Genomic DNA, 71,882 nt, shown 5'->3' with positions numbered 1-71,882 from the left:
GATTTTCATTAATTTATATTTTGGATTGTAGATTGCAGATGTGTGGTCTTGTGGTGTCACCTTATATGTCATGCTAGTTGGAGCTTATCCCTTTGAAGATCCAACTGACCCAAAAAACTTCAAGAAAGCCCTCGTAGTAAGTTTGGCATCAATTATAGTGTGCAGCCAAATCCAACTTATTTTTAACATTGTCATTCTTTTCATTCTTTGCTGATAATATTACTATATAATGTGACAGCGGATACTTAATGCACAATACTTGGTCCCAGATAATGTTCCAATATCACCAGAGTGCAGGCACCTTCTATCCCGGATATTTGTGGCCAACCCTGAGAAGGTAATTTATGCTTTGATCTTTTACTTTGTATGACTGTATAGTCTGAAGTGGTGAGTTGTTGTTGAATATCCTGCTTGAAACTTGTAGAAATCCACACCTTAAACCCCCAAACCAAGCCATATGGAGAGGATAATGTTGTAATTTCACCATTTCCTGTATAAAAAATACGTAGTATATCAGATGACATACCTTCACTTCGAAATAAGAAGATTCTGAGTAATAAGCTATGTTTGAAGTGGGACATAGGTTCCACATCCTTTTCAGTGATAAGTTGTTGGATGATTAGCTCATGCTTCATTCCCTGATCATCTTCATTTTTATTTATCCTTGTATTTATTTTGTTTATTTGCTCTCTATCTTTCAATTCGTAGTGAAATTTGACTATATAGAAGGGTTACATTAAAAACGTACCTAACTGAGTTTATGTGTTGGGTCTTTGAACAGAGAATAACAATTTCAGAAATAAAAAACCATCCTTGGTTTTTGAAAAACTTACCAGTGGAACTCGGAGAAGGTGGAAGTTGGCAAAGCAATGATATTAATCAACCACCCCAGAGCGTCCAAGAGATATTGTCTGTAATTCAGGAGGCACGACAACCTCTTCAGCCACCTAATATTACAAGCGGACTACTTGATTGTGGTAGCATGGATTTTGATGATTTGGATGCAGATGTAGATCTTGATTACATGGAAAGTAGTGGTGAATTTGTATGATTGTGATAAATTATTTACAGTGTTACAAAAATGTATCATATGTAAATCATAAACTCTTTCGCCCTCAAGAGTAGGCAAGCATGAGTGTCGTGCAAAGAAAATGGCCAAATGAGGCAATATATATATTTGTCGCGTTCACTATGTGTAATTTCTATGCCAATGGAACCAAGTTCAGCTATAATTTTAATCGTCAATATACTCAGTTGTCACACAATCAGTTTGTTTTAACTCGGTTTTATTTTTGTTTTCTTATTGGTGATGCAGATTAGAGGTGGACCAAGAGGCCAACCCATTGATCTAACCACACTCATGAACCAGCTCACGAGGTGATCTGAATGTTTAATGGAACAAGAGGCTAACCTATTGATCTAACCACACCCACCAGATTTAGCCGCTCTTGTTTATTCAAAAAAATAATAAAATAATAAAAGAAAAATGCAATAAATAGCCCTTAGGGCCAAGGGCGGATTCATAATTTATTTATAGACCCCGGGCCGAAGTTATAAAATATTTCAATTAATAAAGCCATACAGAAATGTGATATAAGAAATCCACATGAATAAAAAAAATGTGCAAACAAGGGGAATTGAAACATCGACCTTCCCACATCTATACATCAAGTAACTAACCAACTAAACAAACTACCAAAATTATATATTTTACACAAGATTTTTCATTTATATGTATCAAAATCTGGGCATAGGGGGGCCAAGGCCCGGGTAGGCCACCCCTAGATCCGCCTATGCTTAGGGCTACTGGCTACATATATGCTAAAAATTATAATAAGTGAATATATAGCATTAATTATACTTTTGTCAACGAAAAAACTTATACTAATTAGCGTAATTTTGTCATGCAAAACTAAATTAATACCATTTTTTTTTAAATGTATTAAGGGTTTGTTTAGTTCTTTTAAATAAGTAAAAATGAAACGAACTATACATGTAAATAATTACTTTTTAAGTTTTAACCCTAAGAGCTACTCCGTACAAAGTAATAGTATCCATAAATACAGTAACAATAATACCACAATACTCCGTAGTATTTTTATTTTTATTTTTATTATTTTTTTTTTAATAAGATGCAATAGTAATATTGTAAATATATATACCACAAGAAATGACACGTGTCATTCTTGGTGTCAGTTTTACTATGGAGTATTATGTTATTGATGATGCTTTCGAGTTGTACATACCTTACTCTTACTCTTACTTTAATGATTGTTAAACTCCCCGAGGACGTTTGTAGACCCGTCAAATGGGTCATTCGGGTCAGGTTAATTTCGGGTCAGGTTGAGTCAAATCGGGTTTCAGGTAGGGCTCGAGTCAAGTTCAGTTCGGGTCAATTTCGGATTGGGTATGTTCGGGTCAGACCATTTTCAGGTCAAGTCATATTCGAGTCAGGTTAAAATCAAGTCGGGTCATGTTCAAGTTGTTCCATTTGTGGATCAAGCTCAAATCAATAATTTAATACGAAGTATTTTGTTATTATTGTAACAAGAACTATTAAAGGTCTGTTCTGATTTACTGAACTGAGATGTATAAAATTGAACTGAATATTTTATGAGAGAAGGAATTGAACTGAAATGAAATGAACTAAATTAAGCTGAATAGAACATACTCTAATTCGATTTATGAGTTTGGCTATGCTTGAAGGTGAACAATTTGAGTTACTTTGGCACTAGACATTTTTATTTCAATTACAGGGTAATTTTAGTTTGGGTCATTCGAATACCGGGATTGTTCGGGTCAAATATTTCGGGTCAATATCAGGACGGGTCATTCTAGTTTGGGTAAATTTCGGGTAAGATCGAGTTAGTTTAGGTGTCGGGTTAAGATCGAGTTAACTATATTTTCGAGTCAAGTATGGGTCAATTTCGAATTTTGAGTCATTTCCAGGTCGATGTTTTTGGGTCAATAAATGGGTAGGGTCATTTGTTTCGATATTTTTGGATCAATCGATAGGTCTGGTCATCCGGGTCTGGTCTTGATCAGTATTGCCAGGTCTAAACTAGAGGTAATACACCTCGGCCCCGCGCGAAAATAGGGCGGTTTCGGAAAAGCCTAAAAACGCATTTGTAGTTAAAAGCCCGAACCAGGTCCGAAAAAGCCCGAAAAGCTCGAATTCGGTTCGAAAAAAGCCCGCTTTAGCCCAACAAGCCCGCTACTTTTTTTTGTGGGTTTGGTTACGAGGTTTTATGTTACGTTAAGGCCCGACCTGACCAGATTTGTAAGTCACCTCTAGTCTAGAGCTGATCACACTGGGCCCACCCCGTTTTTAAAAAAGTTCGGACGGGTTTGGGAAATGAAAATTTTGCATTTTTAGTTGATTTTTTGGTCTGGCCCGGTCCGAAATTGGCCGGAAAGCCCGAATAACCCGACTAGTTTGGCACACATTTTCCGGCCTAAAGCTTGGCCCGACCCGAGAAATGGGCAATTTTTTTTACCTCGACCCTGCCCGTCCATTGATCACCTCTACTCTAGTCTAAACATTGTCTAGCAAGATCCGTATAAAAATAATACGGAGTAAAAGGAAAAAAAAAACGGCAAACGAAGTGGTATTGTTCATGGAGTAAAATAAACAACAGTACGAAAGCCCATTTGGAAAAAGAAACCCATTTAAAAGAAACGATTATATCTGACGGCCAGAAATGCCCTAACCTATTCGGATCTAAAAATGATCTCACATTAAAACGGGTCATACCATTCAAATATATAGTCATCCTAACTTAAAACCCTAGAACTCTCTATTCTATATATCAGTCCCTCTCTCTCTCTTCCATTTCCCTTCAGCCGCTCTTGCTCTCCAACCATGAAGGTTTGTTCATCATCCTCCTTCACAATATTTTCTGGGTTTTTATCTGATTCTTTGAATTCCTCAATTTTCTGGGTTTTTATTTGTTCAATGTGTTTGTTTCTGGGTTTTGATTTTGGTTGATTTTGTTTTGTGTTTGCAGTTCAATATTGCTGACCCTACTACAGGGTGCCAGAAGAAGGTCGAGATCGATGATGACCAGAAACTGTGAGTTTTTTCTATCAATCACTATTAAATTTTGATTTTTTTTATTAGGGTTTATGAGATTTATGAATAATCTGTCGTTTTTTTCCTTATTTTTCACTTGCTTTTGAATTTTTATTTACATGGATTTAAATCTGCCTATTTGCTTGTGGGCTCAAATATGAAAAATGATTAGTCTGTAATGGTTTGTATATACTGCAAATCATCTGTTTGTAGACTGATTATTAATAAAATGTTGGTAGTATTGTGTTAATTAGCTGACGAATTTGTGTAAGATGTGAATTACTCTCTTAGTATAGGATTAATATCTTATTGTATGATTTCCTGTCTTTATAATTGGATAGTATCGATTGTATGAATGACTTAGCTAAATTATTGATTAAACTGAAATGAGGGCATTCCTTTTTGTTTGAGGTTATGATGACTGAGTGGTTGAGTAAGAAGGGTGTGTTTCGGAATTTAGATTGGGTTATAGTTTAGAAAAATGTAGATGTTTTATTGATCAGTACCCATGATCTGGGTGATTGTGGTTAATTGTTTTTGCCGTTATTCGCTTGTTAGTAGTTTAAGGCAATCGTTAGCGTTGCTGGGGCGCTGTGCTCATTGAGCAGATGGTGCTTTCAGCCCTTTGCGTTGCCGATACCTGTTTGAGCTAACCAATGCTTGCACTACTGCCCTTACTTTTGATGGCTGCGTGCACTCAGGTTCTCGTATATGTTACATGATTTGCATTTCACTGTACTATATGTTGGATTGATTTTCAAGTTTTGTTCGTTAAATCATTGGGAAATTTTCTTTGAATTCTTGTGTTGATGGATTTTGTTGATGATATTCAAGTGAGGTAGTTAGCCTTGGTGCACTTGGTTGACTTAAGCTTATGTACCTTTTGTTTTAAACAGCCGTATTTTCTATGACAAGAGGATTTCTCAAGAAGTCAGTGGAGATGCCCTTGGAGAGGTATGTATGCTTTTTCTTAATGCAATTTTAAGTTTTGAATGTTGCTGGAAGACTAATGTTTTGTTGCCATCCTTATCTGCAGGAGTTCAAAGGGTACGTGTTCAAGATCAAGGGAGGTTGTGACAAGCAAGGTTTCCCCATGAAGCAGGGTGTGTTGACTTCTGGAAGAGTTCGTCTACTGCTCCAGAGAGGTATGTTATGGATTCATGCTTTTGTTCTCTTGCTAATTTGTTGAGTTGTGCACAAATTAAACTTGGTGTTTGTTAATTCTCTTTGCAGGAACACCTTGCTTCCGTGGTTACGGAAGGCGTAATGGAGAGCGTCGTAGAAAGTCTGTCCGTGGGTGCATTGTTAGCCAGGACTTGTCTGTGTTGAACTTGGTTATTGTTAAGAAGGGTGACAATGATCTCCCTGGTCTTACCGACACTGAAAAGCCAAGGATGAGGGGTCCCAAGAGGGCATCCAAGATCCGAAAGCTCTTCAACCTTTCCAAGGAGGATGATGTCCGTAAGTATGTGAACACATACCGCAGGGAATTCACTACCGCAAAAGGTATGAGCTTTAGGATACTTTTATAAGGATTTATGATATAATCTGGTTACCTCGTTATCTAATATCTTCCTAATTTGATGGACAGGCAAGAAGGTTAGCAAGGCTCCTAAGATTCAGCGTCTTGTTACTCCATTGACCCTGCAAAGGAAGCGCCGAAGAATTGCTTTGAAGAAGAAGAGGATTGCCAAGTCCAAGTCTGATGCTGCTGAGTACCAAAAGCTCCTTGCTTCCAGGTTGAAGGAGCAGAGGGAGAGGAGAAGTGAAAGTTTGGCAAAGAGGAGGTCTAAGCTCTCTGCCGTTACCAAGCGACCATCTGAGGCTGCATAGTTTGAAGCTTTCTTGTTTTGATTGAATCAATTGATGTTGTCTTGAAGTAGTATTGTCATGAGATAATTTAATATGTTTCTCAAAATTTTGAGTTAGAGACCTGAGTTATATCTAGTTTCATCTTTTTGAATCAGGAGAGTAACATTCTTGTGGATGCTTGTTTTTTTCAGAGTTGCTCAAATACTTTGGTTTATTATTACATGTTTTCTTAGAAATATATTACCTGCATTTCTGTATTTATTATGTTAAGTATGCCTGATTCTTTTATTCTAGACTATAATTTGTGGTCGGGTACTCAAGGACTCGGGCTTCACAAATTGTTTAGGTAGTTTTTTGTACTGAATTTAAGTTAAATTGAACTGTAATTGCTGTTTCAAAAATCGATCTTAGAAAGCTGAAGCCAAGTCTGTTTTGGGTAGTTTGACGAGTTTTTCATAGATTCATTGAAATAACTTATACAATTTATCTAATGGATTTTTTTAATTTATTGCAATTCATTGCTGTTGAAATGATATGAGTTCAAAAACTAGTGTACTTAGCAATCCCATTTATAAGATTAGAACTCAAATTTGATACGGGGTAGAAGTTTATAACGTTGTAAAATGTTTGAAGTATACTCTTATAAACAGTGTAAAATTTAGCATTTTATAAAGCAAAGTTTTACACAATTTTACAGGCAAGTGAAAAAATATCTATTGCTGAAGAAAGTAAGTTACAAAGAATGGTATATAGGAATCCACAATTGGAAATACATTCATGAATGATGAAAGTCACAGCACTGACTAAGATAAATCCATACTCTCGTTTAGAATTCCCCAAACTTGTTCCTCAATATCTTCCCACGAGTTGGCGTCCTTCAAGTCCTCCCATATGCTAAAAATAGCTCCCAGAATGTTATCCTCATGGAGAATACAATAGCACCTGTCAGCAAGCATTCAAATTACACGGTTAGCGTTCAGGCATAAAATTCTAAAAATGCTCTGTACATCTCAAATCAGAAAGAGAGGGTGGAATTCCTGCTTTAAATTACAGAACTTGAGCTACCATAAGATATCACCCTGTTTAATATACATTCCTGGAAATCCTACTGTATTATTATCTGTAATAAAACCTTCGTACTTCTTTAATAGGGCCGCCTTAATGGTGATATTAAGCCTATTAATTCAAATCGTGGCCTATATTTTGGGATGCCTGACAGAATCATGACCTATTTTCAACAACAGAGAGTATTTATTACATTCAATACAAACACTTAAACAGCAACCATATTACATCCCTGGAAATCCTACAGTAATGCCAACCTGAAATGTTAAATTTTGGTGGCTCATGTATGTATTGACATGCAAGCAAAAATACACATTCAGATGCATGCATATTATCAAAAATAAAAGAGTTCAATTGAGTATTAAGCAATTCAGTCTGCATGACAGCACGAGTCGCATAAGATACTTTGTATAAAATATAACTCACATTGCACGGTAAGAGGCCCGCTGAAACTTCATGACTTCTTCGGTCAAATTATTTTGAGATCCCTCTTTGAAAAATGGAAGCTTATATCTGGATAGTAGCTGCTTAAGCAAGTGCGGATTTCCTTTAAATATATCTAGGTGAATAGGGATCAAGTCGAGAATAGGATCACCTGAAAATGGAAGCATGGGACTAATTATTACTGTTCAAGTGCTAGAATAAACTAGGAACATCAGATTATTAGTCAAGAGCCCTCACCAACTGATAGATTGCTGAAGTCAAGAATGTGAGAAGGTTTCCATGACTGCACTTCTCCATTTTTCATGCTTCCATTTCCAGATGGATTGTCAGAATGGTCAGATAAATGGATGCTACTTTGAGGCTCTAAATATAAGTTGTCATCCATGATGTCCGAATGTATCCAAGAACATGTTGCTCCCTGGAATATATCATTATTTTCTTGATTTTGTGTTTGTCAATGAATACAATATGAAATACAAAAGTACAGGATTACAGCATGAAAATACTTTGTACTTTCACCATAAGTCATCTATCAATGTAAGGGTTAAGAATTGTACCTCAAATACAGAATGCAACTTCTTGATATCATTGGGAAGGTATCCAACAACTTTCTCAATGAGGCTATCTGGTATAGGGTTTCCCCTGCAAATAGCACGCCAGTATAGTAAGAAACAATGTGGATCCAAGAATATAGATGTTGCATAAATTTAATATTGTAAATGATACAGAAAGGTCTTTTGGTGCTTGTTTTGATTTATATTGAGTCTTTGAGCATAAGAAATCGTAAAAATCATCCAATATTTTAATTCAACAGCAAAGGTTTATCTCCTTTTTGTTCTTTTTCAAGTGCACAATGTAGCTGTGACAGTAAGCAGTAAAAACCACAGCAATAAAGCTCTGAATTCAGAGAAAGAAGTATATATCAGGCTCCATATAACTATATCTTCCCAAAGCGGAAAGGGTGGAATGATTGCATTGCTCAAGTCATATATGTCAAGGTAAAAGTACCAATCATTGTATGTTGGCTTAAAATTTTCAGGAGTTAGATTAAAACCTTAAATTATCTCAAAAGTCAAGGGTCATGATGTGTTCTCTGCTTTGATGGAAAATTTGTTATAAGATATAAAACCAAACGTCATAGTATGAACATGAAGGTTCCCAAGTCTCTTTCTTACTGTATGGTTTTCCCAATAGAGGAGGGAGGAGTTTCCAGGAAAAATGAAGACAGAAGCTGTTATAAAGAATGATACAGGCAGCATAGTAAGTAGAACATGGCATAAAGGAATTTTTTCAGCAACATAGAAGCCTTTCAAACATTTTTTATAAACCAAGGAATTCAAAACACAACAAAAAGGGCATGTAATCTCAGATTACCATTTTTTCAAGTGGCTCACGACATCCTTTTTAATAAGGCTGTGGAGAAATATTTCCCAGACTGCAGCATCATTAGAATCAAGAGAGTCAATTTTCATTGAAGTAATACTGGGAGCCAAGCCAAGTTCCCTTCTGATATTTGCTAAATTTAAGTTATCATGCTGAGGTAGGGGCAATATATGAAGGTTATGTAGTTGCTCCCCTAAGAAAGAAGCCAAATCCAGCGCATTCTCCCAAGACAGTGAATCCTGTCTGCAGTAAGCAAAGATAAATTCAGTAAGATAACTAACATTTTTTTTATATAGATGCTAAAAAGGAAAAGGGAAAATAAAACTAATTTATGCTTCCAGGGTCAACTTACAACTCAGCGAAAATTTTTCCTTTGCATCTTTTTGTCACAATGTAAGGCCAGATCTTCGTGTTTCCAGGTAGATTACTGATTTCAGAAGCATTGAGTCCTGCATTTTTGTAATCAAACAACTTTTTGCTCCATAAACCAAAAGAATTGCCATAACCTTTGCAGCCCTCGATTGTTGAAATGTTGTCAGCTATCACATGAGGCATTCCTTTACCATCCCAAGGTACGATAGTGTAATATCCATTGGCAAGAGAAATAAAACCACTGGCCAAGACATCAGGAACATGCTCCTTCAAAGGAGATTTCTCTTGTAATAGTAGATTGTAAAACTCAAGCTGCATGTTAATTAAAGGTCAAACTGATGGCCACACTATCTTTGTTCTAAAGGTAAAGGAAAATATCTCTGGATATTAAAGTCAAATAATATACCTCAGTGCCCAAACTATAAACTGAAGATTCCAGCCCTCCTTCAACATAGATTTTAATTACATTCTCCGCAATCAAATAAACCTGTACAGAAACAAAAGAGAGCCAAAACAATTCAGTTGACACCTTAGCACCTAATGTATCATAGTAAGGAGTCCAAATCTCTGAGACCACGAGACCAGTTTGTCAAAAAGCTAGAAAGAAATCAGGCAAAGAGGAAATCCAAAAATAGAAACCCCAACACTAGGTGGAACTCATCTTATTGAGAGAATTTGGTCTCAGCCAAACTTAACCTCTTAGAACTCAGTGAATCTAACACCAATATAGTTCAGCATCATAACACCTGAACATGGACCTCTCATTGTCTAATAATCTTTTCTTTGCATGATTCGAGAGGGGAGTTATGGGGAGAAAAATTTTGGTTAGCTGCAACATGCAGAAACAAGGGTCTACATAATATCATAGTTATACCTTACAAAAAGAAAATACAGAAAGCTTTACTACCATTCTCTAACCAGGTACATTGAAGGGTCTAATACTCATGATATAATACAGGACACCAACATAGCATAGCTCATTCAGACAAAGGACTTACAGGATTACTGCCTGTGCCGACAGGCAACTTTTCATCATTGCTAGGAGAAGCCAAATTGTGATACTTGCAAACCTGCTCAATGCATTCTAACCATTCCCCTGCATTAATGGCAAGACATGCTCCCTGAACATATATACGATTTTACAAATAAGCAGATTGTAGGAAATTGCATCATTGCAACAAGTAAGTAAATTGAATAGCATGCAATGAAGCAGTGGGGCAACATCACCACTAAAGCCCATGCAAAAGTAAAATCTGTACCTAAGAGGATATAGACTATAGATAGCCTCATAGCCTATTTCTGAAAATGCAATAATACGACAAGAGCATAAATGGGGAAGAATATATCATTTATTAACAGAAGACAAAGGAAAATTTAACTTATAAACATGTTCTCATTAATTCATCATAATCTGAGCGATTTAAAGAAAAAAAAGAAAATCAGCTACCAGTGTACATCCAAGATGATTACAAAAGAAGCAAGGGAAACCCATCAAGATTATTCACTAGTCTTGTCAACATAAAGAGGGTTAATAGGACGGATATGGTTTATAAATAAACACACCTACCGCATCCCCTAATTGTGAAAAAAGTGATAATATTACAGCAGAATCAGAGATTTGGAACACTATAACCACGTTTTTTTTTCCTTTCCATTTTAATTTTATATTAAAAAAGCTCTCTGGTGACTAATACATCACTTGCCTAAAAATAGCCAACAAGATGTGGCTACTTTTCATAGAATTTTGATTTAACTGACCTTTCCTTTTTCGCACAAAAAGGATAATTGAAAAATGATACTATGCTAGTTACAATTCAAATCCATTTCCTTGGCAAGAGGGTCACCAGGGAGACTTTACTAGCCACATGCTTCTGACGGATTCAACCTCTGAAGCCATATGATGAAATTCATCCATCCATAAAAGAACATCTCATTGCATTATTAGAAGTCCCAAAACTCCCAATGCAGATGTTCTTCAAAAAAAAAAAGTCCCAATGTATATGTCTACTTAATAAAGCTTGTGTGGCATTTCTCACTTTCAAAACACTCTTAGTCAATTACCCCCAACCCCTAAAAATGTCTTATTTCATTACCAAACCTAATGTACCTAAAATATATGGAAGATAAGTTATTATAGGTCCCAACTCCCAAATAAAGTGGACAAATCAAACAACATACATTACAAAAGCAAAGTGCCTTAAACTTTGTTAAATATAGAGGAGTCCCTTTTTGAGACAGAAATATTAGGGATCCAGGAATAGCAGTTGAATAACATAAACTCATGTCACAGCCAAGAAAAGCACTTGCATTACAATATACACAGACAGCATTGCAGACATCCATAGATATACATGCATAAATAGTGTTCATAGAAGTAAATCATCAGAATGAAATGCTATAGTGAATTACTGAATTATATTAAATAATTAATATTGTATCTTAGTCATATTTTCTCCTCAGAATCATGATCTGTGCTGCTGGAAATTATTGCCATTCTCAAGCCATTGGAGCATTGATATTAAAATCTACAGGAGGGAGAGGTTATAGCAATGAGAGGAAAACATACCTTCCATATCAAGTCTCTCATTTCTGGTTTTCCTATCCAAAGCCTCCATAACCATTCTCTCATCTCTCTCTGTCCGATGCAGTTGGAAGAGCTCCACATAGAGTTGTAATGATCCCGATGCTCGTCCAAAAACTTTGATAAGAAATTAATATTATATGGAAGGTCATTATTCCAGACATTACAACAATTAGCAGCAGCAGCATTGCTAGCACTATCATGGCACACATGGTCTGATCTGATTCGTTTTTCTTTCCTAAGCACATCTCTTGGACTCGAACAATTTCTAGCACAGGATGTGACCTCATCCACATCCTCAATATTTCCATCATCAAGAGCAAGAAATCCAGCACGGCAAACCCCTTTATGACGGAATCCTGGAGCCAAATCCAGACATACATACTCAAAATTTGTGGAGTTAACAAAATTTTGTGTAACTGCAACAGTGGGCTCCAGGTTCAGCACACAATGCCACCAACCACTTGGGACAAATATTGTTTCACCAGGCAATTGAGTACACTCCAAAGGCTTGTCTTCATCAGGAAGGAGTGGATAAAATTCCAGCCACCACTACTAAGACAAAATCAAAACTAAATAAATACATAAAGGTGACTGGTAGAACCAGCAAGTACATGAATTGACACTAGTACAAGTTTACATCAGTTTACCTGTAAAGATGATGGGGTCTCGATATTCACATCACCGTCCTCTTCATTTACATGCACAGTAACACCTAAAGGCACTTTACCTGGAGGATACAATGCCCACCTATTGTGACAGAAATTTTAGGGTCAGCAACCAAGCCTTTAAAAGGGAACATTTACTTATCTTCAATTTCCATTAAATTAAAAAAAAGTCATTTCTTTAATTGAAATCATTACTATTTTACCGATAGGCTAAGAATGTCAACCATAAGCAAGTAAAAATATGTCAAAAGAATTCATCTCCCCCTCACATACAATTGTTGAGCTGAAGAATATGACAATCAATAAGCAATAGCCAAGAGGGAAAAGTGCAGAGAGAAAAGTATAAAACAGCTTCTAATTTAGGTAATATCCGCTGAATGGCCATAATACCATATCACCATGTACTTCTTAGAGAGTTTTAATAAGAGCTACTTCACAAGTAATCACCTCATAGAATATAAACAGCTTGATTGCTTTCCAGAACCCAAACTTTCATTAACCCTTGTACTTTTTGCTTGGCTATTCCTTTAAGGGGTTGTATTGTGATGCCACCAAGCTACCCCAAGCCTCAGATTAACCTTACCTATGCTAGGAGACTTAATAAGAACAACTTGGAGAATATACCTTTAAGGCCTTGGGGAAGAGGTTGTGTATTGTGTATGGCAGAGGGTTGTAGAGTGAGAAAGTGATGTAAGAGGTCAAAAGGTGGAGAAATTAGTTTCTATAGTTCCATTAATAAAATCCTTCCCCAGGTTTCCTTCCCCCGCTCATAATTTCAAGTTTAAATCCATTCATAATTTGCATTCTATACCAGGTTGTAATGTTCAGCAGAACTAATAGTAGATTTTATTACCAACTAACGACAATTTCAGAAATTTCTTGAAAGAATTCAAAATAACTCGAAGTAGAAATAATTTGCTAGAAAAATATTAACGGCGGCTGAACTTAACATACTTCTGAGGCCCACAACTGCATACTTTTACTGCACAATACATTGGCAGCTGAGAGCCTCAGAGTGATTTTAACGCCATGGATTTTTTAGAACAGTTTTTTTGGAAATATGGTAAGAAGAAAATTTCATTACTCATCCAGCCATTCTGCAAGTAGTGCTAATCAACAAAAAATAGCAAAAAATTAATACGAATGTCAATACACTATAAAACACACCAGAAAGGCAAAATATCAATTATTCTTTTATCCACCAAGCTTTTCAGTGATAAAAAGAACACTAGATTTCTGATTTTATAGAACTAAATCCCAATCTTTCTATCCTTCATTTCAGAATCATAATGAAAAACCTAGAATAAATGATATTTGTTATGTGATGCTATTTAATACACCGTACCAGATTCAAAGTCTTTCAAGTGATAAAGCATTCTAATCTCTTCTTGATTGTCTTTCCAAGTTAATAAGGGTAGAAGTAAGATATTGCCATCCTCCACCCTCAAAAAAGTAACCAGGGACAGTCATACCTGCTAGAAATTTAACATCCTCAACATGGATAGAGAAGAGATGAAAAGGAGATGCTATCAGAAGCACACTTGCAGCTCTAGTTAGAAGAGTTTTGGAAGATTTAGCACTACTGAAAGTTTGAAAGCCGCAGACACTATCAGTATTAGGAGATAGAATTGCAATTTACCTAGCTACTTATGACAACTATAATTTTTTAATTTCATGTCAGATCCCTCAACAATATGGTCCCCATCCAAAGTATGCATGTTAGCTGAGGGTCCCTATCCAAAGAACGAATGTTAACTGAAAGCATTTCTAACATGCAGAGGGCTACACAGACTTCTATTCGCCAACATCCACCTAATACAAATCCTCCTGTAGGAACGGGATGGTTATAATAAGTGGTACTTGATAGAGGGACAAATGGACAATGGCTTGTTATGGATGCTATAATAAGAAATCATATAGTGGGATTAAGAAGAGATTATTGACCTGTATGTATACAGAAACTATAGGCTATTGTTAGCTATTTGCCTATTACTGAAAAAGGCACAACATTTGTGTTTCATTTTATTATAAGTTGGCTGTTTGGGATAGACCCAAGATATGTAAAGAGATGGCCAAATAAATTTCATGTAAGCAACAGAAATTTCCAAACGTCATAAATTCAGTAAAAAAAATTGATTGAGTAACCACTAGAGAACAAAATTAAACACAAGCTTTACCTTTTACGGCCACATAGAAGAGTGTTCCAAGCACTAGTAAGAGCTGGATCCACATGCCAGGAAGCTCCAGACCTCTCTGGTCCTATGATGAACCACCTATATGGTGGACGTTGATCTGGGTTCAGAACATTAAATAAGTCCTCTTGAAAAAGATGAGGCACAGCATACTCCTTCAGAAGACCTGGTGCCACTTCTCCAAACTGCAAGCAATATATGTTTAAGTTTTCAACTAGATAAATATAACTTCAGCCATGTAACATAGTTGTGATTGCACCTTTTCATCAAATATATATAGAGGATCTTCATCATGCTGAAGTTTCATGTAGGAGACATAATCCTTAAATTTCATCTTAATTTTCCGAGGACTCCGTTGAGAAATTTTGAAAGTTGTATCCCCATAATTGAGCAATAGTTGGTCCAAAGTCCATTTCTCTCTTGCTGGCCAGGAATCAGCTAAACCAGCAATCAAAACCTGTGTAGTAGTCAATAGTCAGATCAGAATCATCAGATAGTATGGAAATTCTCGTATTTCCAGGCAGAGCATCATTAAAAGCCAACGTACAAACCATTCAGTAAATTGTAGCTATTTAGGACCCACAATCAAAGAGTTTGCATCTTGCTCAGAGTGGTGAATTGATGAAGAAAAGGTGGATAAAGGAGTTGGGGAAGGGAGGGTGGTGTTATTATTTTACTTTTTTTTTTTCCCAAGTCAAGTGTTTTTCCCACTAAACTTGCTTTAATGTTAAAATTCCTGTAACAGCCACATATAAGTCAAACATACCGGCTTCTTTCCATCATACTTGTTTTGGAAGTCCTCCATAGAAAGATTGTTTTTCCTCTCCACATTTCCATTATCCACGGAAAACCCGCCCAGTGAGGTATAGCACCGGTACCACCTCTTGTACAGGAACAATGAGTAAAATCCTGCATTGATATAGATGAAAGCTTAGAGAACAAGAGCATAGCAGAAGTGATTTATCAACCTCAATCATTCATATCATCCTATAAAGAAACTCTTTATTGACACCAGGAATCCAATATGAGAAAACATTACCTTCAAAATGCAAGAGCTTCCTGAGAGGTGCTTCATTTCCATGTGCAGTATTTCTATAATTAACATTCAAAAGATGCAAAATTCATTGGAAAATAGTTCAATATACACAAGAATTTTAATCAAGAGACTTGTCTTGTAAAACATACAGTTGAAGTGTCGTGTTCTTCCATGAACCTTTATATTCAAGAAGACCACTTGCAGTTTTTAAGCATAGGCTCATCCAGAGAGGCTCTTCATTGCAAAATATGTACATTACACTGCATATGATATTAAGAAGAAAATGGCTTCATAAGAATAATTATTAAGAAACCATGCACAAAAACATGGGCAACACTTCAAACTAAGACCTACTCCACAGATAAAATACTTACTACTCGTACATTGTGGAGTAGGTCTCATAAGAATAATTATTAAGAAAAAATGCACAAAAACTATAACTAGACCCACAAACACAAGTTCTTCAAACACGATTTGCCTCACGCATGTGCATACTAGAATACCTTCTCAAGAGATGCCCCATCCAAAGAATACTACAAGTCTAAAACTACTGTTAGCTAATCATCTCCCCCTAGCCCCTACCTTCACAAAGAACTATCTAGAATGCCCAAATTAGTGTGGTGTACAAAATGTAAATTCATTTGTGGGCTAATTCCTCCGTTCTATAATACGCAATTTAAATTTTTTTTTTTACCACTAATATACTTTGGTTATAGCTTTTTTAATATTGTATGAATTAAATAGGCTGTAATGTAAAGTTTCATAACACTAACATTTTTTATATAATCTTTTTAATTAATAATTAATAATACATATATATTAATGGTTAAACTCTTGCATTAGCATATGTACCAAGTTTGACTGCGTTAGTACTTAATTCAAAGCCAACAGCAAATTACATCATCCAACTACCATTAAAGTACCAGATTTCAGGCAGCATTGATTCCAACTTTCCAATTTCCAACCCAAGCACATTTTAAAAATAAACTATCTCAGCCAGTAACTCCTTGGTATAGATAGTATCATAGTACCATCAAATCTATTTAAACACTCTTAACTACATTCTAGATGATAACCTATCTCAAATACTCGACAAAGATAATTTAAACCTATTATTCTATTAGAACCCCAACATTGAGTAAGCATATGTCCCAAAATTTTACGAACTTGATTCACTTATAGTGTATTTGAAAAATTAATTGCAATGTATATACGAGTCATATCCTTTCTCCCTACACAACTATATATAAGATCTCTTCCACCATTTATCCATATACCTTTGCTTATATTCAATACAACATCATCACCACCACAATGCCTCTTAAGAAACTCTCATCTTATATAGGGTGACGAATGTATGCAACTGTACCATGAAATAATAAAAAGTTATTGAGTAACACATAACCAGAACCATCTCTTATTTCACTAATAACTACTCCATATAAGCCTTAAGTTGTTACACAATGACCATCTCCTACTTCTTAATAAATAAGAATGCAAGTATTTTAATGAGCCAATAATGTATTACAAATTTACAAGTAGATCATAATCCAATTCAAAAACGTGTAAATCTTTGTCTCTAACTCTCAATAGTCTATATACTCCCTCCGTTCTAATTTTGCAACTTTCTACTCTCCATTTAGGAGTATTCCTTATTAATCTTCCTAGTATAAGAATTCTCGGTAAGGAAAAAAATACTCTTAGTTCGTAATCCCTCTATTTTTGAGATGCAGCGCATAAAAATTAATGCATGCATCATACAAAGTAGAAACCCCTATGACATCCACACCAGCTCACTTATTCTTATAGTCGATTCCCTCCATTTGGAATTAGTTATCACATTGTTCCAATAATTAAAGATATGTTATGAATTGCAAAAATGACTTCTCAATTCTTTCCTTCCTGCATCACTAAATTCGAATAGTCGCTAGGAAATCAAATCAAAAGCTACCACTTCATAGTATATAACAAACTTTGGAGTCATCAATTGAATATAATTTCCGATTTCAATTCAATCATAATAGACAAACTATTAGCATCAATTAAAAATATTTACTACTGGTACATTGTTGCTAAATAAACACAATAACAGACAATTTATCAAAAATGCAAATAAAAACAAACAACAACTTAAAGTAACAAGAACAAATTAACTATACAATCTGTAATCTTTCAAGTTCAAAATTCATCCATTATTAAAAAACAGATTCAAAATTTCACAATCTTAAAAATCCCAAAATAACAAATAAGATCATCAAAATGATGAAAATTATTAAAAATACCTGCTAACACAAGAAAGACGAGCAACATCTTGAAGAGAGAGAAAACTGATAATTTCACAAACAACTTCATCTGGTAAAACTCTGAGATTTCCTAATGCTTCAGCTCTTCGATCATTCTTCATCACCATTTCTCCTCCACCTCCATCAATTTCCATTTTTTTTTTTTTTTTTTTTTTTTTGAATTTAAGAATGATCAAATTACAGAACAACGAATTTCAATCTAATGAATAATTTAATATAAATAGAAATTGAATTTACAGGATGATTCGAAGAAGAGCGGTTGAAAATGGGAATATGAAAAGCATTGACGAAAAGACGAGCTGACGATGTAAAGAGTTTTGGGTTGCGTGGATGTTATGCGGGGCCGTGTTTTCTTCTCCGTGTTGCTTCTTCTATTTACGCGTCTCTTTGTATGAAATTCTCCTTTGATGTTGGGCTTTTCGATTTGGGCCTTATGGGTAGTGCTCTTTTCATTGGGTTGGGCCTCGAATATGATTCAAATAAATCGAGGATGTCAGCTTACTGATTGAATAACTCATGTAGTAGAGATTTTTAAATAACTGATTTCCTTATAATCAAATGTAAACCATTATATCTTTCAAAAAAAAAAAAAAAATGTAAACCATTATATAAAGATGAATATGTAAATAGTTAATCATCACAAGATTCATAACTTCACAAGTGTAAAATCTCAATTTCTTTGACATCTTCGATTAATATAGTATGTTTGCACATTATAATTTATAAGTTGTCTTTGTAGTAAACACAAAGTATTGGGTGAGTCTGTTTCATTGAGAGTTAACCCACCTAAAAATTGAAATATGTGTCTAATGATTTGTAAGAAGTTTTCCAAAAGCTAAATGAAATGTCTAATAATTCTTACTTATCTCACCATGAATCCAAACTCACACAATATCTTTCCATTCAAATCAATGATTGACATAAGATGATAAGAGGCAAAAAAAATTATTAAAATATGGTTATTGGCAAAATCTAACGCAATAGTGTGGCCATTGGTAAATCTGGAATTTTTCGATGGCTTTATATGCATATAAATGCTCCCTGGTTACTAAACTAGTTGTCCAAACCCATTTCATAAGCGTATAAATGTTCCAATTATGCCCCTAAATCGGATAATCTGCGATTTACCCAAAACACCGCCGTTGTTGCAAAGACTAATAATCGCATACCCCAAAAAAATTGCAGCTGCATAAGGTATTGTTTCCGCTAGTGCTTACTAAGAAAATAATTCAAACAAAACTTTATGTAAGTCCAAGACTTATAATCGAATGTACTACGTATATTGTGTGCAGCTTCACTCGGTTGCAAAAGTATAGCCGAGCCAAGCCAACAAGAATTCATGGGTTAAAACTTAAAAAGTCCTCTAAAGTCAAGTTTAAACATTTAAACTACCAACTTATCAAGTATTTGTATATTCTTATTTTAAAGCAGGTCCTACAAAGCAGGCCAACAAATTCATACATTATTCATATTATCATTCACCAACCAAAATGTCATCATAATCAATCGCCATTTTTGACCAAGCTCCTTCTTACTCACTCTGCACTCAAAATAACATGTCATGGTCAATTGTTTAGGTATGATCTCGCCAACAAACATGATTATAGTATAGTTTACTTATCTATCTGTATCTATATCTATATCTATATCTATACTTAGTATTTAAAAATTCAAACCACCATCATTCATATGTCACATGTCCTCACAACTTATTCATATGCCACATGTCCTCACAACTCACTCATATGCCACATGTTACTTCCCTTACCTTTTTAATATTAAAAAAATTAAATTAAAAATATTACATAATGTTAAAGTCTTTATGCATAACTTGCACATTTAAGTAAGAAAATGAAGTGTTTTATTTCTATCATGATAGAATAAAGTTAAATTAATTATTACATAAACATATGAAGTATAATAAAAATAGTCTTTTTTATCTCTTAAACTTAAAATATAGCTTAAATTAATACGAAGTATGTCATTTCATATTCTACAATATTCATATATATACTTAACTAAATTCCTTCATAACTTCCACAAGTCCACCCTCATTTTTTTTTTTTACAAGTTTTCACAGCATTCACCTCAAAAGTCATGTCACAATAATTTCGTAGTTTCAACTATTGAAAAGCATAGATTTATATAAAAATAACATAAGTTATAACCCGTGCATTGAACGGGCCAAAATGCTAGTTTTAATTAAATCATACTATCATAAGACGAAGTATTATTTTAACAATACAAATTTTGTAAATAAGTAGTCACATTTTATTGTCAATTGTCACGGTCTCAAACACCAGAATACTCGATTTTTGGTATTCAACGGTATACACATACAGTACACAAAATACACTTCTAAAAGAATCCGGTACTTAGACATGTATTGTTATAAATATTCGTACAATAACTAAACACTTTTGACACACCAAAAAGAAGTAAAAAAAGAAGGGGACTCTGTTTAGGAAGTAAGAGATGCTTGGGACTTCATCCTCCTATTCCTTAGACGGTCTGCAATGATGAAAGCAAGCTCCAGAGATTGGGAGGCGTTCAGCCTGGGGTCACAGTGTGTGTGGTAGCGTGAGCTCAGATCATCAAAGGTCACAGTTTCGGCCCCACCAATGCACTCGGTCACATTTTGTCCTGTCATCTCTAGGTGAACTCCACCTGGGTGGCTTCCTTCTTGCTCGTGGACGTCAAAGAAGGCTTTGACTTCGGACTGTCAAATACGAGAAAAGGAACAACAATGTAAGCACGTTAGCTTGTTGCAAGGGAAACAAAATTAAAGAATATAAAGATGCCACAAGTTGACAAGTATAATCCAATCCCCACAATAAATCAAACATCCACCCACCAAAGCTAATAGTATCTAATTTAAAAATATCAAGCCAACATGTTAAATCATACTCGTATTACTAATCAAGTAATCATGAAAGTATAAGAGACCGTCAAGCTACACCTTCTAGCATCTTCCCACCTACCACACCCTACCTACCAAAACTTACAAATAAACATCCACAAGAGTGGAAGAAATATGTGTGGGAAGTAATTAGTTTGTTCTAGCAACCACAAAGTTCCAGCCAAATACCGGAGCCCCAATAACTGGGAGATACGGCTTTTGCCTTGTGATCAAATGATGTGTGCATCACAATAATTGTGGCGACTCTTGATTCTTACGATTCAAGAAAACATTGATTAGATTCCAAATTGCCAACTACAGCTTTAGGGGGACCATAAATGGTAATTTGAAAGTATTGGTTATAATTGATATTTTTACCATTTACATTGTAATAAGATGACTTTACTACAAGATCTAAAAGCAATAAGCAATATACATAAGCATGTAAAAAGTGGCCCCTCATAAAAATGTCTTGGCCTACCATAACAAGTGACTCAAATTTATTTTTTCCCCAAGTACATTTAGTTAATATGAATGTGGTCAATTGTCTTTTTGGCATCATATCCAACCCCATATTCCTTTGAAACCCCCACCCGATTGGTAAATTGCATCAATAATTTGACCAAACACCCAAATCTAACATCTAATTGAATGTGGTGAACTATAATTTGTAAGCATTGTAACACACATTTAACAAAAACAGGACAATATTAAATGTCATTGCATAATATTAGCAACATACCCGAATAGCATCAAAAGGCCTAGTTTTCAGACCACAAGGAGCTTTAATGGTATTTCCGTGCATAGGATCACTGACCCAGGTCACGATTTGACCTGCCCTACGGACAGCTCTAATCAGATGAGGAAGCTTCACTCTCATGTTCTCAGCTCCCATTCTAGTGATTATAGTGATTCTCCCTGGCTTGTTGTCAGGGTTCATAATGTCAATGAGCTTGATGAGCTCATTGGGATCCATCTTGTCACTCACCTGTAACACCGACAAATATTCATGTTGAGCCACATTAGTTCAATCAATTGATTAGCAGCTAAAATCTGACTTAAACTATGTGTAATCAAATAACAATATGGAAAAGAATAAAAAAAAAGGGCTTGAAATGGATAATGCATTCTTCAGTTACCTTAATTCCAAGGGGATTGGCAATTCCTCTAAGGAACTCAACATGAGCACCATCAAGCTGCCTAGTACGTTCTCCAACCCAAAGCATGTGAGCTGAGCAATCATAGTAGCGCCCAGAAGTTGAATCTAACCTTGTGAGAGATTGTTCATATGGCAACAACAAACATTCATGGGAAGTCCAGAATTCAGTAGCTTGCATTACAGAATTGTCAAGTGTAAGCCCGGCAGCAGCCATGAATCCAAGGGCCTCATCAACTCTGTGAGCTAATTCCTGGTACCTGGAACCATTTAACATGGTACTATGTCAAATTCTGATTAAAAATTTAAAAATTGCACATGGCTGAAGATGACACAATCAATTAACGGTAAATGCCCTGATCAACGATTTCATTACTCAGGTGTACAATTTCATAAATTGTCAACATCATAAACAAGCAAAAAGGCAACATTTAGCAAATTCGCACAAAAGTTTTGGGCACAATGGAGTAAATTGAGGTCACCAGCTAAATAAATTCGTCCCAAAGTTAAGAGGCCCAACCATAGGCAAAAATGCCAATAAGACATTGGGTCGAAAACTACATATACTGGTAAATGGCTAAGGTAGCAAAGAACTACACTTTGAAATAAATACCATCACACAATCCAAGCAGAAAAGATCTGCATCATAAGAAGAGAATCTAACAAATTATAGTTATATGACCTTATTTGACAAAAGACCAAATCTTTATATACCAAAAGCATGAGCAATTCTAATACCCATATTTAAGAGCATCCAACTTGGTGCCCACTCAAAAGCTGAAGGGTCAAGAAATATGATGGTGCATCTAAGGCAGCAAATTGAATTCACGCGCATTTAGAATTGAATGGAAATCAATGCCACTATACTGTCCCCAGTTATCAAGCCCCATAATAGAATGGAGACATGAATTAATCCCCAAATTGGAAAAATCAATTGCCTCAGGCCCTCAGCCTACTATATTCCACCAAGAACTTCCTTTTGATCAAGGACAAATAATGGACTATAATTCATTGACCTTAAGGTTGACAATAATAGGAAATAAAACTCAGCCCAAAACAAGATCCCGAAACACCCCAAGACGTGTCGATAACAGCCAAAAACACCCACATAAATAAAATCTAAACCCTATAGATTGATTCGGTATCCCTTCAATGGTCCAATTCCAACTATGACCAATTCAACCAAGAAATTTTCTGAATTCTATTGTATAATCACGTGTACCATACGAACAAATCTAATTGTAGGAGGTACAATCACAAACTGATTCTACCACAAACCTATTGAATAATCCCTCCATCCTAATTTGCAATATGCAAAATCCAATGAATTCTACTTCTATTGTTCCAATTAAGGGTCCCCCTACTATTCTCAACAAAGTAAGAGTTTAACATATAACAAGCATCCCAAAAGAACAAACTTACAAGTATCTAACAATTAAAAGTTACTATAAAGGGTTAGAAAAAAAGTCAAAATCATAGTAAAACATACTTATCAGCCTGTTCACTGTGCTCAGCAAATCCCAAATTCCACTGAGTAACCCTTTGCATAGCAGCATAACCACCAGTTGCAAAGGCCCTCAACAAGTTAAGGGTAGCAGCTGACTGGCAGTAAGCCCTGATCATCCTTTGTGGATCAGGAATCCTCGATTTCTCGTCGAATGTATCTCCATTAATATTATCCCCTCTGTAACTCGGCAGTTTGACTCCATCCCTAACCTCGAACCCGTCTGATCTCGGCTTGGCGAATTGCCCCGCCATTCTCCCCACCTAATATTCCAATCAATGAGTTTTGTCAATACTAATCGAATTCACCAAAACAAAATTAAATTAGGTAACTCAGTAAATCACCTTAACGACTGGCATCTGACCACCGTACATAAGAACAGCACCCATCTGAAGAAGAACACGGAAGGTGTCACGAATATTGTTGGCGTTGAACTCTTTGAAACTCTCAGCGCAATCGCCGCCCATAAGAAGGAAGGCATTGCCGAGAGCAGCATCAGTGAGACGCTCTTCAAGGATACGAGCTTCACCAGCGAAGACAATTGGGGGGAAATCTTCGATGGTTTTAAGAACATTCTCGAGTTCTTTCTGATCTGGGTATTCAGGCAACTGCAATGCCTTCTTAGACCTCCAACTATCAACGGCCCATTTCTGGGTCTTGGCCGGAGTAGTGGAGGGGATAGCGGTGGTTGATGCGGCGGCGGAAGGGATGGTGGGTTTGGCGGAGGTAATGGGGGTGTTTTTGTCGGAGGATTGGACGGCGGATATGTGGCGGGGTTTGCGGGGGAGGAGAGAGAAAGAGGCGGAGTTTGCGGCGGAGGAGGGGGTGGTGGAAGGTAAGAAGGAGGTTTTGGTGGGGAGAATGGTGTTTGTAGAAAGAGCCATTGTTGTTGAATTTGTGGAAGTGTTAATGGGGTTGTTGAATTTGGAGTTGTTCTGCCGCCGAAGTTGGAGAGAGAAAGACGGGGTTTAGACTTTAGAGTTGAGGAGAGAGAGAGGAGAGAGAGGGGGTTTTATAAGGTGGGGAAGAGGGGGTAGTTGGAGAAGTGTTGGTGTTAGGAACGGAGATGGGACAGGTAAGGAAAGAGAAGAAGTGGGACAAAATAAAAGAGTTTTTAAGTTTGAACTAGGTTTTGGACTTGAGTGATATCCCGAGTTATTACTCCGACTATTTCATAGTAGTCCCGTAAAAATTACAAATTTATAAAAGTACGAAGGAGTAGATTTTTTTGCGAAAACTACATAAATAATTTGAGTGGTTTCATAAAATTATCTTATAATTTTAAAGATTTTATCTAACCAAATATTGAATGAATAAAAATCACAAAAATATAAATCTAAGATTTTAAAAGAGCCGATATGACCATATGAGTATTATAATTTAATTTAAAATTTAAAAATTCAATTACAAAACTAACTACTAAAATATGAGTGTTTTGTACTCATTTTGATAATAGTTTTTCATTTAGGGCATGTTCACATTTACTTAATTTCAATTGAGTTCATCTCTAATTAGTTCAGTTCAGTTCAGCTCTTAATTTTCCTATCTCATAAAATATTCATTTCAGTTCAGTTCAGCTCCTAATTTCCCTCTCTCATAAAATATTCAGTTCAGTTCAGTCCAGCTCTAATCAATTTAGTTCAGTTCAGCTCAGTTCAGTAAATATGAACAGGCCCTTAATCATCAAATGAATAGCAAAAACTAACATTAAGTTAATTTGATGTACGGTACATAAATATCATCAAATGAATAGCAAAATCTAACAAATTTCATATTTTGTATGAAGTAATAAAATATTCAAGTTCTACATAGATAATAATCATCACTATTTTAAAATAATTCAACTATAAAATCTAAAATGAAAAACACAAATTTTTATACCATATGGTGTGTCTACCCCACATATAAGGTAATTAATTGCATATTAAGGGTTACAAATCTTACAGTGATGAGTAAGTGGCCGGGGTTACCTTGATGTATAATAGATTACTTCAATGGAGGAAATATATACGGTTCCTCTCATAAAGACGTCGAGTTATTCTTTCATTGGTCAAAATACATTTAAAAAAAAAAAAAGTAAGGTTACTCAAATGAACAAATTAAATGAGGTTACTTATTTTTTTTTTAATTATTCGACATTATTCATATAATAATTTTGGGTTACTTTTATAGACAAATAGACCACTCTTACGAATAAATGAGATTACTCATTCAGATGAATAATAATTACTCTTATAAACCAATGTGATCAGACTGTGTGGCTAGTCACCAAAAAAAAAAAAAAAAAAAAAAGGTTCACTGGAATTTGACAAGATATTTTATCAATTTTTAAATGATTTACAAAAAAAAAAAAAAAAAAATCCCAATAGAAAGTTTAGTGAAAAAATTATGTTTAAAAGTCATAGATTAAAATTTTAGGCCCGTTAGCTGGCAAGCAAACTCGACCCGTTCAATAGGGCGAGTATAAACAAATTGTCAACCTCGCATAAAAGGGTTTGTTTTTGCTATATTAGGCATGTTCGACAAAAAAAATGAAGTATAGATCGAACTTGTTTTCTCCCAAACCTACAAACAATCACCTCTAATCAAAATCTCACAGACATAATTAATAATTTACATTCACTAATGAATTATGATTGTCATGATTGAATCTCTTTACTTACTTCATTTATTAATATACTTGTATTATTTTGAAATGACAACATATTATATTCAATTAGTGAGTAGCCCGGGCGTTGCCCTAGGTTGCTACTGTTGTAGATGTGCAGTAGGTAATTTTTTTTTTTTTTAAAAAAAAAAAAATCAAAATTGAAGTTGTCATTATTAAACCAAAATTGAGTTATTCTAAGAGGTTTTTTTTTTTCTTCTTCATCGAACCTTGTGATTTGCACATATATAGTTTTCTTTACATTTGAATAACATAGTTGATATTTGTCTTAGATGGTTAAATAGCCAATTTAGTTATAAGAGGTTGAAGGTTCGAGTCTCCTTATCCATATGTTTTTATATGGAGTAATATTGGTTTCTTGGGTGATGTGGCATATGGACTAATATTGTGGCGTCTTGAAATATTAGAAAGAAGACATGGCGGAATACAAAAGGGAATACGTGGCACAACGACGTAAACTTTCCCTTAGTTTTTAACTAGTAGTAAACTTTTTTCTTCTCAACCAATGTGAAGTTGACCCTCTCTATTTAGGCCCCGATCTTTGATTTTTTTCCCCCTATTCAATTTAGTTTAGGTTATCTCGGTTCATTAATCTACTTCCTTTTAGATCTATTCCGCTCATTTCATTTTACCTCAATTCAATCAATAATTCAAAAGAACAATACCTAACTATGTTTCTCTTACAATTTATTTCCTTCCATCCTCCCTTTTTTTTTTTTTTTTTTAATTAAATGTGTCAAAAACCCTCTAGACTAACCCACTTTTTTCATATCATATTCGTGTCATATTGCCTAGTTATATCATCATTTCCATATTTTTATTCTTAGACAAGTTGAATCATGTTAGGAATCTCACCACCAACCCATCTTGTTTAATTAGACGGGTCGCAAACCAGTAATACTAGTATCTATTTTTTCGTTATACAATTTGTATCGTGTCGATCAACTTTTGCCAACTCTTAACATTGTGGTTTTTGAAAGAGAGGGAACATTGTGGTTATAACCTTGATGTTTACTTTAATTTACTTATTGAATAAGTATAATGTTATATATAAACATGTAAAAAAAAAAAAAAACGAACAAGTAGAAGATAAAGAGAAGTGAGAAGTGGGGATTTAGGGGAAGTGGTGGTGGTAGTTGAGGGTTTTTGTGTAATTTCAGTGTAAATTTAAGGTATTTTATAAATATAAAAATAATGTAGTCTCGCTTCTCACCTACTAATCGCAAGTTCGTCACACTTCTATATTTTTAATTCGCTGGCATTCAGCTGCGCCAACTTATTTGGGCTTAGCGCACGAAGCCACCATTCGGCATTCGCACACAATTATTTTTTTTTACTGTTTTCTTTTTTATTTCTTTTGAGGGACATTATTATTTTGTATTTTATTTTATCATTTTCATTTGTTTTTGGTAAGACAAGAAAAAACCTATACTTTAAAATTTTAAGTGAGTCATATGAGAATTGATCCCTATGTTTCTGAATATAAAATGAAAGCGAAATCTCTAATCCATCACTTTTACCTCCATCATTCTATACTTTTTATTTGCATCCAGGGAAAAACAAAATTTAAATTACATGTTAGTTATTTGATTTGTGTAGTTGTACATTTTAATTTTATTATCAGATTAAATAGTGGACAAATAAAGTTATGGAGTACACTCCGCCCATCCCATATTTCATAGTTATTAATTTTTATTTTATTATTTTTTTTACACCAGTTAATTTTTAAAATAGTTGACTACAAATTGTTACTCCGTAATATATGTATAAATTTTTTAAAAAAACATAATATTGTGAGATATCATTAAACACCTTACACAGTCCTTTAGTCTTAATCACTACATTCGCTTTCTATATAATTAAAGAGAAAGTATTTTGAAATAAATGGAGTAGTTGTGTTATACGTAGTATATATATATATATTCGGCATAATAAAATCAGAGTTATGGCAGGTGCAGTAGTAGTCTGGTATTATTGTATCATTCATGAGCTGAGTTTGAGGGACCAAATTTTATTCAATGTTAGTTTGGTTCAATAGTTGAATACCATAAAGAATTGGTTGCTTTCGACTATTATTATTTTAAAGATTTCTGACAAGGAGACTAATTGGAAAAGGTCAAACTAATATACGTAAATACATGCACGTTGCAAAACGAACGAAATTGTTTATACTCTAGTATTGATGTAAATAGGGTTTAATTGTTCGATACTTCCTCCGTTCTGTTAATATTGCAATAAGGAGGAAATTACGCATCCCGAAACACCTTTTATATGTTAAATATCTATAATTGTGTAAGAATAAAAATTATAAAAAGTTGATATTGTGAAAGTATTTTATGAGACGAATCCAACAAGATCCCACTTGACTATATTTTGCTTAACGTATAACTCATATTATATGGTCAAACAAGAATGATGAATAGTGCAAAAAGTCCATTGTTGCAATATTAATAGAACGGAGGAAGTATAAAAAAGGAATGATATGTAATTTTCGTGGGAAAATTTATGGAAGAATCATCACATTTTCTCCTAATATACTGTACAAAAGAAGAAATAATCTGTAATTTTTGGGGAAATTTCTTGGAGAAAGTCATCGCATTTTCTTCTGATATTTTTCACAAGATATTTAATCTATTGGAATAGAATTCTATCAGAAACTATACTTGTGGTATCCTTAATCCTTTACATGGAGATCAAAAGTCAATGAGTCATATATTTGACTCTTATTCGTTTAATTTTGACTCTACATGAAATTGAACATAAGTTTTTAAGATTGGCCAGTTTCTTGCATGTATCAATTCTATTGTCTTAATTATTCAATAGAAATGATGACAATTTATGAATTTGATGTAGAACAAGTCAGTGGCGGATCTTGGTCCAAAATATTATAGGGGCCAAGATTTAAATATTTTCCTTCATGTTCAAAACTGATCACTATACTACAATATTTTTACTTCATGTTCAAAACTATTCATCAAATATAGGCTAGCGCATGTCATTTGGTTGACGCATATGAGTAAAGTTTTTTAAACAAGCTAAAGTCTCACGACATTACCTTTACAATAACTAGTTATAACTTAATTACATTGTTGCATGATGGATAAAAAAAAAGGACAAGAGAATGATAATCCTGATCTCGCTTGATTGCCTTAAATTGAATAAACAATTAAATTCGAGTGGATGGTGCACCTAATGGCCTGGTATTATAATTAGCTCATTTTAATGATTATTGTAATAATCGAATAAGCAAATAAACAATGGGAAAATACAAGTTAATCAGCCAGATAAACGAATTTTTGTTAATCCGATGACATTTTTGTAAATTTATTGAAAAAGCAGAGTCATTTATTCAGTACTTTTGGTGAGCTGTTCAATTACTGTTTGCTTTTTGCTTTTACTGTTTGGTGAGGAAATTACACATGTACACCTCAACTAGTACATGAAAAGACGCATATACCCCTCCACTGATACTTGAAAAGACAATTATACCTCCAGAAAATTTGTTTATCTGGGCAATTACTGGGTAACGCCCATAAACAATACTCTTAATTCATAAATACATTATATATGCACCTGGGTTTATTATAGTGTAATTTGTACAACGATAGCAACCTTTTTATAATTTTTTATAAACAATTTTCAACAAAAAAAACCTATGTTTTGTGTCAAAAAAAAAATAATAATAATAAAAATAAATAAATAAAAATAAAAAAACAACAACCTATGTTTAAAATGCGAGTGATTAAATCACAAGTTGGAAAGTATAGTAATATAGTTTCCTATATTAAGAATACCCAATGTAACACCACCCCGAATATAATTTATTTTGTACCAGATTGAGCAGACATAATTTGGCAATTAGGCACACTGCACACATGCCATATAAGTTGCATAGACTATTCCTAAATTATTTACAATATTAGTCTCAGATATATATACCTACTTGTTTAATTTGTTGTTCTGATATTGGATGCAATTGACTAAAAAGCATAAGCAGCCGAATTATTTAACCATTTTTTAAATGCAACATATCATAGAATAGAGGGTGTACTATTGTCTTATCTCTTTTATTATATGTTCCCATTTTTTGAATTGCCTTTGATGAGCCTCAAATAAGCAAATCCTACCTCGCTTTTTTATGAAGCAACACAACCAAGTTACCAGATTCGAAATTAAGTCCAGTCTTAAATTTGCATAATAAAAAATCGATAACATGGTAATAATTATACTAGTATTTGATTTGATTGACTTATCAGACCGATCACACAAATATGACTTGAGCTAATTTGAATGAGTCCAAATGATATATTTTATGCCTTTATAAATAAATAATGAAAAGCAAATGAAAGGTAAACAATTCATCTAAGTCATGATACAATGTATGTATAAACTTGTTGAATGGAAAAAACATGTTAGTGATATTAGAGTAATACTATAATAATGAGATACAAAAATAAATAAAAGAAGTAATACAATATTGTTCATGAGACCAAATACTTGATTTTTTTTTTTTTTTGAATAGCAGACCAAATACTTGATTTAGTACTATTAGTACGTGTTAAACTATATATGCACCCACTTTGTTGCTGATAATTTTTTTCATGATGACATAATTTAATAATAATAATAAATAGCCACTTGTAATTAACTGATTACCTTAATTAATTAAGTAAATGACAAATTGACAATCATTGAAAAGACTTTTAGGAGAAATTAAAGTCGAGTGCCGATGCCTAAGCTATGAAGTTGGTCAAGTAAATCATCCACCTAACTTCTTCACAAACTCATTTAAAAGTTCAAAACTTTCAAATCTTACCAACCCTAATGAAAATATGAAAGGGATGGAAAAAGGAAGGAAAATTCCACTATTTCTCCCAATCTCATCATCCTCTAAATACATTCCAAATTCCAATTTATCTTAGGAAATAAGTTAGTTGTATAATGGCATATTAATTAGTATATTCCTTTTTTTTACAAAAAAGTTGGTAGTATTTTAATCTGGAATTTGTCGAAATGCACATACATAGGGCATCCAACTTACTTATCATTAAAAAATAAAGAGGAGATTTATGATTATTAAGTAACATTGTATCACATCATAGATTCATAAAGTAGTGTATCTTATCTTGATCTATCAAAATATGGGAAATTGCTTAGAGGTATCAGGAATATCTATATATCTATATATATATATATTGTATTGCATTCATTATAACATGTGTAGGAAAGAATTTCACACGTATACTTTTTTATTATCCTTCTATCCCAACCCTTCCGGGAAAAAAAAATCCTCTCTGTCTCCTAAAACTTTAGATTACCCTTTAGATTCTTGGCTACTTCACAGTCCAATATTATCCTTTATACATCTCTGTCTTAATTTTAATGCAACGTTCATTTTGGCCTATATGAAAAAGAGTAGAAGAAAGACAATGGAAGAGGCATCTAACTACTAAGCAATTAGCCGATGAAAAAGAGTATTGAAAAAAATGAATGTAGTTTCACTGTATAATTAACTGGTAGGTCAATTTGTAGTGTAATGGACCTAATAGTACTTTATTAAATGTGTATAATGATACTTCACATGTTTACAACGATAATCCAAATAATTGAATGTTACTTATGTGACATAATTAGTTCTCTCTCTATTTATGTGTCTTTCATTTAGTCGTTGGTTTCTAATTCACCATTATATCTCTTTACACATCTCGTTTCCTCTTACCTACACGGCTAGTTATTTTGTTTTAATATTAAGTTGACATATTCATATCCAATCATTTAAATTTTAATCGTGCTGATTATTCAAAGACGCATAGCGGTTAGCCAAAAAAGACCTCAATTGTTTGAGCATGTTTAAAACAACTTCCTTTATAGCATAACGAGACCTCAATCTGCCCAATGATGATCCGCATAACAATTTTTACCCAAGTTGATCAATTGCTAGAATACAAGCAGGCTATGATTTAAGGGACATCGTTATTGGCTTGTGAGAACGACTCTTTAGTCTTTATGCTAACAAATCAACCCCCAAAACTCATCCTATGTAATTGTCGTGGAACTTAAACACAATCAATTTTAAGCCCATCCTATGGTCTATTCCTTTTGGAGAGTCTTTATCAATTTTACAACGACTGATTGAAAGATTTGTAAATTATACCTCGTAGTCAATTTCATTTAACAATCAATTAATAACATTTTGGCTCGTCAAGTACTCTAGAAAAACGTGAGTTTTTTTTTTTAAAAAAAGAAATAGTAAAATTGACACCATTAGTCTCAACTATCATCCGATTTTAGAATATCTCAACTATTAATTAATTTAGGGCGCCGTCAATTCTCAACTTTAAAGCTCTTCCCTCGTTTTAAAATGACCGGATAAACCCGATTAAGATATGTGGGGATTGCAATAAAATACTCCGTAATTGAATAAGTTGGCGATATTAGGCATATGAAACCATGAGGGATCCATAAAGAGGTTTCCAACAGGATGGTTCCGGACTTCCGGTTTAGCCTGATTCGGAACATTCCATTTGGCAAGTAGGATATGTACTTCTATCAAATTTTGAGCCACCATCCTTGTTAACTAGACAAAATTTAAACACAATTAGACCTACTGACCTTTTAGTACATGATCGGCCCTATTCTGTTTCTTTGTGCCTTTGTGGGCCAGCTCCAATTTTCTTCATCAAGCATACAGATCATACAGCCCAGCCCAATATCAACCAGGCCCATCACTAAAGGGGAACAGAGAATAAAAATTCTAGTAAAATCTAATGCTCACAATTAAATGCACACACAAACAATATTCTGTACGCAAGATAGTGAGGCATACTCAAGTGGTTAGAGCTTCCTTCTCGATTTCAAGAAATCCTAAAATCGATTCTCATCACTAGCCCTTGTAGCTCTTTAAAAACCAAATAAAAAAGATATTCAACCAATATTTGTCTGACTTTAATTGTGATTAACCAAATAAAAAAGACATTCAACCAATATTTCGTCCTTTTTTTTGTTGTTGTCATCGTCATAAATTGTCAATGTTATTAGATTGACATATTTAACAATTTTTGCCTAATACAGTAAGAGTGTTAAAACAATTGACCACAATGTTAATGGTATGAACAGCCTTACATGTAACAAATATTTAGCTCACTAGAATGTTGGCTTTATAGCCATATTCATAGTGAAGCACTGTTTCTTGCACGGTATCATAGTGTTGTGCCAAATCGTGTGGTATTATATATGGAGTACTTGTAATTAATCTTAGTGATTTACAAATTAACAAAAATCCGTACGCATAATAGTTGTATTTGAAATAGATTAATTCGCAATTATTTGTTCCCATTGCGTGTTTGAAATCTATCAATCCTAAGAAGTGTATTTATTAGATCAAGTAACAAGTTGATCCCTCGTACAAGTATTACAAATTGAAATTAATTTCCTTACAACATTTATATTAAACATTTGACAATTCTAATGAAAACATCCTTCTAACAAACGCTTGGTTTGAGTACTTGTTCTATAACGACAAGTTGACAATTCTTAAAACATAAAATATGCGTCCCTTATAATACCAAAAAAGAATATAAGAATTGAATAATTTCACTTCAAATGACATGAATAAAATTAAAAAACATGTACAATACAAGTAACAAATAGTTCTAGCCAGCACATATAATTAAAGCGCGCACAAAGAATATGTCTAATCTCCGCTTACAAAAAAGACATAAGCACACTCATAGATTAGGGATGGGCTGGTGCATGGTGTTCAAGGGGATCTAGGGCTATTACTGGGGGGAGCTAGTTGTGGTTTGGCTCAATCGGCTTTGCATGCGAAAATGAACGGTCGTCAACAGGCTCTTCAATGTGTTGTGACTAGGTCCTTGTCAGCGGTAACCATATACACAGTAACACAGACTCGTCGTCTATGATCCTACTGCCGTGGGATACACACATGTGAGTGATATTCGTCATCGTTAGACAGCGGATCGAATCCGACAGTTGAGCACAGGTTTTGATTGGTGTTGTGTCCATAAGGTAGCTAATCTAGCTATGACATAAATAATTAAACAAAAAAGGCATAAGTCGAGTCTCTAGTACTCTACTAGTGCCACCCCGCAAAACTTTATCAACTAAATAAAACCCTTATCGACTAAACAATGATCTTATTAATCGTTAGGTAGCTATGAATTCAATTAGGATTAACTGGAGAACATGTGCAATAGCAGCAAGAAAAAAAAATCAGGGATTGACATAGTATAAAAATACAAACAGACATGAATAGTTTTCCAGTGTTCAAAGCACGCTTGAGTACAAGATCCAAAGTTACAATCACATGAAATCATGTGGCCGCTGATTTCTTGTCTCTTCCATCTAACTAACCCACAAACTAAACACACTACTTGTGTGAACGACCTTCCGACATTAATCTTTGGGGTTACAAATATACACTAATTACAACCAACATTTTTAAGTAATCACTTACTCGTACAGAGTATTTTGTTTCGGACGATACAAAGTAACCGGTTTTACAAGTTGCGCTAAGAGTGCATTCACAAGTGTAAAGAAGCAAACATTTAAAGTAATTTGAAACAGAGGAAGTAAATAATTGCCGACTTGAGCTTAGTTACAATTAGTACTTACTATAGCAAAATGTCAAAACATGATTGTAGGGTAAATAGAACAAAAAACAGAATATAAGTGTACTCGGGACATGCAGGCCTACCACTACTTACCACACAGAAGACACAGGGAATCAATTAAAAATAGACCCACCAAAATATGGTAAAAAGAAGAGCACATAAATTTGAACATGAATATCAATATCAATATCAACATCAACATCCATGCAATAATGTCAGGAATAATATCAAAGGTATTTTAATTTTCAAGCCTCATAAATTAAATCTGAATATTTCACCAAATCCTTAACAAATACAATAATGCATACGTCGGAGGAGTATTCCTACAAATGAGATGCCATATTAACTTGGTAATATATAATTAATATGATAAAATCACGTGTCATTTAGTGTTATTCAATTCGCATGACATCAAAAACAAAACAAACATCTGTCTGTAACATTGAATATACAAGAATGAAGTTTATCAATATACCGATATATGAAGTATATAAGAACATTATTCTTTCCATGGTTTTCTTAGGTGAAACAATCGGATACATACTTTAATATTTGAGATCAGGAAAGAAAAAGAAACAAAACATATACAAACTGCAATACTTCATTAACATTAAAGCGTCTAGATTCACATAACGGGTGCCTATTTCTAGTGCAATGCTAATACTTAAGGGGGTAGACTCTTCACAAATTTCACAAGGAGTGAAATAACACCAAGATCACAACATTGCTACTATTAACTATTTCGTACTAACTACTCGGGTTAGGGAGATGGAGGCCAGCCAAATTCATACATGTTATCAGGACCTTCATAAATCCTGAGCTCTATGTCTTCATCATCCCACATCCCATCAAAGCTTTCATCGTCGCTATAATCCATGTAATCATAATCCGAGAAGTCGGAGTCTGAGTAATATTCATCGAAATATGCTCTCCTTTCGAAAGCACCCATCACCACTTGAGGTCCAAGAACCTCCAACTTTGGGTGCCGCTTCTCAAGGGCCTTTTTGTCTAGATGGACATCCCAACACCCTCGCAAGTCCAAGAATTCAAGGTCGGGGCACCCTGAAAGGATGTCAAGGACACACTCTGTGTTGATTCGAAGGTAAGCAAGCTCAAGCTCTTTAAGCTTAGGCATTGTTTTGGCAATAGCATGAGCTTCATCAACATGTGAAAGCTTGAAAGCCGAGCCTAAAGGGTGCATGTTCCAGCTTAATGAAGACAGCATCTTACAGTTTTTTCCAAAGGCTTCTAAAGCACGAGTGCTAATCTGACAACAGTAGCTCAGGTCTAATGAAACAATTCTAGAGAACTTCCCAGCCAACTGCTCTACAATGGAATCACTGATACCGCATCTCCGCATTATAAGATTCTGAAGGGAGCCCGCACTGGCAAATGCAAAAGAAATAACACATCCACACCTCAAAATCACGACTTGAACAACCATTTTACATAATCATAATTAATAATTAACATAGCAACTATTAATCTAGTAGGCTCATCAGGCAACATATCTATGATGCAAATTCAGGTTATATGCTGAGGTCCTCTCTTCCTACAAACCTTCCGTTACATAAAACTTCAACCCTTTAACTTCACACAAAATTAGCATTGAAGATGAAAACATATATCATGAGCATCATTACAGTGTTCGTTTTGTTTGTTTTATTGGTTGAAGTGGATATATCAAAGATTTGTTTGGTTAAGCAAGCCAACAAATTCGCACAATTCCAAAATCATCCCCTGGAATCCACAGTCCTCATCCCGAAAACGTGATTTTGAAGACATGGATTTGGCATTGGGTGGATATGAGACATTCTCCCTATACTTTTTCCTCAAATGAATGCTCCCAAATCCACAAAACACCAAGTCCATGACTATAATGCATGGTCCCCAATATTCTTTCCATTGTTTGCATAACAAACCATTATTGATTGATCTATCACATTAACTCATTGGTCCCCAAATCACACTTAACTCCTCACTAAATTATCTTCATAATCAATATGATAAGGGAAGGCAATCCGAAGGAACACGTTTTCCTTCCCTTCATTTTCGCCTTTTCCCTTTGCCTAACGTCGTACCAGAAACAAAGGGCATTTACATTCAACATTCAATAATCACAATAATCTAGCTATAAGCTAAAAACTGAAAACATAGAGATCATAGTTAGGATGCTTACTTTTCAGCAATGAAAGCGAAACTCTCATCATCATTGACACAAGAAACTTGAATCTTACGAAGCGAGCCAGCACTACGAGTAATAAGCAATCGGAGCATCCGGTCGAGTTTATCCGGCTCGCAATCAACACTCCACTCATCAAGATCTATCTCTTGCCAACAATAAGGCCCTTGAGCAGCTTTCCCCCATGCCTTGCAAACTCTAGGAATCACTGTTAAAATGTCCTCTAATGACAACTTCTTAAATATTAACCCTAATGCATCTGGAATTAACTCATCCCATTGTCGAAATTCACTTCCTTCTTCCATCTTACTCTCCCCCACCTTCAAATCAACATAATTCTCCACAAATTAGTTTTTTACACCAAAGTTTAAAACTTTACAAGCTATAAAAATCAGTATTGTAATTGAACTCAATATACTTTACAAGCTATAAGGTATAATTGATATAATCATATAAAAGTATAAAACAGATCTTATGACAAATTGAACATAATATACTTCAACATAAATCAGTATGGTAAGCTAATATGTCTTCAAATCAGTGTTTTTGTTCCAAAGTTTTAATTTTTTCAAGTGGGTATCCTAAATCAAGCAAGAAAATTGAAATTTTCACACACACATAGATAAATAATTAAAATTGCAGCTTTAAAACAGGACAAATGAGATAAATAATTCAAGAAACAGAGAAATACCTTAAATGAGAGCTTCAAATCAACATAGTACGGAGTACAAATTAAGGGGAAATTGGAAATTTTCACCAATTTCTAAACTTTAATTTTTAAATTGGAGGAGGATTTTATGATTTATCAAGAAATGGGATGAATTTAATTCCCCAGCTACCCAAAACCCAGAAAAATAAATGAAAAAGATAGATCAACAACAAGTTTATAGAGCAATAAATGAATTAAAGCAGGAGTTTCATGAAATAAAAAATAGAGTAACAGATTCAAACATAAATTAATATAGAACTAAGTGAGGTTTTTGGATAATATTTTAATAATTACAAGAATAAACATACCTAAATTAAGGAGGGAGAAAGATAAACTTGAAAGCTTCAACCTTTTCGCCCGAACATGAAGAGGGAACTCCGAATTATCCGCTAAAAGAAGAGAGAGAAAGTGAATTTGTGTGTGAGAATTAGAGAGAGAAAGTTGAGGTGAGTACAAATGTTTATGTTTTACCTCTCACTAGTGGAGTGGTGCTAACCAACGGATTTAAAACCACCGACAAGAAAAGTTGTAGCTCTAAAAAGTTTATTAATTTATAGACCCCACAATATCACATTTTTTTGCTAAATTATAGGGAAGAAATGAACACATAAAAGGACTCTTGTCACTAATCTAAATTTCAAAAGCACATATTCTTTATTATCGCATGTATTACACGCTATTAGTTGATGGTGTAAATTTCTGATAACACCATTTTTTTTTTATTTTTTTTTTTGAGAAAAATAACACCATTTTATCATATTGATAAATGATTGTGTAGAATTGAGATAACTAATTGTATATGAAGTACTTGTATAGTTGTATATATACAATAGCTAGATTAAGGGTAAGTATTGGGGTTTGTCAGTTTGTTGTGTTAATGCATATATGGAGTTGTTAATATCATTTGAGAAGAAATAGTGGTAATGATTTTGATTGAATTGCTAATAACATCTCATATTCAATTTAGCATGTGTTGCGTGCACATAGAAGATGTGTTGAATCGAAATTATTTTGTACTCGAGTTGCTATTGAAGCACTTAAACTGCCTCAAGACACCAATCACAATCATAATAATAATAATAATAAAACAATTATTAAGAGATACTCCGTACATTAGCTTTTACTATATAGAAATAAATAAATAAAATAATAATAAATAACAATCACATTTAAACTATCTCAAGTATTCCCTCGGTTGAAATAAAAAAAAAAAGTATTCCCTCAGTTCCTTTTATATTTGTAACATGGGCTCACTTTTTGTAAGAGTTTTTTTTAGATCAAATGATGCAAATAATAAAGGACAAAGGGAGTGAGACAATAGAATTATTAGATGTTAAGTCTAGCATAGCTTGGTTTCCAAAAAAAAGTAGACAACAAAGAGATTAGATATATTACAAACATAAAAAGGATTTTACTAAGCTTTACATAGTATCATATTCTAAAGAATTGGAACAATAATGTTAATAAAAAAATAATAATAAGAAGAGAGAAAGAAGAATCATACCAAGACAAAATATAAGTATAGATATAGATACAAATCATACCATACAAATCATACAATAGAAAAATTCTTGTAGCAAAATAAGGGAAATTAAATGGAATATACAGGAGTTGTAAAAATTAAAAAATAGGGTATGTGAAAATGAAGTTATACAAAATAATAGTGAAATCAATATATAGTGCAGGGCAACAAGGTTACACGCAAAATGTCAAATAAGTTTAAGTTAAACCTTGCACGTCAAAGGTGGGTGAATAATGCCTGAGAATTGAATTGAAGTGGTATAAATTTCTGATAGCTTTGGAATTATGCACTTTTGCTCCGAGTTTCTGCAGATATTGAACACTTTAGTCAACAAAGGAATATTAAATTTATACATAACAAAGGTTGCAAATTTCAAGACGGTTGAATTTGTATGGGGTGGTAAATTATTAATTCATCATCATACGCTTTAGTAACGTAAGCATTAGTGTGATAACTAAATTTGCATGTCAATATGTTGTTTTTATTTACTTGTATGCTTTTGGTACCATAGAAATACAAGTATATGCACTAGTTGTTTGATTAATGATTATCCTATTGTTATTTACTTATTTTTATCAAAAAAATACGGAGTAATAATAATAATAATAATATTCTTAAGTTTTAAATTTTTTTTATAACATAAAGCTTGATTTAAAAATGAATAATGTTTGTTCAAAGTTGAGTTCTCCATGTCTTTTAAAATCATACTTCGTAAAACTCAAATAAATAATCTGATCCGAACTTTATCTAATTTATAAGGAAAAGTAGCTCAGCCAAAATTCTAATACCCAATTTGGCTTTTAAGGGTTATGGATTTATTGCCTTTTAAACATTGACAATTTGACCAAGAATTAAAAGTTAATTAATCAATTTAGGTTACCACTTCTTTTTTACAATCTTCTAATAATGCAAGTACAAACAACTTTTTCAATGGATGAGAGAGGTTGAATTGGACTTTTAATTTCATTGGGATTTAAACACGAAGAATTGTCAAACTTTCTCATTCTATTGTTCTATAGTCTTCATCTTGAAACCATACTCTTGTAAATCAAAAGCTACTCCCATAGTCCCGTTAATTTAATTACTAGTGATAGTAAATTAGTACTCGTATTAGATAAGTTTATTTGATAAAAAAAAAGTGATAGTTATAATATTATTTATTCATTAAAAATCAATTTATTCAATAAAAAATAGTTTTAATTTAATTTAATAAATGTTTTTTAGAAGAAAAATAAGTTGTGTTCAGTAAAACTCAGGTAAAATTATACTCTGTATAAATAATTATAGGGCTCTAAAATAACAAGTTATTAGTACGTATATTGTACATAATCAAACACATTTCATTATTTTAAGATATAAAAAAAATGTAGTCAAAGTAAATTTTATTTGTGCTAGATTGTTTATATCCGATAATGGGATTTTTTTTTTTTTTAAGGCTTTCGAAGTTTCAATAATGTGATTAATGATGTTTTAGTAAAAATTGTTAATCTTATTGGTGGATTTTCCTTGGAAATTCCAAAGAGTTAAGAGCAATACACCGTATGAACATAGTCTACCAGATTTCATGTAGTTCACACCAATCCTCTTAGTGCCTGTTCCGATTTACTGAAAACAATTAAATCGAAGTGAGTGGAGTTGAATTGAACCGAAATAAATTAATTGTGAACGAAAGAAATTAAAAACTAAACTAAACTGAGCTAATTAGATTTAAACTGAATTAACTGAAATTAAGCTAAACATAACAAACTCCTATTAAATGATCATGGTTTACAAAAAATGGGAGTAAAAAAATTAAATGCTGCGGATATTTCGTACAATGAGAATATATAGAAGAGAAATGTAATAAATAAAAATAATAAAAGATGAAAGTAACCCCACTACCCTACTCTAATAGAGTAATCAGTGAAACATGATGATCACGCAACAAATCGGGAGAGACATAAAGGGTTGTCTCTAGTACCGTTCTTCTACCATCATTTGGTCCACTTCATGCAATATAAAATGGACTAATGGAGAATAAAATTATTAATTAGGTTTTGGATTTGGGTTTATTTATTAGTGAATCTCATTAATTGCTTCGTTCTTGGCCCAAATTTATATATCTTGGGCCCGCCCACAATTAGTGTTGCTTAAGCTAAGCCATTAGCCCAATCTTGCAAGGCTACATTCAGTCTAATTATGCACTAATTACGAGAGGAAATTAAGAATGCGCAATGGCAAATTGGTCATAAAATCTACAAGGAGTTTGGGATAATTTTGTAAGGAACTTAACCCAAAATTAATAATAACTCTCTAGTATTATCAACAATAAATGATAATGATGATATGTTCAAGTATCACTTATTCTTATATCGACCTACATATGTCTAGTGTTTAACATTTTTAATTTTTCATCTCTAGCGACGTCCATCTCTATAGTTTGTTTTTTTGAGTTCATCATCCATCTTAATATAGACGAGCTTAAATGTGATTTAGTTGCCAACTTACTACTAGGAACATGTTAATTAAACTAAATATATATGAACTGAATTAAATTAAATAATGTAATAATATGGACTTATTTTCAACAATTTTACCAACAATTTTCCTCTAGATTGGATAGTTACCATCCCCTGCACATGCAATTTGTCAGTTATGGATTCTTTGTCATAGCCTCATAGGAAACCCATAAGAACATTTTCATAATCACTTTTGAAGCAATAAGAGTCTTGCATAACTCTCATAAGTACAGTACATATGCTTTAGTCTGTCTCGATTTTTAAAAACAAAATTAATTAAATACATACTCGTGTTATGTATATTAGTAATTGACGTGTGAAAATTGTGAACCAATAAAATTAACATAGTACAATATAGTATATATAGGTATTAAAATTGGACTTGTATGACCAGGAGCATGCATCTACTACATGAACCCATTTCTATTCATTTCATCCATTACATGCATAACACTGCACTCAAACTAGGCACCACGTAGCTCGGACAATGTATGTAATAAACACGTTTGTTTTAAGAACCATCTAAAATGTCTAGAATTATTAATAATCTCAAATGAAAAGAGGTAACAACAATCAACAAGTGAAATTCTAAAGCATTATCACTTAGCTCAATACTAGATTAAACTAGTACTAATTAAAGTAACATGATACTACCTTTAACACATTAATTATATAGATAATACAAAAATCGAATTGATAAAGACAAATATGTTTCTTCATAATTACTAAAACAATAATCAATATAATGTAATACAAATAGAGACATGCTTCAAATGTATTCAAGAATAAGCGTATATTTACACACTTTTTTTTCTTCTTCTTTTTGTTTTACCAAAAGATACTACTAGTGTACCCAAAGTGCTAGGCAAGGCGCCTCACACAAGAGTTTTACAAGCCGAAGTTTTCGGGTCCCACATAGCTGGAACCAAATACTTACGCCCGTGGGCCCCATATGCGTTATAACTTGCCCCGGTTGTTCGGTCAATTAGGAGCTTACCCGGATAACCCGGGTATGAACCCGACCCGAATATACCCGTACAAGCCGATACCGCTTCCAACCCACCATCAGCCGGGCCTTGAAAATACCCGTTATCAAACGGGTTTGTTACGGCTCCAGCTAACACGGTAGCCAAGTTCATGATCATACCATCAATACCAACGTCGTTATTCGGGGCAACGAGTGGTGGGGTTTGTGGGCCGTAAATGGGCTGATGAAAGGGCCATGCACACTGACCCGGACATTGTTTTTCCGGGTTACCCACCCATGCATAAGCAAACTTAATTTTCTTATGTTTTCCCGCTAAACCTGACCCATGTGCACCGCACGTGCTCATGCAAAACTCGTCCGGTGTTACGTCAGCAGACGTTAAAACCACGTTAATTGAGTTCCTATGAGGGAGTTTAGAGGCTAAAGCGAGGATTTGAGCCGGGGTTAGGACTTTTCCTAGGGAGTATGTTTGGTCGAGGAATTGTTTCCCTAAGGTTAGGGTGGATGGTCCTCCCCTATACCTCTCGGTAGTCTTCCACCATGATGAAACCGACGGTTGTGGTGTACGTGCTGAGGTGCTGGACAGTGACTGTATGAAGTCAATTATTATGGAACGTTGGATTGGGGTGAACTTGCCATACCAAATAAGATTGACGAATAAATTACCTTTAAGGAGGGGGCCGTTGTGGTATTCGAGTATAAGGGGTTCAGGTTGCACAAGAGCTAGCTTGCGAGGGGCCGTAGCCGAGCAAGGTAGCAAGAAGCAAGACACTACTAGAAGAGTGGCTATTATTAAGAAATGAGAATTACTATAAGCCATTTTAATAGAAATAATATATTTTTTTTGTTAAGTTTGAATGGAAAGAAGGTTTAAGTTTGATGAGAGTAATGAAAAGAAGGAAGGAGTATTTATACTAGGAAAAGTAAGGAATTGTCCAGCTAAGAATTGGGTAATGCAATGATAAAAGATGAAGAGAAAGACAAAGGAAGTAGCTAACTTAGCAAATTAAAAACGTAGAAAATAAGAAAAATAGTAATATTATAATAAAAATTAAAAAATAATTAAAGGGAAAATAAAGATAATGAAGTTTGAATGAAGATTGGAGGGTTTTGGGCTATTGTTATTGAATAGGGGGGAAAAAGAGGGGTTGCCCAAGAAATAAGGGGCAGTATTAGCCAAAGGCGCCAGCTGTGGAGTTGATCTTCTTGTAGAGTAGACCCAACTCTTTTTGGACGGCATGGAAAGAGAATAGTGTTTGTTTTAATTAAAGCAAAGACGTTTTCAAGTGATTTAGAGAGGTATGGGCGTATGAGTTGAGCCTCCTATTGTTTTGTTTTGTAGTTCTATTTCTTCTCTTCTCTAGATTGGTTGATTACTTTGACGGTCTGTCTATTTATGTTAGAAAAAATTTCTACACGAGAATTGAAATTGTCTTATAAGATAAAGGATGATGTGAGCCTAACAATTACACTGTTTACTTATTATTGTTAGGCCTAAGGCCAGTAAGTGGCCAATCTCTTTACGTACTGATGTTAGTAAATTCTGTTTAGTTTAAAGAAGATTTTTTAATTAGATAGAAAGTGCGTGTTTAGTTAGTTGGAATATGTTTTCTCGAAAAATGATTAATTTACGAAAACATTAAAGGAGAAGAACTAATTTTAAGATTTAAAATGTAGTTGAAAAATATTCTTTGGTTGCATGTTTGAATGAAAAACCAATTTCAGTTAATTTCATTTTGAACATAGAGCATAAACCGCTTAATATACTAATTTCACAACTGTGTTCGTTGTCAAGACTTATTCTATATTATTATTGTTTATTTCTTTTGCTTTATCACTAATTGGATACGTCCCGTGTTAATTAATACATGAGCTCACTCCAATTGACCAGTTGTTATAATTAGACAATTCTTTTTGTTCAAAAAAAAAAACAAAAAGATAAGTGCATAACGCCTAATGTTTAACCACAAATGACCTAATCGATTGGTTTTAAAATGTGGGAAAAAACATAGCGCTTTAGAGCTGGGAACAACATATGGCACATAGATCAGCTATTTTAATTTATTTAATTGGCCATATTTTTTTTTTAAAAAAATAATAATATAATTTGGGTCACTAGTTGTGAGTCTTGTGACAGCTAAGTAACTTTGCTACTCCCGTCATAATCATTGCTTTGAAGTTAATTAATACGAGTATTATGAAAATTAATAAATAAAAAATGAGTCGGATGCTCTCCTCTTTACATGGATCTTGTAAAGAAAAGATTACTACATGACTGACTTCAAGAGATTAGCTTTTGAACATTCTCTCATAATTAGTCCTCAACATAATACAAATAAAATTATTAGGTGAGTATATTTGTCATTAAGTGAGATGATCCGGAAACTTTATTGCTAATTGGATAATGACATAATATTATTGCATGGACTCATACTCGTTGCCTGGAAACTAGGGAAGGGAAAACCTAGCTGCTTAATTGGATCCATTCCGGTTAATCACCATGCGTTCTTTAAATTAAAATTTTAAAAATTTTATTATGTTGGAAAAAAAAAAAAAAAAAAAAAAAAATCAGATATACTATATTAATTGTTTAACTACCTTTTAAAAAAAATGTTGCAAAAATATGTATGAGCAAGGACTTGGTAAATAACTAAATACAAGCTCTACTTAGTATTAATTATTATAAGCCCTTAAATACATTCAAACAACATATAATCTTTGTGTAAATGTCAATTACTTTAGTTAATTATGTGTTGAAAATTATACATAACATTTAAGAATATTAGATTGAATTTTGCCAATATTGTTTATTTATTTATTTTGTTTTGTAACTCTCTTTATTTGTAAGAAATAAACAATGCCAAATACAAGTAATGCAACTTAAAAAACACATTCCATTGTTTAAAACAATTTTAATTTTAACTGGATAGCGTCGTTGGTACATGTCGGAAAGAGGATAGCTTTCGGCCAATTATGTCAACAAGTTTGACATTTTCTAACACGTGTGACAAGTAACCCTTCTTTGTATAGGTGAGGTTCGCACGTGCGGGGTTAGGAGGAGGTTCATTTCACCTGAGGAAGGCTCCCATCATCCTATGGTTAGGCTCCATAATTAATGTGATACAGCTGCATCTAGCTACCTAGCTTTAGCTAGGTTACTAATTATAGTATTACTATAATTGTAGTAATTAATTATACTACTTTTATAATTAATTGGATGCATCTTGATAAGATCGACTAACTCTACAATTCAGCAAAAGCCAAAAGTAATGTTAATGATGATTTAACCATATAATTGCGTTACTAATCATGATGGACGTACCACAATTTGCACAAACCAAATTGGACCTTTAACTTCTTTATTTTTATTGCTTTACCCATGGAAATCATGCATGGACACTATCATTTTTTATGGGTTGTTTAAATTATGTCAATATTTTGCTTTTTATGAGTGTATGGTACGGAGTAAAATTTTATTTTATGGGTGTTTTCTTTAATTTCTATGTTAATAATATTGAATTTAAGGTTCCTACAATAAATATCAAAACGTATTCAATTCTAGTTTAACATGCAGGTTAATAATGAGAATGATAATATGACAAGATACAAAGAGTTATATGACACATAAGACATCTCGTATATAGGGAAATTTAGGAAAAATTCTTTCTAAATGATGCATGGTAGGATTTGTCGATTTGACTCCTAACTACATATTATCTAAAAGATAGTCGAAGAGATAGCCAACTGTTCTGCCTCTTCTGTCTCAAAATAACAATTAATGTAGACAATTTTATTATAAACATACTGTAATAGACTAATAGAGATGATGTATATACAAAGTACATAATGAGGAAGTATATAATGAGAAGTATAGATGTAGTATTTTAAAGCTTTCCAACATACTAAGTACAAAGTATAATTATATACTCCATAATCGGTTAATAGATAGTGCTAGCATACAAAGAATGTGATTTAATTTAAAGAACAAATTCAAACAAACATTGCCTAAATTATCAATTAAGTGTAATTTACTTTCAATATATATACTCATAAGTTAGAACAACAAATTTTCATTGCGCTTATTTGTCATGAAAAAGTATGTACTCCGTATTCTGTACTACTTTTGCAAAGTCCAAAATTTACTATGTAATACGAAGTATTTTGTCCATTTTCTTTCATAGCAATGCCAATTGCTTACAAATGCTTCGTAACACATTAAACCATGATTGACACATTCGCACATTTACTGCCAAAAACCTTAGATTGTCCTCATTTTTTCTGACCTTACTTCTTCCCTCTTAACAAGGTAACTCACTGAGTGAACTCAGCAACACTACACTGCCATCTTGCAATGCAACAACCATTATTGCCACGTGGCGGAATACCATTGGAAATTATCACCGTCATGCAATTCCCTAGCAACTCAAGCAAACCATTGACCAGGAATTGTCCCGCTGCCTTTAAAGGGCGGTCAACAAGTCAGGAAAGTCAACATTGTGTTGACTTCTTAAGCCTAGACACTTTGACAGCTTCTGTAAGAGTTAAGCTTAAATAGTCAGCAAAGTCAACAGAGTCACGGGTCGTCCTACATTTCCAAAAATACCCCTTAAATAGTCAGAAATTAACCAACAACAATTTAGTTGGGCTGGCAATCTGGAAACTCATGGCCCAGGTAATTGCCCCCAAGTTTTACATCAGCCCGTTAACGGCTCACAAAGGCCACCCACCATTTAGTTACTCCGTACTAGGCATGTCGATCACGAGTTCAAGGGCAGATCCAAAATTTTTTGGGTTTTTCTAAGCTATACCCCTAAGGCATTCGAGTTTCTAAGGTGTACCCATGCTTTTTCAAGTTTCTAAGCTGTGCCCTTCAACTCCTTATCAATACTAAAATATACCCTTATTAGTTGTTTAAAAGTTATTTGAGAGTGTGATTTCGTGGCACCAGTTTTCATTATTAGGGTTGCGGTGGCTAAGATTTCTTTCTCCTACCATTTCCTTACCTTTTTATCGTCTTTCTATTAAATTTATAGTTAACTTTAGGTGACGTGGAAGTCCCAAGGAGGGTACCATTCAGTAATGGTAGTGAGTTGAGGGGCACAACTTAGAAACTTGAAAAAGCTTGGGTACACCTTAGAAACTCGAATATCTTAGGGGTATAGCTTAGAAAAACCCTTTTTTATAGCCCGGGCCGAACTTATAAAGCATTTCAAATAATAAAACATAAAAGGATATGAGATTAAGAAACCCACAATAATAAAAAAAAAAAAAAAAAAGGTAAACAAGGGGAATTGAACCCTTGAGCTTCAAAATCTATGGAACAAGTGACTAACCAACTAAAAGCCTACTATAAAACTTTAATATTTGTACAAGTTTTTTTTTTTTTTTTTTTTTTAAAAAAAAATTTATGTAACATCAAAATTTGGGCATTGTGGGGGGGGGGGGGGGGGGGGGGGGGAAGGCCCGAGTAGACCCCCCTGGATCCGTCTATGCACGAGTTAGGTCAAAAAAGGGTTACAGGACCAATATAAGTCTCAGGTCAATAAACGTAGTATATTGTTGAATTTAGTCATAATTGTTTGCAGGGTAATGAGAAGGATCCTAATGGACTAACCAAACTTTTAAAATTGAGGGGAAAATGCCAAGATTCGTCACCTTTAAGTACCACAGTTGAAAAGATTTGATTGTATAATCTCAAGATAGTAAAAAAAAATCTCCAACCAAATACACCAATTCTTGGTACCATACAAGTCTTATATTGTGCAACTCCAACCCATTTAATTTGGAACACTAAAGCAAATCCTAGCTAGTACCATATGCTCATTCTAAAATCAAATCTACTACTGTAATATCTTATTATAACAAAATAGTACCCAATCAATTAAATAGTCCCTAATCATTAAATTCTTCCTTCCTTTGAAGACTTTGCTTTGCTGGAATATCATCTCGCCATTCGTTAGACAAGTGCTGCCTACCTACAAAGGCTAAAATAGTCCAATTTGATTAGTGTCTCAATGATTAGCCTATATTTGTTAAGAGTGATCGAACATTATCTTCCATGGGCCACCGAGATCGTTATCTCCATTCTACATTCAGAGCATTGGAAGAAATTTCGACTAACTCCTCTCCAAGATGACGAAGAAGTTGTTCATCCGTCCATTTTGTGCTATGACCTCAATAGTCTTGTCGATTACATGAACCTAATCATGATATACCCGTCAATTCTAACAACTTATACATGGAAAATCCGTCTAACTTTCTCTCTATGTACCGGGATTAATTATCACATTGGCGAAATCATAGCCAACCCATTTTAGTAAAGAACCATATAGTAATTTATTGATATTTCTCACACACATTATATCGATACATAATCTTAACAAGACAACAATTTATATAAACGCGTGTATGTATTGGGATAGATGGAGTAGAAGTATTCTACAAACGACTAAAATGTGGTACTACGGGTCTGTTCACATTTACTTAATTTTAGTTTAGTTCAGCTCAGCTTCAATCAGTTCAGTTCAGCTCCTAATTTCCTTCTCTCATAAAATATTCATTTCAGTTCATTTCATCTCCAATCAATTCAGTTCAGTTCAGCTTAGTTCATTTAAGTAAATGTGGACAGGTTCTACCTCCGTTTCATGTTTATTATAACTTTGAAATATTTTATGTCTCATATATAATACCGTAAAATTGCAAAAAAACATAAAACGGAGGTTGTAAATGAAATGAAGCAACATAGAATCTGACTTGTTGCCGATGTTATTGCAAAGTGTTGAAGGCTTTTCCTAAGTGACATAAACAATGCTCCTAAAAAATGGTACACAAAGTACAATAGGAATATAAAATTGTGAATAATTTGGTCATGTTATCGCAAAAGGAACAGTGATGACTTATACCGTGGCACAAGAAGTTTGAAATTGGTGTTGCACGTGGATCATCTCTTTTGATAATTGAAGTTTCATTCGTGGGGATATATGGATTTTCATGCATGATTCATGAGAAGCTTCGTTAGCTGTGGTCAATGCTTCATTAATTAGATTCTCCAACCAGCTAAGCTTTGTGTTAGTTCATGAATATCCTCTAAGATAATTTAATTAAATTATGAATATAATTGTCACTTTAAACTAAACTAATTTAATAAGCTATAATAATGCAACGGTGTGTTCTATTTCTACACCACTGGTTTTAATTTTGGCAAAATGTACGATTATGTAGTTTGTCCTACCAAAAAGAAGGTAGGGTATGCAGTATTAAGAGTTTAAGACAAAGTAGCAGAATAGATGATTTTGTTCATTTGTGATCTTATTAGGCACTTGTATAAAACTTGCCTAGTGTTCGAAAAAAACGTTTAGACCTTGTTTGGTAAAGAGGTTTTTAAAGAGATTTTTAGCTTATTTTGCTCAATTAGAGATTTGACTAATTTAAAAAGCTAATTTGGGTATTTGGTAAATAGTTTTAAAAGAGCTTTTTGGGCTCAAAAAACTCTTTTAGAAAAAACTTAGTATAAGAGCTTTTTAAAATTAAATTATTGAACAATTAACTTTTTAGCTCTTAAATACACAAAAACAGCTAACAATTAATAGCTATTTACCAAATACTTTTACACAATCAGCTAATTATAATCAGGTAGTCAAATTAGCTAATACAATCAGCTACCAACTAATTACCAAACAGGGCCTTAGTTTATGAAATATAACATGCCATGACTTGAATGAAGCATAATTAAGCTCTTATGCAGAAAGTTTCACGTCCAATTTCTTAAAAAAAAAAAAAAAAAAAAAAAAAAAAAAAAAAAAAAAAAAATCAATTTCTACATAAAAATTGATATTACAATAAATCTGAAATACTACAGAATAACATATATATACTCCCACTATTTTTAAATAGTTGTCTAAACTTTTCATGCGTTAACATCAACTATATTTTCTAAGTAATTTAATAAATAAACTGTTATTAAATGAGTTTCAATATATCTTATCATATATCAATATATATCAATATTTTATACAAGTGCCCCTTACTAATACAAAATTATATATAATAATGATCAATTTTATTGTACAAAATTGTTTCAAATAAACACTACTTAAGAAATTATAATAAGATCAGAATCGATTCTATAACAAAGAGTCATCTAAAATTTGTTAATAATATACACCTGAATGTACGGCATACTCGGGTGTACAAGCTCACATAATCATGGAAACCAAGAATCTGTGTAAAAGCCTAACAGGTAAGCACAGCTGCACAGACGGCACAGTACGTAGTAACCCTTTTCGCTAGAAGCATGCACAAACTTATCTCCTTAATTTATGACAGCAAGCACACTGGCAGTGGCAGCTCCATTTTGACCTTTTCTAAGCTACCTGCCTCTTCAGCTGATATCATCGCATCATTTTCATTCTTATCTACTTGAGAGTATCACAGATTCCTTTCCTCCCACCATATTAACCCAATCTTTTATTTATTAGGCTCAATTAAATTCTCTTAACTCCCATCCAAAATCATCATAATAATTACACTTGGATTTTATATGACTACTTTAAACAATAAGCTTTGTCATTAGTTAGTCTTTGCTATTACGTTATATCTTCCTATATCTAATTTCAACGCTTACTTTATTCATCATTTGTCCACTTCTTCCTAACACTTTCCTATCCTAAATGCTTTACTACGTACTTCATTCTACTATATATATACCCTCTTCTTTTATTTTTATCTTCATCCAAAACATTTTATACTCTTTCTTACTTACTAAACAACCTAGTTTACTAAACATGGCATCCTCTACTACCAAGATCCTATACCTTGCTCTTTTCCTTTCTCTCTTTAGCTTTTCCGTAGCGGCGAGGCAACTCCTTGAGTCGTCTCAGCCGATGACCTTCCAATACCACAAGGGTCCTCTTCTTAACGGGAAGATTACAATTAACCTTATTTGGTACGGTCATTTTAAACCTGCCCAACGTGCTATTATCACTGACTTCATTACCTCCTTGTCATCCACCAATAATCAAGCCAAACCATCTGTTGCCACGTGGTGGAACTCCATTGGCAAGTATCACCGCCTTGCTAATCCCAAGAAACTTACCACCACCACTGCCACGTCACTCACCCTCTATTTAGGCAAGCAACTCATTGATGAGAAGTATCCTCTTGGGAAGTCACTCACCAACAAGCACCTTATCCAGCTGGCATCCAAAGGTGGTCAACAAGTCAACTCAGTCAACATTGTGTTGACTTCATCCGATGTGGTAGTAGATGGTTTTTGTAGAAGCCGGTGTGGGACCCACGGTTCATCCTACGTGTCAAAAAGTACCACTCAAAAGTTCACCTACATTTGGGTAGGTAACTCCGAGACCCAATGTCCGGGTCAATGTGCCTGGCCATTCCACCAGCCCATTTACGGCCCACAAAGCCCACCATTGGTTGCACCCAACAACGATGTGGGCCTAGATGGTATGGTTATAAACTTGGCTAGCCTATTGGCTGGGACCGTGACGAACCCGTATGGAAATGGGTACTACCAAGGCCCAAAAGAGGCTCCACTTGAGGCTGCAACAGCTTGTCCAGGGGTGTATGGGAAAGGTGCTTACCCGGGGTATGCTGGTAATTTACTCATGGACTCATCTACTGGAGCAAGTTATAATGCAAATGGTATTAACAAAAGGAAATATTTGGTGCCTGCTTTGTATGATCCTAGTACCTCATCTTGCTTAACTTTGGTGTGACAAATTCAAAAAAATTGTAAGTTGTACAGAGTATATATATGATAAATTAATCTCAAAGTCTTGTTCTTCTCATTCATCAAATATTTATACACATATCTTAGAAACCTAATCAACGTAGGAATCTAATTCATATCTATCTTATCTTAGTAAATATTATCCTACCTAAAGATATCATAATATAAACACAAATATATCAAATATATTCCCTAAGACATTCTTCCTTATCTTAACATCCCCCCTCAAGTTGGAGCATGGAGGTCACGAATGCCCAACTTGGAAAGTAGAGTCTCGAACTGAGCCTTCCCCAAGGCTTTGGTAAAAATGTCTGCTAGCTGCTCCTTCGTAGGTACATACGAAGGTGAAATCAGTCCCTCCTGAATTGCATCTCTTACAAAATGCAAATCAATTTCAATATGTTTCGTTCTTTCATGAAATACTGGATTTTTAGCAATGTACAAAGCTGACTGGCTATCACAAAATAATTTCATACCCTGCGGATGTTGTACACCCAAAGCTCGTAGTAGTTGTTTCAACCACTTTAGTTCACATGTCGTAGCCGCCATTGACCTGTATTCCGCATCTGCAGACGATGTAGCAACTGTGGGTTGTTTCTTGGTCCGCCATGATATTGGGGAGAAACCAAGTAACACAAACCAACCCGTCAAAGACCTCCTAGACAAAGGACAACTAGCCCAATCAGAATCACACCAACCTTCAAGTTGCAATCCACTATCCGAGCGAAGAAGTATTCCTTGCCCTGGATGTTTCTTCAAATAACGCACCACTCTAAGTGCGGCCTCCCAATGTGCTTCCTTCGGATTCTGCATAAACTGAGATAAAATATGAACAGAATATGCTAGATCCGGCCTAGTTACACATAAATAAATCAGACGACCAACAAGCCATCTATATTTCTCCACATCCTCCAATACTCTGCCTTCCGCAAGAGCCAATTTATGATTTTGTTCCATCGGGAAATCTGCAGGCTTAGCTCCCAACAAACCAGTTTCAGAAATTATGTCTAATGCATATTTCCGTTGACAAATATAAATTCCCTGCTTACTTCTCGCAACCTCAAGTCCTAGGAAGTATTTTAATACTCCCAAGTCCTTCATCTTAAAACAATCTCCTAAGTATGCCTTAAATTTTGATAAGGCTTCTTTATTGTTCCCTGCAACAATCAAGTCATCAACATATATCAACACATTCAACTGCAATTTTCCTTTGGTGAATGTGAACAAAGAATAATCTGAGTAGGATTGCTTAAATCCGTACTTCTTCAGAGCTGCAGTTAATTTTGCAAACCAACATCTGGGAGCCTGTTTCAAACCATACAATGATTTTTTCATCCTGCACGCATAATCAGAGTTATTTTTATTGAAACCTGGAGGAATTTTCATGTAAATTTCCTCCTCCAAGTCTCCATGTAAAAAGGCATTGTGCACATCCATCTGATGTACTTCCCAATTCTTCACTGCTGCTACTGCTAGGAATGTTCGAACTGTAGTCATCTTTGCAACTGGCGCAAATGTCTCATTGTAATCAAGACCTTCCACCTGATGATTGCCTAGTATCACCAATCGTGCTTTCAATCTTAACAAGTTCTCATGCTCATCACGTTTCTCTGTATACACCCACTTTCCCAAGGCTTTCTTCCCTGGTGGAAGTTTCTGAAGTACCCAAGAGCCTTGCTCTTCTAGAGCTCTTATCTCTGCAGCCATCGCATCTCGCCAACCTGCATGTTTCATTGCCTCTTTGAAAGATCTAGGCTCGTTCCCTGCTGTTATAGCTGCAACATACTTTTTATGTTTCTCAGAAAAACGTGAGCAATCAACAAAATATGTGAGAGGATAAGGAGTACCTGAGGAAGATAATATAGGAGTCGATGTACTTGATGATGGACTGTATTTCCGTATTGTGTGAGTGACAAAATCTCGATATTTAGTGTTTGGTATCTTTGGTCGTTTACCTTTCCCCAAGTCCTCAACACTCCCCTCCCCACGATGCTGCACGGGCTCGGCACGCCCCTCATGACACTGCCGCTGCTGCTCAATGCCTGGCTGTTGCCCGTCACTCCCACACTCCCTGCCAGCGTCCGCTGGTGTTGCTGCGGGCTGGTCAGCGTTGTCCTGGGGCTGTGCGGCATCTCCAGCACCCTCTGGCCGGTGCTGGGCTACGGACTGTTGGTGCTGCACCCCGGGCTCCTCATGTGCTGCACCCCACCCCTCGTCATCACTACAAACATCCTCTAGTGCCCCAAACTGTAAGTGCTCATGTACCCCCGATTTTTCCTTCACCAAATCTTCTATATATGGGAAAGTACTCTAAAAAAATTTCACATCACGGGACACAAATATCTCCCCGTTTTCCAAATCTAGAACTCTCTAACCCTTTTTACCAAATGGATATCCCAAAAAAACACACCGTCTACTACGACTTGCAAATTTATCTCCCTTGGTCTTTTGATTGTGAGCATAACACAAACAACCAAATACTTTAATATATTCATACGTCGGTGGTTTATTGAATAATATTTCAAAAGGGGTTTTGTTATCAAGTAAAGGAGTTGGAGTTCTATTAATTAAATGACATGCCGCTAAAACACACTCACCCCAAAATTTTAATGGCAAATTCCCTTGAAATTTCAAAGCCCGGGCTACATTCAATATATGTTGATGTTTTCTCTCTACTCTCCCATTTTGTTGCGGGGTTCCCACACAAGAAGTTTCGAAAATCATGCCATTATGATGAAAATAATCCTTCAAGTTATTAAATTCTGTGCCATTATCACTCCTAACAATTTTAATAACATGATCAAATTGTCTTTTCACCATTGCAACAAAATTCAAAAACATTAATTCGACCTCTAATTTTATTTTTCAATAAATAAATCCATACACCTGTAGAAAAATCATCAACTATTGTTAAAAAATAACGGGCACCACATGAGGCTGGTATTTTATACGAACCCCATAAATCAATATGCACAAGTTCAAATATACGACTTGCTTTATTTTCACTAATTGGAAAACTACTCCTAGATTGTTTTGCACGAGGACAAACATCACAAATTTTATTATTTTTCCTAGAAGAGCTACTCACATTCGGAATATTTCTCAAAACTGAATCTGAGGGATGTCCCAATCGTTGATGCCATAAGTCGAACGAAGAATCTCCTTCTACTGCTAGAACCTTCACTTGAGGCACACCACGGAATATATACAGTCCATCCTCGCGTTCACCCACACCAATCACCTTCCTCGTTTGCGGGTCCTGTATAACACATATTTTGTTAGTAAATTGCATCATACACTTGGATTCATCATTTAATTGAGTCACAAAAATTAAATTGCAAGTTAATTGAGGCACGTAAAGCACGTTCTCAAGTTGTAAACCACCCGGCAATATCACTGTTCCTAATTGATCCGCATTAGCCGACTTTCCGTCTGGCAAACCTACGGGACAATTTTGGATTTTCTTCACGTTCTTAAACAACGTCAAATCACATGAAACATGGTTTGATGCACCTGTATCCACAATCCAAGGTATTATATTTGTCTTACCATGCAACTTGTTATTTTTCAAGATGTCCAAAATTTGTTGGACTTGAGTAGCACTCACGCCAACCAAACTAGTTGCTGCATCATCAGTCAAGGGGGCTTGCGATTGTTGTTGTGACGAACCACCAACCTTGTTGGCTCTCACGGACTGCTGCTGTGATGAAGTAGATGTCGAGTTGGTGCCAGAATTGCGTGCTCCTCCCCGGCCACCACGACCTCTGCCTCTTCCTCCACGACCACGGTCCCCCCACCACTCGGGGTAACCAATGATCTGAAAACACCCACTCTCGTCATGGCCTATGCGATTACAATGATTGCAAAACTTGTCACTATTATCCTCATATTTTGGCTTTGCCTTGTCCACCTTAAACGCCACAACATTCTCTACCTTCATACTCCCATCTCGCAGTCTTTCCGCCATTGCTACATTTTGGTAAGCAACATCCACACTTGGCAAAGGTGATTGTGCAAGTAGTTGAGCCCGAATCGCTGCGTAGTGTGCGTCCAAGCCTATCAAAAAATAATGCAGGTAGTCTTCTTCTCTAATACGCTTAGCCAGTAAAGACCTTCGCATCGCTTGAGCCCATTCATCATAATTTTCACCACGCAATTGTATAGGCGTAATGATATTACCCGGACCATCACTTGATCCCAGATAATACGTCAAATCCACCGGAGTTTTTTCACCCATCTTTTGTCTGCTTCAACGACGGTTCGATTAAATTGTGTGTTTAATTTCCAAGGCAAAAAAAAATTGTATTCTTACCCTGGCTCTTGATACCATGATAAATTAATCTCAAAGTCTTGTTCTTCTCATTCATCATTCATCAAATATTTATACACATATCTTAGAAACCTAATCAACGTAGGAATCTAATTCATATCTATCTTATCTTAGTAAATATTATCCTACCTAAAGATATCATAATATAAACACAAATATATCAAATATATTCCCTAAGATATTCTTCCTTATCTTAACAGTATATAATACGGAGTAGTGTACTGATACGACTTCTTATCGATAAGCCACTAGGAATTAAATTTGTCTCCCCTCAAAAGGAAAAAAAAAAAATGTGTACGTTCATGTATGATATGATGTATTAAGTGTTAAGTGTGTTGTGTAATTTGTTAAAAGAAATGTGACTAAATAATATAATTTAAATTAAAATCCAAACTTTTGTCTCAGTTTTTGTAAAGAGTATATTACAAATTCTGTGATTTCTGTCCAATCAATTATTCATCCCATGATGAAGATACTCAATCACGTAGCCAAAATTTGATCATATGTAAAATTCAAATAATATTTAATTAAGCTTGTTTTATATATATTTCTTATTATTCATGGTCTAAATATTATATTTACTTATAATTTTACTTTTCTCGATCCTATCATAAGGCCCAGCTAAGCAATGCCCAATGACTCCCATGCCTCTTCGGATTATTGGTCATTAACTTACTTTCTATAATAATGAATTGTCATACATAATTTAAATATTCTTAGGCATTGTAGCCAATGTAGTAATGTACTACGTACAAAGAAAACTATGAAAACACTACATTGAACAAATAATACATTATACATTTATACTAATACCCAATAAGGGAGTACATACGTACCCCAAACATCCAACCCGTTGCAAAATTAATACTCCATTTTTCCCTTAATAAGATGTCTACTTCTCTTTATTATGAGATATGCATCCCTTAATTAGATGTCTACTTCTCTTTATTATGTGAGATGCTAGAAATAGGCATCGCATCTAATAAAGGGATGAAGAGAGTACTATATATTGAATGAGGGTCTTTTTACATTTACTGAACTTATTGGAGCTGAATTGAACTGAGTTGAAATGAATATTTTATGAAATGAGTACCACTGGGAGTGTATTTTGTACCACTGAGTTGTAATGGTATTATTTGATAGCCTAATTAAACATTTAAACCTTTTTTTAAATACCACTAAAATTATATTTTGTACCACTGAGAGTGTATTTTGTACCACTGAATTTAAAATGGCAAAATTTAAATCCTGCATGAAATGACCAATCTACCCGTGCGAGACACTTCTAAATCTCTCTCAACCCTCCGTTTATATAGCCTCGTGCCATGTTTAGGTCGCAAAATAGTAAGGTGTACACGTGCCACCAAAATACACCTTCAAGTGTATTGAAGAATGTACACTGAACAAGAAGAAAAAGGATATACGTGGAGGAGAGAAGTAGAATGAATATGAGTTGGTGGTCTAGCTGCCGTTGTAAATTGTAATTGCTTAGTGTCACTTTAAATATTATGACCTCCAATTTGGATAAGAAGAGCCAAGCCAAGAGGGGACTATAATTATTAGTGGCACAAACAGTTTGACCTTCTTCCCCCACGTGGACCTCTATTCATGAACTAACCCGGCAAGGGTCAACCACGGGAAGGCTCATTCTCATCTACGGTCAACGCCTACGGAGTATTACCACTTGTAATTAGGCATTTATTTAGATGGTTTACTTAATTTGAAGTTGAAGAAAAATTAAGCATTAGATTATCCTTCTAAACAAGAAAGATTTGAATTATTTATTGATAGTGGAATTTTTAAATGATATAGGTACGAAACCAATTTTATCAGAAAGTAGACTTCAAGAGCTTTCCAACGATATATTATAAGCCTAATTCCGACTTCGGAATCAAAAGTTATGGATTTCCAAAAATCAGGTTTTTTGCAGGAGTAGAATCGGTAGAATCGGTGTAGAATCGGTACCGATTCCACCGATTCTAACCGATTCTACCGATTCTATGAGCGATTCTACAACATAACGATTCTACCAGCGATTTATATCGTTTAGGTGGATTAGGATCGTAGAATCGTTTGAATCGCGATTTTAATAACATTGATTACCATCAATCAAACAAACACTTAATCTGTAGACGAAAAGTAACCATCAACACTGTCACATAGATATACTCGTATTGATGTAAGCCATTTATAGTGGCATACTGGTATAGCAGGAGCCAGACTGCTGCTAACCCATTAACTTGTATAAAACGTTTACCTCACCACGCACCTAACAAGCTAAGCGTGTTGGCAGCATGAAACCATCCTCAACTAAACCTTTCACTAGCTGCATTAGAGCTGGCCCAGCTGGCCTTTTTTCTTTGAGTGATCTCATTTGTATTTTTTTTTGGTCCACGTCACTTTCACTACTTCAAAACCATTTAAAAGAACACGGTATTACTTTATTACAGTAGTTATGCCCACTAGTTGGTACTACTACTACAACACACTTTTAGAATTACGTTATTTCTTCACTTCTTTCTTCCTAGCAACTTCCTTTCCTAATATTCCTTTTCTTAACACACCTATATATACCATCCTCCTTTACCATATTCTTCATCCATCAACTCTCATTCTATCTTATTATCTTACCAAAAACATTTTATCCAAAAAGTGACATTTTGTATTATCCATGGCATCCTTACACTTCAAAACTTTGTACCTTGCTCTTTTTCTTTCCCTCCTTGGCTTTTCCTTGGCGGCGAGGCGGCTCAGTGACTCGACTGAGCCGATGGCCTTCCAATATCATAAGGGTCCCCTCCTTAATGGTAAAATTACGATCAACCTTATATGGTATGGTCAATTTAAACCCGCCCAACGTGCTATTATTTCTGACTTTATCACCTCCCTATCATCCTCCCAACACGAAGCCCAGCCATCCGTTGCCACATGGTGGAATTCCATTGGCAAGTATCATCGCCTCGCCGATCCCAAGAAACCTACTTCCACTCTCTCCCTTTCCCTAGGCAAGCAAGTCATAGATGAGACATACCCCCTAGGCAAGTCCCTAACCAACAAGCACCTTGTAGAGCTAGCCACCAAATCCAGTCAACAAGTCAACGCAGTCAACATAATTTTAACCGCATCCGACGTGGCAGTAGAAGGGTTCTGTAGAAGCCGATGTGGAACCCACGGATCATCCTACATTTCCAAAAGTACCTCCCAAAAATCCACCTACATTTGGGTTGGCAACTCGGAAACCCAATGCCCGGGCCAATGCGCTTGGCCCTTCCACCAGCCCATCTACGGCCCGCAAAGCCCACCATTGGTTGCACCCAACAACGATGTCGGGCTTGACGGTATGGTGATCAACTTGGCCTCCTTATTAGCCGGGACCGTGACGAACCCGTATGGAAACGGGTACTTCCAAGGCCCGAAGGAAGCCCCACTCGAGGCCGCTTCGGCTTGCCCCGGTGTATACGGTAAAGGGGCGTACCCGGGTTATGCCGGGTCCCTTTTGGTGAACCCGACTACTGGTGCTAGTTACAATGCAAATGGAGTTAACAAGAGGCAGTTTTTGCTTCCTGCTTTATATGATCCTTCAACTTCATCTTGCTCCACTTTGGTCTGATATGTTTTAAAGTAAAGTTTTCCATAGTGTAAAGATACTAGACTTTTAGTTCGGTAATGGTGTATTAATTAATTAATTTTATTCAATTTGTAATAGTAGTCTTGTTAAGAATTATAAATTTCTAATACTACGAGTTTTGAATACCTAATTACCTTGCACAATTAATTATGGAGTATTTTTTATTTAGATTGAATATTTTTTCATTAAAAAAATTATTTATTCATATTAAGAGAGGTTTAATTCTTATGATCATATTATGTTTCGTAAAATGATTGTTATTGAGTTATGATTCCCTTGCTTATCTCGCCTCACCTAAGAGGCTAGCACTAGGCTAATAAATTTCTAAATGCAAAAAATTGGAGTAATGTGTAACTAATTTGTTTTAATGAAACAATTTTATGTGCAACAAACGAACAGTACTAGCTACTATCTCCGTCTCACCAAGCTTTAAAAGGCTAGAGGTGGTAAAGGAAGAGTAAACATGTGTCAAAGACTATCTTAGCAACCCATATCCATAAAAATTTACTCTTTATTTTACTACTCCTTCCTTATTTTGCTCAAGAAAGGCGATATGTTCTTTGTGATAAAAAAAAAAAAGGCGAATTTTTTAAGTCGCCTTGGTTGTTTATGCAATCAAAGAGGACGATGTTCGGGCAGGCGAATTACTAAACATCGCCCTTACAGTTTTACTTTCGCAAGGGCAATCAAATGAGGCAATTCTAATATGCCCGAGTTGACCGCTTATAAAAAGACAAAATTAAAGTTGCTCTCTTTGATCAGCGTTTTTTGTAGTGCTAACTTTAGTGTCAATTTGGGTATAAATGTCATTCCATCATAAGAATTAAATAAGCTAATTGAAATAGCTTTAAAAAAGAGCTTTTTGAAAAAGAGATTATTTAGTGGAATAAGCTCTTTAAATAAGTTTCTTACCGAACACTTTAAATAAGCTTATTTAACAGTTAATAAGCTAATGTGGGTCAAATAAGCTAATTTTGCTCAAATAAGCTAGTGATCAAACATAGCCAATATGGCAGATCACTAGAGGTGTCAATTTGACTGTTTGGATCGATCTATTTCAAATTTAAGTCATGTCAAATTATTGTTTTCGTGTGAGTCGAAATTCAAAATAAATACTTTTAGATCAAGTCCTAATTTGACAGTTTTAGCATCAACATTTCTAAAAGATTGTTCAAACAATCTAAGGAGTAAACCCAGACAAAGAATAAGTGCAACTTCATTCTAGTTCATTAAAAATTATACAGGAAGCGTGCACTCTGCATATAAGTTTGGATATATACAGTTGGAAATATTAGTATAAATCAACATTAACTACACCATAATCTATCATAAATTTCATCCTAAATTAATACCAAGAAATTGTATTTAGTTTTTAGGATTGGATATATCATAATCGAAAACTTATTATGAAAACACTAGTATTGTTAAAAAGAATAAAATGGTACGTAATATTAAATTCCTTCAAAAATAATTCGGCATGAAAACGATACTGCCTTAAATTAATCATGTCCATTTATCATTATAATCACCAAATGAGTGATCATTGTGAACACAGCCTACTATTTCATTATCTATAAACTACTATTGTACTGTACTACGCCGAATTACAAGAACTCCCAACTTTCCTCACATTTAATTGTGTACATAAATAGTCTTGAAAACCCATCGTACGATTAGCAAAAATATCAAAATTCGGTACAAGGTAGGGTAACAATAGCAAACAATACACAAAATTAATTGGTACCAAAAATGAATTTGGTGCGCATTAATTATGGATCCACTTAATTAACATAAAGTAAAGGGACATACAACTTCAATAATTATGAGCAACGCAAGTTTGACATGGATTCTTCTAATTCTAGAATCCAAACAAGCAGCCAAAGAAGATAAGTTCATAATATTAATAATAATATGTTCATAATAATACAAGTACTTTGTTTTTTCCCAATCTTTAGGGATATGCTTTGAGTTAGTTAGACCGTGCAATTAGGGGTGTACTTTGTTTGGGGTAGATCCTAGATTAGTACATCGCTGGCATGTTTGGGATCTATAAATTTGTATTGCTCGTGAAGAGCCCACGAGTGGGTGAGAGATATATATAGCCGATTGGATTGACTAATTTTGCCTCTAATTAATGTCATCAACTAAGTCAAGTCTGCTGCTTGCTTAGTTCATTGGATTTATCCCTCATCGGGAAACCGATTCAAAAAGAAACGAAGGGAGTAGACAGATATTTTAAAGTCAGACCCGAATTCAAATCTTATATAGGATTATATGATTTACCAAATCAAATTTACCGAACCTAATTAACTCAAAAATTAACATAGTTCGTAATTAATATTATTGATTAATACATCAGTTCGTCACCATGTAATTGACAATAGCTCTAAAAAGACTTAAAATCAACTATGACCCAAACGATTCATTTGTCACCTCCAATCGATACACATGTGTTTATATCAACATCACCTGCTTAGGTGCTACTCTAATACACTATTAGCTGAATAATCAAATGAGCTAACTATATTCTATAGAGAAACAACACGAAGTATCCACATTTTCAAGGTCCAGCTATTATCAGGACCATGCATGCGTACTCGTTATAATATTCTTGAACTATTAAGTTGACCCTTAGCTGCTGCAAAGCTGGCTTCCATATAATCCATAACAAGCCTACATCTTAGATTCTTCCTCAATATTTTTAGGTCCAACAACTTGCTAAGCTACCTTTAGCAGCAAATTCTGTTCCCTACTCAATATACACTCACTCTTTTAACATCTTACTTTAACTTTCTATTAGTCAAAATATTCATACGGTAGCATATTGTTCTTTGCTTGGAGTTTTCCCACTATTTCCTACCACTTTCCTTATGCTCCCTTCTTATTGTTGGTATATATATACCACAAACTTCCCTTATTTTTTCTCATCCTCAACTTAACAACTTGCTAATCAGTAAACATTCCAATTATCGAGTATAATGGCGATAACATTGGCCTCGAAACACTTCCTCTTGCCTATCACTCTCCTTTTTCTTGTCAATGTTAGTGTTGCATCAAGGATGCTCGTAGAGTCCTCGACTCAGTCTATGACTTTCCAATACCACAATGGCCCTCTTTTAAGTGGTCGGTTTTCTATCAACCTTATTTGGTATGGTAACTTCAAGCCTACCCAAAGGGCTATCATCTCTGATTTTGTCACCTCCCTATTACCTTCGCGGCCTGAGAGCCAACCATCTGTGGCCATGTGGTGGAGTTCCATTGGCAAATACTACCGCCTTGCTAATGCCAAGAAACCAACTTCACTCTCCCTTTCTTTGGGCAAGCAAGTCATCGACGGCACTTACTCCCTAGGCAAAACCCTCACCTCCAAGCAGGTTGAAGCCTTGGCTGCAAAGGGTCCACAACAACCCAATGTCATCAACGTAGTGTTGACTGCAGCTGATGTGGTAGTAGAAGGTTTCTGCACAAGCAGGTGCGGGACCCACCGCGTCTCCGAAGAACCCACTCAGAAGATCCCATACATCTGGGTGGGTAACTCGGAGACACAGTGCCCTGGTCAATGTGCCTGGCCATTCCACCAACCTATCTACGGCCCACAAAGCCCACCATTGACCGCACCCAACAACGACGTTGGCTTGGATGGCATGGTCATTAACTTGGCTAGCCTTTTGGCAGGGACTGTAACCAACCCTTATGGGAATGGCTATTTCCAAGGCCCAAAGGATGCACCACTTGAGGCTGCATCAGCCTGTCCAGGAATCTACGGAAAGGGGGCCTACCCCGGTTATGCCGGCAACCTTTTGGTGGATGCCACTACCGGAGCTAGCTACAACGCTAACGGAATCAACATGAGGAAGTATCTGCTTCCTGCATTGTATGACCCCAAGACCTCATCTTGCTCAACACTTGTTTGAGAAGCTCAGAAATCAACTGCAATAGTATGTATAGATAGGAGTATAAAATTGTATACGGAGTACTACTAGCGTGAAGAAACAAATAGAAATTACATACGTAGTATATTTATTTTTTTAACAATAGTCATGTATTCGTTGGTTTACACATATTGCAATAAAAGGTTACCTTTGTCTACCTACATACGAGGAAATACTGGTTGATCTTCTTGATCAACAACATGAACAAATGACCATATGTCCATATTCAAGCTCTAATTTGAAAATAAAGTCTGACCCGCAGCTTAATTCCAGCATTATCTACTCTGTTAATTCTATGCGTTTTAAGGGAGGCCATGATCACAGAACTATTTGTTCTGTTTTGAAATGTGATGATTACCCCGGACGAGTATTGGTCATATTCTTCTAATTCATACCCTTTTACATTGAACAGTTTCAGACTCTCTAAACCAAAACTTCCCTCATTGCTTCTAAAATTCAAAGCTCAATAATAGTGGTTCGCGAAAAAAATTTACAGCCAAAAATAGACTGTAAAGTCGAAAATCAACTGCTGGTTAAGAGGCAGATTGTTTTATTTTCTCACAAATTGTCCTTGATTTACTAAACCCTCTGTTTATATTCATAGCAGAGGAATATGTTAAATTTGTATGCATCCAGCATGTAACTAGAGAACTTAGTTCAGTTTAATAGTTAGACTTGTAAGTATCAATAAGACAAAATAAAAAGCTTAAATCATGAGTATAATATAGGACTTAATCTCGCTATTATATAGATAAACTTGTATGTACCAAAGAGACGACAAAAACTAATACTGTAACTACTTTCTTAACTTACATAATGAATGTCTAAACATTCACAAGAAACCAGAGGACATTCCTTTAGAGATTGCCAAAAAAAAAAAAAAAAAAAACTTACCATCTATTGATTGTTGCAATATTACTTGTTAATTAATTTTCTGTTTTTATTCACATATTTTTACTATCATCAATTACCCCTTAGGGTGGTATTTGCCTATCAAGTGATAATAAATGTTGATAAAGAAAAACACAAGTTTAGGGATGAATTGCCTTATTATGATATATAGATATTAAGATATTACTTGTTAATTACACTTAAGATCTTTGTCACTAGCTATCAAACAACTGTAAATTTTATAGCAAATTAGCATTCACAAGTATAAAGTACCCTTAAGACATCATTAACAATGACTCAAAAGGGGAAAAAACTGCAGTAAAAAAGTTACTTAAAATGATTTAAGGAAAATACAATTCGGGTTTTTACAAATGTTGTTCCAAAAATCGGTTTACTTAGTTTTGGGTATATGAATCACAGCTTAAACTTGACCTTGACAACAAGCGTGTTCACAGCAGCATCCTAAAGTTGACCTTTAATTTAATTGAAGCTACCCTTAAAACTTAATCTAGATAACCCATCATTATATTGTCCCACAACTCCAAACATATTAACTCGGTATTACTTTATTGTGTTCACTGTTTAGCTTAGCCGCTGTTAGTTGGTAGTATTAGCATTATACAATTCTCCAATTCCTAATTTCAACGCTTTACTCGTGTATACTTCTTCCTAGTAATTTCCTTTACCATACTTCAGCACACTATATATATCCTACACTCCCATTTTATTCTCTTCATCACTCAAACATTTTCATCTCATAACACTTCTTTCCTCTATTATATACTCCTTTTTTTGTAGTATTAACAATCAATCAATGGCATCCTTGCCCAAAATTCTATGCCTTGCTCTTTTCCTCACCCTCTTCGGCTTTTCCGTAGAGGCGAGGCTACTCACTGAGTCGTCTCAGCCTATGACCTTCCAATACCACAAGGGTCCCCTACTTAATGGGAAGATTACGATCAACCTTATTTGGTATGGTCACTTCAAACCCGCCCAACGTGCCATCGTTTCTGACTTCATTACTTCCCTTACATCCTCCCAACATGAAGCCCAACCATCTGTATCTACGTGGTGGAATTCCATTGGAAAGTATCACCACCTTGCGAATCCCAAGGAATCCACCACAACTCTTTCCCTTTCTTTAGGCAAGCAAGTTATAGATGAGACATACCCTCTTGGTAAGTCCCTCACCAACAAGCACCTTGTAGAGCTAGCCTCTAAAGCCGGTCAACAAGTCAATGCAGTCAACGTAATATTGACCGCATCCGACGTGGCAGTAGATGGGTTCTGTAGGAGCCGATGTGGAACCCATGGATCATCCTACATTTCCAAAAGTAGGACTCAAAAGTTCACCTACATTTGGGTTGGCAATTCAGAGACTCAATGCCCAGGTCAATGTGCATGGCCCTTCCACCAGCCCATCTACGGCCCACAAAGCCCACCCTTGGTTGCACCTAACAACAATGTGGGCCTCGACGGAATGGTGATCAGCTTGGCATCCCTTTTGGCCGGAACCGTGACCAACCCCTACGGAAATGGGTACTACCAAGGCCCTAAGGAAGCCCCACTTGAGGCTGCTTCAGCCTGCCCTGGTATCTACGGAAAAGGCGCTTACCCTGGTTATGCTGGAAACCTTTTGGTAAACCCAACCAGTGGTGCTAGCTACAATGCAAATGGAATCAACAAGAGGCAGTATTTGCTCCCTGCTTTATATGATCCTACCACTTCATCTTGCTCAACTTTAGTCTGAAAAATTATAAGATATAATGATATTTTTTTTCCTATTGTAAAGATACTAGCAATGTTACTCCACACTTCAGTTTAAGATGTATAATTAAACTATTCATTGTATAGTTGGTTTTGCTAAGAAATTCGTGTGTTTGTGCTAGCTAAATTGCTGAGAATTGATTACTTACTTTGCTGAAGTAAAACTTTATAAAATGACAAATTTGGGTGCAAAAAAGGCCAAAAATTTAGAAAGATCAATGGGATTACAAATTTATACACTACAAAATCATCACAATAAATTGGGAGTAAATTTTAAGTTAATTAAGTTTCTGTGCAAGATATATTTTTAGAAGAATGAAAATTTTCAAGTATAAAGGAGACCCAAACAACCAAACTTGATCATCTTGTATATTCAATTTATACAACTAAGGTTATATATGTTAACTTCAACTTAATATAACTTATTATTTTAGACAAATTTCCCATAATTTCAAAGTTTAAATAAGTTAAAAAGGCACTACAAGTTCAAACAGCTCAAATTCAGATGCATTGAAGATTGAACACATCCCTAAACAAAATAAAAAGCTAGCAAACTTAGGGCCTGTTCCGATTGACTGAACTCAGCTGAACTGAACTGAACTGAACTGAACTTATTAATTAGTGATTTTTAACTACGGATTAGTGATCTTTGATTATTTATTGATTATTTATTATTATACATATGTGTATATACAAATGTACATATTATTATTAATAATAATAATATTATTATTATTATTAATTATTGATGATTATTATTATTATTTATTGATTATTATTATTAGTATTATTGTTATTATTATTATTATTATTAATTATTGATGATTATTATTATTATTTATTAATTATTATTAGTATTATTATTTCAATTATTGTTATTATTATTATTATTATTATTATTATTATTATTATTATTATTATTATTATTATTATTATTATTATTATTATTATTATTATTATTATTTATTGATGACTATTATTATTATTTATTGATGACTATTATTATTATTTATTACTTATTGATTATTATTATTATTATTATTATTATTGTTAATATTAATATTATTATTATTGTTGTTGTTGTCGTCGTCGTTGTAATATTATTATTATTATGAAATTTGGCTTTATATCATTAGCAATATCATTAGACGTAAATTAAGAACTGAACTGAACTGAACTGAGCTGAGCTGAGCTGAACTGAACTGAATTTCAACGGAAAAGAACAGGCCCTTAGCTGACCCTATTGTTAAAGACTTAAGAGCCAAAACAGCCAGCTTGACTGACCTGATAGGCTAATACCTACCGAACTCAGGTGAAGTAATTTTAACTCTGACCAATGTTTCCGACTCCAAAAGAAGGAGCACATTAAAAAGAAGAAGCTTAAGGAAATGCGAACGTTAAAGGGGATTGTGCAGAAACATTCTAAGAGATAGAATAAAAAACGAGGTTATTTTCTAGAAGGTAGGTGTGGCAGGCATTGTAGACAAACTAAGGAAGAATCGTCTGCGTTGGTTTGGGCATGTAAGACAAAGACCTGATGGTGCACGGTAAGAAGAGTGGAAAGGTGGGACCATGGAGGGATTAAACAAGGGAGAGGGAAACCGAAAATGAATTGGTTGGGAGGAGTTAAAAAGGAAGTTTTTCGATTTGCATGAGGATGAGGTATTGGATCATAAGAGATAGAGGAGGAGGAGATCTTTGTCGATGATTACACGGAAAAAACAAATTTGGTTCATGTAGCCGACCCCACTAATGGGATTAAGGCTTTGATTGATTGATGTGTCCGACTTGAATTGATGGAACTCAAAATTTAATATTATTAAAGTTGATTGGCTATTTAATTAACTAAATTTACAATTGACCCAAAGCAGATCTAATATGACTAACAAGTAACAACCATATCTTAATCTAAATGACACCATGTGACACCCTACTTAAGAAGCAAAACATTCATGGAAGAGTATAAAACTATTCCCATGAGAATTGCGCAAAAGTATTAGTATCCACTATTGCATACAAACTTACACGGTGCTTATTTAGATCACATAGAAATTAATTTCCCATGAGAATTTACATTTCATGGGATTTACTCTCTTAAAGTCTTAATAGAACTCCTAAGAAATAGCTATAACATGTTTGGATGATACCAATGTTGTGTAATCTCAAGATGAAACTATTAGGTCAGAAAGTAAAAATCATGTCGATACAAAAATCTTAAGACCAATCATTGGGAGCACATCCACTTGCCTTACATGAATTATTTCTTTTAAATCATTGGCAAAATAGTCATGTTTATTCATTAAGAGGGACAAACTAGCTACTTCATTAATGACAAGCAAAGAAACTTTGACATTGATTCATCAAGAAAGCAGCCAAAGGAGATAAAGTTCATAAATCAAAATACTATTATAAGTCATTTTCCTGTCTTTAGGGATATGTATTAGGTCAGTTAGACCATGCAATTAGGTACAAATTTGATGATTATACAATGTTTAAGGGTAGGTCTATACTATCATTGGCAAGTTCGGGGGGTCTATATGACTGTTAAAGAGCCCACCAGTGGATGAGAATGGCCGATGAGTTTGACTGCTTTTGCTCTAATTAATGCAATGAAGAAAATTTAGTTTAAGTAAATATTCAACCCCATTTGCTCTTACTTCATTTGACTTAATACAAATCTCAAAGATCAGGAATCAATCAGTATCTAGCAGCAACAAGCCTTGAAGTTGCAAAGCATAAAAAGTTCCAATTCACTCATTTAAATATTACTCGTATCAATGTTATAACGTGAATTGAGATATCTATTAACAGATGCAATGCGATAATCAATCAAGGTTTTCACTACGACTAGCACAAATTCACCTATAAGCCTTTTTTCAAAATTAATTACTAAAATCAGAGGAAGCGCCATCTACGTATAAAAACTAGGTTGTGTTTGGTAAATAGCTTATTTGAGCAAAATTAGCTTATAGGGCCAATATTAGCTTATTGACTATTAGATAGGCTAATTTAAGGTGTTTGGTGGAAAACTTATTTAAAGAGCTCATTTCACTAAATAAGCTCTATTTAGGAGCATCTTCCATTAGCTTATTTATTAATTTATGGTTAAATACCACTTATACCCCCATTTAATTTAAAATTCTACCTAAACTACTTACCCCACAATTAGCTTATTGGTCATTTTACATACTCAAACAACTTTAAGTTATCTGCTATTTACCAAAAAATTGTTATACAATCAACTAATAAAATAACTTAGTCAAATCAATTAATACAATCCGTCAGTGCTAACACAATCAACTTCATCTTTCAGCTATAAGCTATTCACCAAACATGTCCTATATGCTTATTAGTATTAGCTAATCGCTAATCAAATTAGCTTTAACCACAAAAGTCATAAAAACCATGCACACTTTAGAGGGATTAATAAACTACGAGTATACAGTACAAAGAGTAACTCACCAGTGAGGTCAAGCATGAAGTTTCCACATACTTAGGTCCAGCTATTATCTTGCCCAAGGTCACACTTATAATATTGTATTCTTGATGTACATTGTTGACCCTGCGATGCCACAAGGCTGGCCTCCAATATGTCCAAAGCAAGCCGTCTTACCAACATTCTTCCACAATTATTTTGGCTTAGCAACTTCCAAAGCTAACTATAGCAGCAAATTTTGTCCCTTACTGATTCAATACTCAACAGTATACTTCACCTAACTATCAGTTAATGTGCTTGGCCATTGCACCAATCCATCTACGGCCCACAAAGCCCACCATTGACCACAACTAACAACGATGTTGGCTTGGATGGCTTGGTCATTAACTTGGCATTTTGGCAGGGACTGTGACCAACCTCTTAGTATACCCATAACCAAGCTACAATGCTAACGAAAAAAACAAGAGGAAGTATTGCTTCCTGCATTGTATGATCCTAGTATCCCACCACCAAACTTTAGTGTGAGAAGTTCAGAAACCACCTGCAATATTATGTATAGAAATAACTAGATAAGAGGGAATAAAAATATATATCAGCCTATCACGGTGAAAAAGAAAATAAAAATTACATAGTGTAAACTTTCTCAATTGTTACAGTATTATTCATTGATTACACATGTTGCAATAAAAGTTACTTTGGGAGTTGGGACTGTAGCACAAATTAACTATCCATTTTTTTGGAAATCTAAACAAAACTCCTGGAACAACATAATTAAGTGAGCCTATAATCTGCTATAATCATTCCTTTGCAAACTTATTTTTGGGCAAGAGATAGAATGCTTAGGCCCTAGGACCAACATACCCATATGCCGCACATAGCTTCATATGACTGTTTACAGCGTAAATGATTGGGTGCATTCTAATTTCTACTCATTTCTACCCATTTCTACCGGACAAGTGCATTTACCGCTCCTAAAATGGATGGTAAAAACTGCATACTTAGCATTTCCTTTCCCCTCCCTATCACGTTAATTTTCAAAAATTATTAGAGACACTTTAAAGATAGAGGCTCTCCTACCCTTCCCGTCTACCCCTCTCACTTCTAAAAAGCCTAATTTATTAAGTTAGGCTGGATTACCTATGTGAGGTTCTAATCCGATAGGACACTTCTCCTTACCAAAAAACATAAAAAGGATAAAACAAAAAATATGCACAAGTTTATTAAAAATGTTTGTTACAATAATGTATTCGATCAACACAACTTGGAATTATAGAATACAAATATCAGCTTTGCAACTAAAGCATAAAAAAAAAAAAAAAAAAAAAAAAAAAAAAAAAAGCCAAAAGTGAACTTTCCACATAATCATGATCCAGCTTTTCTAGAAGTTCAATGTTGACTTGAGCTGCTGCAAGGTGGTCTTCCTTTTGTCCAAAAAACAAGAAATATCTTACTTACATTTTTCT

General features: G+C 34.6%; 9 protein-coding genes and 1 pseudogene across 9 annotated transcripts in view; 6 read left to right on the top strand and 4 right to left on the bottom strand.

Annotated features, from left to right (window-relative positions):
• The window catches only part of LOC145639270 (serine/threonine-protein kinase SAPK2-like), a 3,963-nt gene extending 2,716 nt beyond the window's left edge, over window positions 1-1,247 (top strand). Inside the window, exons 7-9 of the mRNA XM_081690462.1 lie at window positions 32-136; window positions 239-337; window positions 782-1,247. Of these exons, the coding sequence (XP_081546588.1) occupies window positions 32-136; window positions 239-337; window positions 782-1,051 (474 nt within the window). The 3' untranslated portion in view covers window positions 1,052-1,247. The remainder of the gene's footprint in view (window positions 1-31; window positions 137-238; window positions 338-781) is intronic.
• A 2,527-nt stretch (window positions 1,248-3,774) lies between these two features.
• On the top strand, window positions 3,775-6,122 carry LOC145639269 (small ribosomal subunit protein eS6-like). The gene is made up of 6 exons (XM_081690461.1): window positions 3,775-3,868; window positions 4,008-4,072; window positions 4,969-5,026; window positions 5,109-5,217; window positions 5,306-5,578; window positions 5,664-6,122. Exons 1-6 carry the CDS (start codon window positions 3,863-3,865, stop codon window positions 5,903-5,905), a joined length of 753 nt encoding a protein of 250 aa, XP_081546587.1. The 5' UTR covers window positions 3,775-3,862; the 3' UTR covers window positions 5,906-6,122.
• Window positions 6,123-6,534: 412 nt separating this feature from the next.
• LOC145639268 (lysine-specific demethylase JMJ21-like) lies at window positions 6,535-18,292 on the bottom strand. The gene is made up of 16 exons (XM_081690460.1): window positions 17,908-18,292; window positions 15,775-15,885; window positions 15,629-15,681; window positions 15,356-15,498; window positions 14,849-15,046; window positions 14,575-14,774; window positions 12,380-12,479; window positions 11,715-12,281; window positions 10,147-10,269; window positions 9,555-9,635; window positions 9,129-9,460; window positions 8,768-9,019; window positions 7,951-8,035; window positions 7,631-7,811; window positions 7,376-7,544; window positions 6,535-6,826 (listed from the first exon to the last, which is right to left on the bottom strand). Exons 1-16 carry the CDS (start codon window positions 18,060-18,062, stop codon window positions 6,688-6,690), a joined length of 2,889 nt encoding a protein of 962 aa, XP_081546586.1. The 5' UTR covers window positions 18,063-18,292; the 3' UTR covers window positions 6,535-6,687.
• Window positions 18,293-20,158: 1,866 nt separating this feature from the next.
• Window positions 20,159-24,477, bottom strand: LOC145639267 (phospho-2-dehydro-3-deoxyheptonate aldolase 1, chloroplastic-like). The gene is made up of 5 exons (XM_081690459.1): window positions 23,832-24,477; window positions 23,473-23,750; window positions 21,967-22,243; window positions 21,570-21,815; window positions 20,159-20,647 (listed from the first exon to the last, which is right to left on the bottom strand). The coding sequence occupies exons 1-5, from the start codon at window positions 24,369-24,371 to the stop codon at window positions 20,390-20,392; spliced, it is 1,599 nt and encodes a 532-aa protein (XP_081546585.1). The 5' UTR covers window positions 24,372-24,477; the 3' UTR covers window positions 20,159-20,389.
• A 10,729-nt stretch (window positions 24,478-35,206) lies between these two features.
• Window positions 35,207-38,167, bottom strand: LOC145639266 (F-box protein FBW2-like). Its single transcript, XM_081690457.1, has 3 exons — window positions 37,988-38,167; window positions 36,968-37,290; window positions 35,207-36,173 (listed from the first exon to the last, which is right to left on the bottom strand). Exons 2-3 carry the CDS (start codon window positions 37,273-37,275, stop codon window positions 35,549-35,551), a joined length of 933 nt encoding a protein of 310 aa, XP_081546583.1. The 5' UTR covers window positions 37,276-37,290; window positions 37,988-38,167; the 3' UTR covers window positions 35,207-35,548.
• Window positions 38,168-42,350: 4,183 nt separating this feature from the next.
• On the bottom strand, window positions 42,351-43,539 carry LOC145638186 (protein EXORDIUM-like 2 pseudogene; annotated as a pseudogene).
• A 7,931-nt stretch (window positions 43,540-51,470) lies between these two features.
• On the top strand, window positions 51,471-52,493 carry LOC145639265 (protein PHOSPHATE-INDUCED 1-like). Its single transcript, XM_081690456.1, has one exon. It carries the CDS (start codon window positions 51,471-51,473, stop codon window positions 52,419-52,421), a length of 951 nt encoding a protein of 316 aa, XP_081546582.1. The 3' UTR covers window positions 52,422-52,493.
• A 6,855-nt stretch (window positions 52,494-59,348) lies between these two features.
• On the top strand, window positions 59,349-60,518 carry LOC145638185 (protein EXORDIUM-like). The gene has a single exon (XM_081689145.1). It carries the CDS (start codon window positions 59,437-59,439, stop codon window positions 60,373-60,375), a length of 939 nt encoding a protein of 312 aa, XP_081545271.1. The 5' UTR covers window positions 59,349-59,436; the 3' UTR covers window positions 60,376-60,518.
• Window positions 60,519-63,311: 2,793 nt separating this feature from the next.
• LOC145638183 (protein PHOSPHATE-INDUCED 1-like) lies at window positions 63,312-64,488 on the top strand. Its single transcript, XM_081689144.1, has one exon. The coding sequence runs from the start codon at window positions 63,372-63,374 to the stop codon at window positions 64,305-64,307; it is 936 nt and encodes a 311-aa protein (XP_081545270.1). The 5' UTR covers window positions 63,312-63,371; the 3' UTR covers window positions 64,308-64,488.
• A 1,479-nt stretch (window positions 64,489-65,967) lies between these two features.
• On the top strand, window positions 65,968-67,188 carry LOC145638182 (protein EXORDIUM-like). Its single transcript, XM_081689143.1, has one exon. It carries the CDS (start codon window positions 66,031-66,033, stop codon window positions 66,964-66,966), a length of 936 nt encoding a protein of 311 aa, XP_081545269.1. The 5' UTR covers window positions 65,968-66,030; the 3' UTR covers window positions 66,967-67,188.
• The last annotated feature ends 4,694 nt before the right edge of the window (window positions 67,189-71,882 follow it).

Source organism: Chenopodium album, chromosome 7, assembly GCF_948465745.1.
Source record: "Chenopodium album chromosome 7, dcCheAlbu1.1, whole genome shotgun sequence".
Lineage (NCBI taxonomy): Eukaryota > Viridiplantae > Streptophyta > Magnoliopsida > Caryophyllales > Amaranthaceae > Chenopodium > Chenopodium album.
This window is presented reverse-complemented; position numbering and strand designations above follow the sequence as displayed.

Excerpts from the sequence above, each read along its gene's own strand:
- LOC145639268 (XM_081690460.1), bottom strand. The coding sequence starts at position 18,062 with ATGGAAATTGATGGAGGTGGAGGAGAAATGGTGATGAAGAATGATCGA. Across the intron at positions 15,682-15,774 it reads AAGAACACGACACTTCAACT|AAATACTGCACATGGAAATG; the intron begins GTATGTTTTACA and ends TGTTAATTATAG. Across the intron at positions 9,636-10,146 it reads TCGGCACAGGCAGTAATCCT|GTTTATTTGATTGCGGAGAA; the intron begins GTAAGTCCTTTG and ends GTTTCTGTACAG.
- LOC145639269 (XM_081690461.1), top strand. Across the intron at positions 5,027-5,108 it reads GTGGAGATGCCCTTGGAGAG|GAGTTCAAAGGGTACGTGTT; the intron begins GTATGTATGCTT and ends CCTTATCTGCAG. Across the intron at positions 5,218-5,305 it reads TCGTCTACTGCTCCAGAGAG|GAACACCTTGCTTCCGTGGT; the intron begins GTATGTTATGGA and ends TTCTCTTTGCAG.
- LOC145639267 (XM_081690459.1), bottom strand. The coding sequence starts at position 24,371 with ATGGCTCTTTCTACAAACACCATTCTCCCCACCAAAACCTCCTTCTTA. Across the intron at positions 23,751-23,831 it reads GTCAGATGCCAGTCGTTAAG|GTGGGGAGAATGGCGGGGCA; the intron begins GTGATTTACTGA and ends TTGGAATATTAG. Across the intron at positions 22,244-23,472 it reads CACAGTGAACAGGCTGATAA|GTACCAGGAATTAGCTCACA; the intron begins GTATGTTTTACT and ends AAATGGTTCCAG.
- LOC145638182 (XM_081689143.1), top strand. The coding sequence starts at position 66,031 with ATGGCATCCTTGCCCAAAATTCTATGCCTTGCTCTTTTCCTCACCCTC.
- LOC145638183 (XM_081689144.1), top strand. The coding sequence starts at position 63,372 with ATGGCGATAACATTGGCCTCGAAACACTTCCTCTTGCCTATCACTCTC.
- LOC145639265 (XM_081690456.1), top strand. The coding sequence starts at position 51,471 with ATGGCATCCTCTACTACCAAGATCCTATACCTTGCTCTTTTCCTTTCT.
- LOC145638185 (XM_081689145.1), top strand. The coding sequence starts at position 59,437 with ATGGCATCCTTACACTTCAAAACTTTGTACCTTGCTCTTTTTCTTTCC.
- LOC145639266 (XM_081690457.1), bottom strand. The coding sequence starts at position 37,275 with ATGGAAGAAGGAAGTGAATTTCGACAATGGGATGAGTTAATTCCAGAT. Across the intron at positions 36,174-36,967 it reads TTCGCTTTCATTGCTGAAAA|TGCGGGCTCCCTTCAGAATC; the intron begins GTAAGCATCCTA and ends TGCATTTGCCAG.